Below are 72,089 nucleotides of genomic sequence, written 5' to 3'. Positions count from 1 at the left end.
TGTTAATAAAAACTATAACAATTTTATTGTGTACACGTACGCGTGGCACAATTCCCGGTAATTATAAAAATATAGAATACGAATATACGTACGCGTAATTCGCCCATATAATTGTAAACAATAAGTAAAAAGCAGTAGTAGAATCATGCAATAAAAAACGTATTTAGTAAAATCAAGATAATTAAGCCAATAATAAAAACAGTTAAGCGACCGTGCTAGAACCACGTAATTCGGAAATGCCTAACACCTTCTTCCGGATTAATAGAATTCCTTACTCAGGATTTCTGGTTCGCAGAATAAATAACAGAGTCATATTCTCCTCAATTCAGGGATTAAAACCGGTGACTTGGGACGCCCTAAAATTCCCAGGTGGCGACTCTGAAATTAAATAAATCCCGTTTCGACTATCCTTCAATTGGAGAAAACTCCCTCACGCGCCTCTCGGGCGCGGCAAAAGGAGGTGCGACAATTGGCATAAGATATTAGTTGACCTTTCTCTTCTAACTTGCTGGATTTATTATTTAATTTTGTTGATTCCTGTATCCTCTAAATAAATAGAGATAAACTTGTTTAATCCTGGGGAAACATTTCACATTGCTGAAATAGTTTCTTAGGACAGTGTCAGCATGACTCAAGCCAATTTGTGTATCTGCTCACAACCCCGAGGAATTTCAATCATGTTATGTTTGAGATATGAAAATTATGAAGAGGAAACATTTGGCTGTGATGTTGATGCATGACTTCTCAGATATCTCATGTGACATAAGCATGAAAATAAGTTACTGAATGTGACATTTTCATCCAATTATGAACATTTCAATTGGATAATGTTAACATTATGTTGTGCACAGTTAAAAAAATATCATCTAGCAGTTTAGCAAAATCTTCGTTTTAAAAAGTCCTTGTAAATTTTCATTATGATGAATAACAGTTGCATGTGCACAAGATGGAATCTTACTAGATATTTTCTATAAATAAATTTAAATAAATTCTAAAAAGTATGTGTACATATTAAGAGGTGCACCTATTGCTTTTAAATTCTGAATCATTTATAAATTATCTAGAAAAAATACAAATGTATTACATGCATGTTTCGTGGGACAAGGAGGGGAACATATAATCAAGGATGACGACGGCAAGCAAGTTAAAGTCAACTATGCGAGTCCTCATGTCGTCGCTTTAATATTATATAATATAATGGTAATGATTACAAGAACAACATCTAGAGGATTAAGGTGAAGAGTGTTAGAGTGTTCTTCTTGAACCAACTTTGAAGAAGGCACATGTCACGCCCCAACCTTGGGAGGCGTGGCTGGCACCCGGTGCCGCACTAGCCCGAGCGAACCACTCTATAACTCATTCATTTCTTTTGTAACTATCATGAACCAACATGACCATAACTCATAATGTACAATTGTAAGTGGGCAAATGTTATATCAATGAACCATTGTTCATAAAAATGAATACATTTGGGCCGTCAAGGCCTCTAACATACTGTACATAATAAACCCGTGTCTACAAAGCCTCTAAGATTATTTGACATCAAATGGGACAAAGTACCGGCCTACCTATAAGTCTGAAGCAAAACTCTAACACGATGACTCATAGACTCGACTGCACTCTGAATGAGGTGGAGGCTTACCGATCCTTCGTTGAATGCTAACCTCGTCTACTATAAGGGTTTGTCAAATTGATTACTTATACCTGAAGACATGAATTCAACATCCACAACAAGAGGACGCTGGTACGAATAATGTACCGAGTATATAAAGTAAGTAAATCAACATATAAAGGACATGAAAGAAACATGTAGTACATGACTCAACCTGTAAGTCTGAATACCTCTGTATACTATTTAATACTTATAGTGTCATGCATATGCGTATGAGGGTCATGTCATGCATAGGTACATTTGTTCATAACATCATCAAACTTCTAAGAGCATCCCATCACATCATCTCGGCCACTGTGGGCAAAATCATCAACGTATACCAGCTGATCTGGTGGTGGTGCGTATATAACGCCATAACCTTTTCCCATATCCCATATACATATATATATATATATATATATATATATATATATATATATATATATATATAACGCCATCTGGTGCCACTGTGGACAAAATCATCAACTTATACCAGTTGATCAGGTGGTGGTGCGTATATAACGCAGTAACCTTTTTCCATAACCCATATACATATATAGACATATATACACGTATATAATGTCATTTGAGTCATGGGTAAATGCACATGTAAATGAATGCAAAACATGAGAAATACGTTGATAAACTCTCTCGGAATGTCATTGATTATATCTTCAACTACAACTGAAGTATGTTGACATTGTGTTAGTATCTTTGATGGATTATTCATTCAAATTTCCTTTTATTGCTTTCCTTTGATCTGCATGTTTTCGTATGGCTCAATCCAACCCCTAATTTCTTTGCATGTCTATAATCTTTTGAGGTGTAAAGTATTTTAGGAGCAATGTATTGTCAATTGATTATACTTTCACAACTAAAGTATCTTGACATTGTGTAAGTATCTTTGAGCGAGTATGTGTGACGATCCGGCCAGTTGTCTCATAAGTTACCGCTCCGTTTCCCCCATTTCTACTTCTTATTGCTTTGTTTATCGGTTCTATGTGTGATTGGGTTGGTTGGCTCGGGTTCAGAAAGGTTTTGATAAGGTTTGAGACACTTAGTCTCTTTTGAGGAAAGCTTAAGTTGGAAAAGTCAATCGGATGTTGACGTATATGTTAGAGGGCTTGGATGTGAGCTCCGATGGTTTGGATAGCTTCGGGAGGTGATTTGGGACTTAGGAGCATGATCGAAATGTGTTTTAGAGGTCCGGAGTAGATTTAGGCTTGAATTGGCAAAATTGGAATTTTGGTGTTTCCGGTTAGTAGGTGAGATTTTGATATAGGGGTTGGAATGGAATTCCAGAAGTTGCAATAGGTTCGTTGTGTCATTGGGGATATGTGTGCAAAATTTCAGGTCATTCGGACGTGGTTTGGTAGACTTTTTGATCAAAAACGTAATTCAAAAGATTTTGGAACCTTAGGCTTGAATTCGATGTGTTTAGGATGATTCGATGTTGTTTGGGGTGTTTGAAGATTGGTACAATTTTGGGTAGTGATATATGATGTGTTTGTGCTCTTAATTGAGGTCCTGGGTGCCTCGGGGTGATTTCGGGTGGTTGTCGGAAAGAATGGAAATTGGGAATGATAGTTGAAGTGTTGAGGCTGCGGTCATAACCGCATCTGCGATTGAGAGGCCGCAGATGCGGAAAAGAGTCGCAGAAGCGGAAAGAGGGTAGAAAGGCAGGAACCGCAGAAGCGGCTGAGGAACCGCACCTGCGATGGCGCAAGTGCGGAATGTGCATCGCAGATGCGGAAGCTGAGGATTACCGCAGAAGCGACGTCTTGGACCGCAGAAGCAGTATCTGGACTACAGGTGCGAAAAGCCTGGGCCAGAAGGTATAAATGCATTCCTTCGCAATTTTTGAGTTGTTCTTTACCATTTCAAGTCGGTTTTGGAGCTTTTGGGGTGATTTTGAAGAGGGAATCAAGGGATATCATCTGGAGGTAAGATTTTTGAGTCTAATAATCGATCCTATGACATTATTTCACTGATTTGGCCTAAGATTAATGGAAATTAAGGGTTAAAAATTGGGAAACTAGGTCTTGGTAATGGAGACCTAGACTTGAGGATTTGAGGGTCCATTTGTGGTCAGATTTTGGGACTTTTGATATGTATGAACTCGTGGGGAGATAAGGAATCTATTGATGTGAATTTTATCGAATTTCGAGACGTGGGGTCGGGTTTTGGTTAATTTCGGGATTTATGTTGTAAATTGATTATTTTCGTTTGGGTTTTGATCCCCTAGCATATTTTGACATCGTGATTCTGATTTTGGATAGATTCGACGCGAGTTGAGGCCGATTCGAGGGGCAAAGGCGTCGCGGGCTAGAGTTTGGACCGGATTGAGGTGAGTAATGATTTTAAATGTTGTCCTGAGGGTATGAAACCTCGGATTACACATCGTTATGCTATATTGAGATGACACACACGCTAAATGATGAGCGTGGGGTCGTGCACCATTGGGGATTGTGACTTAATCCATCCCGAATGACTGTTTTATCGTGTATTTGATTGAAAACTATTTGCTATCACCATGATTTGGGCTGAATGCCATATTTGGGCCTCGTGCCAATTATGTGAACCCTTAGGGGATTTTTACTGATATTTCCTCACTATTTTGACTTTATACTTGTACTCAGTCATGCTATATTCTACCGTTTTCATAACTCAGCCATGTTTACGCTATTTTAACACATTAAATGATAATTTGGGTTGAGCATCATGTGTTTACTATTGCCCGAGTGGCTTATGAGATTCTGATTGAGTAAGACTGATGGCCTATGTTATGAGGATACACTAATTTATGATTATGAGGTCGAGGGCTTGAGATTGTACGCCACGAGGTCGCTTGTTGATATGAGGCCAAGATCCTGCTGATTATGCCACGAGATGGCTTGATATTGCGCTTGGGCCATAAGGGGCCCCTCCAGGAGTCTGCACACCCCCAGTGAGTGCGGGTACCCAATATGATATGAGATATAGCCCGAGGGGCTGGTATTGTTCCATGTGTTACCCGAGGGGCTGATTCTATTGGTATTGTGCCCGAGGGGCGGTTCTTTATGTGTTTATCTTTTCTAGCTGCCTGTCATTTACTTGCTTAACTGTTAAAAAGGTATTTTAAAGAAGCTTAAACTAAGCTAAGGTGACTTTACATATTTTCACTATTTTATTGCTTTTACTGGCTTTTACTGCTTCTTTATAGCCTGTTAATGTGCCTTTACGTGATTTCTTATTGCTCAGTCTTTATTTATTATTATTACTCACTAAGTTGGAGTACTCACTTTACTCCCTGCACCCCGTGTGCAGATTCAGGCACTTCAGGTCCTGCTTGCGAGGGTTGAGAGCCTCCAGCAGCTTTGGACATTCACTAGGTAGCTGCTCGGCGTTCGAAGCCCAGTGCTTCTCCCTCTATCTTATTTTCTACTGTTTTAGTTGTGTAATAGTTTTGTTGACTCTTTCAAACTTGTAGTATTTATGATAGATGCTCATGACTGGTGACCCCTGTGATGACCCAAAAGGTCATCACTTGTTTTAAAAGTAAATTCTACATTTCGAGGCCTTAAAAACCTCTTTTGGCATCACCTCAATTTGCGTGCATAATCTGGGCGCGTAGCCGGAAAGCCATTTTTGTGAAAATCTATGAAAAATGATGAATTTTGCATTTAAAATGAGTTTAAGTTGACCTCGGTCAACATTTTGGCTAAACGGACCCGGGCCCGTGATTGGATGATCCCAGAGGGTCCGTAAGAAAATATCGGACTTGGGCGTATGCCCGGAATCGAATTCCGAGGTCCCAAGCCCAAGAAATGAATTTTTGAAAGAAATTGTTTTCTGAAATTATTTATGAGATTTGGAAATGAATTGTGATTAGAACTCGATGGTATCTGACCCGTATTTTGGTTCTGACGCCCGGTACAGGTCTTATATGTGATTTGAGATAAGTCTGTGAAGTTTGGTAAGAAACAGACTTGAAACGACGTGAATCAGATCATTTTTGAGAAAATTGAAAATTTAAAGTTCTTAAGAAAATTTCATGATTTTGATAGTAAATTCATAGTTGTTGATGTTATTTTAGTGATTTGAATGTACGAGCGAGTCTGTATGATGTTTTTAGGTTAGTGTGCATGTTTGGTTTTGAACTCCGAGGGCTCGAGTGAGTTTTGGATAGGCCACCGGGTGAATATTTGGACTTAAAGAGTTGCAGGCTTCAGCTATTTCTGTGCAGGCCTGCAGGCTTCGCATTTCCCAAATGCGATACATGCCAGGGCTTTGTCGCAAATGCGAGGGCTTTGTCGCTATTGCGAAAGCAGCACATGCCAGCTCCTCCTCGCAAATGCGATACACCCCTTATTGGGCCTGTCATCGCAAATGCGACCCCTTCTTCGCATTTCCCATCTCGCATGCGAGAACCCCCTTCGCAAATGCGAACCTAGCAGAGGTTGCAAACCCCTGTTCGCAATTCCCATATCTGCAACCTGTAATTTTTATACTTAGCCGAAAATCAACCATTTTTCACATCTTTTCAAAACATAAACTCCCTAGGGCGATTTTTCAAGAACAACTCTTCTTCCAAATCAATTGTAAGTCAATTTTAACTCATTTTGTTCAATCATTAACATCTTTTAACATGATTTCAACTCAAAATCAATGATTTTCATGGGGGAAATGGGGTGTTTTGGGTAGAACCTAGGTTTTTTCAAAAATTGGGGATTTGGACCTCGATTTGACCTCCGATTTCAAAACAAATTATATATTTAGGTTCGTGGGGGAATGGGTAACCGGGTTTTGATTCGAACCTCGGGTTTTGACCATGTAGGCCCGGGGGAGATTTTTGACTTTTGGGTAAAATTTTGGGAAACTTATTTTCATGCATTGGAATTTATCCATTTAGCGTTTATTGATGTAATTAAGTAACTTGTAGCTAGCTACGAGAGAATTGGTGGTGGAATCAAGAGGTAAAGTGATAGTAGAGGCTTAAATTGTGTTTGTATCATCGAGGTAAGTGTTTGGTCTAACCTTAGCTTGAGGAATTAGGAGTTGAGTCCTATTTGCTATGTGGTATTTGTCGAGTACGACATATAGGCATGGTGACGAGTATCTATACGTTGGTGTCAAGCATGCCCGTGAGTCTTATATTATGATTATTATGGCCTCGTTGTATTATACATGCTTTGATGATGATTTCTATTGTTGGGCAAAGTTGTGGAAGTAATTGTGACATTTGAACATTGAGGAGCGTTGGCTCGAGTTGTACAATGAAATGTGAAAATATAAGTGGAAATTGAATCTTTTAGAGAATTGGTTCAAAGTGGTGAAGTGAGTTGTGAAGTAAAAGTGAAAAAGAGAAGAGAATCATTATGATATCTCCCTTGCCGGGATATTGTTGTTGAATTATTGTTCCCTTGCCGGGATTCTTATTGTAGTTTCATTTATTTCCTTGCCCTATTGTTTGTGATTGTTGTTTGGGTGAGGGAGAGAGTTAAAAGCACGAAGGGTGATGTCGTGTTTTATTTGGTGAGAGAGTGATAAAGCACGAAGGGTAATGTCATGTATGATTTGTGAGGAAAGAGTGTAAAACACGAAGGGTGATGGCGTGCCGCACGATGCACCATTCTGTACCGATTATATTGATTATATGGTGAGGATGAGAGTAAAAGCATGAAGGGTGATGCCTTGCACATTTTCATTACTTGATTGCTTTGGTGAGGACGAGACTAAAAACACGAAGGGTGATGCCGTGCACTTATTGATTTCTGGTTCCTTGTTGATATCCGAGATTTACTGTTTTCCTTCAATTACCTGTTGATTTTCTATTCTGAATTTATATCTCCCCTGCAGCATGCTACCGCTCCCATATTTGACTGTTTATTTATGTTCTTCTTTTCTGTTGTATATAGTTTAATTGCACAGGTTTATGTAGTAGTCTGGTCCTAGCCTCGTCACTACTTCGCTGAGATTAGGCTAGGCACTTACCAGCACATGGGGTCGGTTGTGCTGATACTACACTCTACACTATGTACAGATCTCGGAGCAACTTTTGGATCGTAGATTGGGTGGCTACCTTCAGTCCACGCGGAGATCCAAGATAGACCTGCAGTCGACCGCAGGCCCTCGCATTTTCCTCTATCCCTTTATCCCTGTTTCATTTCCTTCATTCAGAAATAAAGTATCATTTATTTTTTGGACTTTGTATGTAGTAAATCTTGGATCATCTGTGACATTGTGACACCAGTTTTGGGTGGTTAAGGCTTAAACAGTTGTATTAGCACATGTTCAGATATTTTTATTGCTTTTCTTCCCGCTTATTCTAAATTTCCGTTGTTTACATGTCATTGTTTTACAAATGTTAAAGAGCATAAAACGGGTAAAAAGGTAACTTGTTCAATAATTGGCTTGCCTAACTCACACTAGTATGTGCCATCATGACTCCCGAGGGTGGGAAATCCGGGTCGTGACAAGTTGGTATCAGAGCTCTAGGTTACTTGGGTCTCATAATTCACAAACAAGCCCAGTAGAGTCTGAGGGATCGGTAAGGAGACGTCTGTATTTATCTCCAGAGGCTACAGAGTTAGGAAAAACTTCACATTTATTCTTCCTGTCGTGCGGTTTGGTTTCTCAATGCTAATTGGATTTCTACTCTGTTCTTTCACAGATGGCGAGAACACACGCTTCCTCATCCACTGACCAGTAGCCCGAGCCCCTAGCAGTATCTCTCACGAGGGGTAGAGGGCAAGGCCGAGGTCGTGTTAGAGGCCTAGGTAGGGGTAGAGCTCAGCCTAGAGCAGCAGCACCAGCGGCGGAGCCTCAAGTTAACTTTGATGATGAGGTTCCGGCCCTGACAGTTCTGGTGGGCCCTGCTCAGGTCCCAGAGGGGTTTATTACTACCCCCGTACTCCAGGACACTTTGGTCCGCCTAGTGGGCCTCATGGAGAGTGTCACCCGGGCAGGCTTGCTTCCTGTAGCACCAGCCGTCTCTCAAGCTGGAGGAGGAGCTCAAACTCCTACTACTCACACTCCGGAGTAGGTAGCTCCTTAGTTCCAAACTCCAGCAGTTCAGCCAGTTGGAGCAGTTCAGCCGGGTATGGTAGATTAGACCGGTGATGGAGTAGTTATGTCTGCCGATGCTTTGTGGAGGTTTTACAGGTTCACCAAGCTCTTTACTACTACTTTTAACGGTGCATCTTCTGAGGATCCCCAAGATTATATAGACAGCTATCATGAGGTTCTCAGGAACTTGGGGATAGTTGAGACCAATGGGGTCGATTTTGCTATTTTTCGCTTGTCTGGATCCGCCAAGACTTGGTGGAGAGATTATTGCTTGGCTATACCAGCCGAATCACTAGCTTTGACTTGGGAGTAGTTTACTCGGCTATTTCTGGAGAAGTTTCTCCCCATCACTTAGAGAGAGGCCTATCGGAGGCAGTTTGAGCATCTCCAGCAGGGTTCTATGACTGTTACCCAGTATGAGACCAGATTCATCGACTTGGCTCATCATGCTCTTATTATACTTCCCATAGAGAGAGAGAGAGAGAGAGAGTGAGGAGGTTCATTGATGGACTTATTCAGCCGATTCGTCTCCAGATGGATAGGGAGACTGGGAGTGAGATTTCTTTCCAGGAGGCGGACAATGTGGCCCGGAGAGTTGAGATGGTTCTATCGTAGGGAGGTGGTCAGGGGTCTGACAAGAGGCCTCGTCATTCAGGTCGATTCAGTGGTACCTCATCTGGAGGCATAGATTCGTATGGTAGAGGCCATCCTCCTAGGTCTGTCCAGTCAGCACTTCAGGTTTCTCATGGTGCTTTAGGTGGTCGGGGTTCCCATATACAGTATTTTGATCATCAGTCCTATAGTGCACTACCGCTTTAGTGTTTTTTGGGGTGGTCATTCAGGTCGTTAGGGTCAACAGTCTCAGCAGCCGAGGGCTCACATTGCTAGGTTTTTCCCTCGAGCACCGAGTAGCTCTCAACATCAGGGTTCTCGTGCCATGGTTCAGGTGACCGAGTGTTCCACAGCCCACTCAGCCAGCTAGAGGTGGGGGTAGATGTGCTAGAGGTGGAGGTAGATGTACTAGAGGTAGAGCCCAGGCCACTAGAGGTGGAGGCCAGCCAGCAGCAGGCCGTCCCAGAGATGTAGTTCAGGTTGGTGGGGCCCAGCCCCGATGTTATGCTCTTCCAGCCAGGCCTGAGGCTGAGGCTTCCAATGCGGTTATCACAGGTACTGTTCTAGTTTGTAGCAGAGATGCTTCAGTTTTATTTGATCCAGGATCTACGTACTCCTATGTGTCATCTTATTTTGCACCGTATCTGATCATGCCTAGTGATTCTTTGAGTGCTTCTATTTATGTGTCTACAATGATGGGTAATTCTATTATGGTAGATCGAGTCCATCGTTCATGTGTAGTTGTGATTGGGGGTCTTGAAACTCATGTAGATTTGCTTCTTCTGGACATGGTTAATTTTGATTAGGGATGGACTGGTTATCACCTTATCACGCTATCTTGTACTGTCATGCCAAGACTGTGACCTTAGCCTTATCAGGTTTACCTCGTTTAGAGTAGAGAGGGACTCCTAATCTTTCTACCCGTAGTGTTATCTCTTATATGAAGGTTCGACATATGGTTGAGAAGGGGTGTTTGGCCTATTTGGCCTATGTTTGTGATTCTAGTGCTGAAGTTCCATCTATTGATTATGTGCCCGTTGTTCTTGAGTTTCCTGAGGTATTCCCTTCAGACCTGTCGGGTATGCCACCCGACAGGGATATTGACTTTTGCATTTATTTGGCTCCGGGCACTCAGCCCATTTCTATCCCGCCATATCGTATGGCCCCGCTTGAGTTGAAAGAGTTAAAGGAGCAATTGCAAGACTTTCTTAAGAAGGGTTTCATTAGACCGAGTGTTTCGCCTTGGGGTGTGCCGGTGTTGTTTGTTAAGAAGAAGGACGGATCGATGAGAATGCGTATTAATTATCGGTAGTTGAACAAGGTTACAATCAAGAATAAGTATCCATTGCCGATGATTGATGATTTGTTTGATCAGCTTCAGGGTGCCAAGGTATTCTCGAAGATCGATTTGAGATTTGGCTACCATCAGTTGAGGATTAGGGCATCCGATATCCCTAAGACATCTTTCCGCACTAGGTACATGCATTATGAGTTCTTGGTGATGTCATTCGGGTTGACAAATGCCCCAGCAGCTTTTATGAAGTTGATGAACCGAGTGTTCAGGCCTTACTTGGATTTGTTTGTGATAGTCTTCATTGATGATATTTTGATCTATTCCCGTAGCCGGGAGGAGCACGAGCAACATCTTAGAGTGGTTCTTCAGACTTTGAAGGATAGTTAGTTGTATGCCAAGTTTTCGAAGTGCGAGTTCTGCTTGAGTTCAGTTGCATTCCTGGGTCATGTTGTATCAGCAGAGGATATTCAGGTTGATCTGAAGAAGATAGAGGCAGTCAAGAACTAGTCTAGACCAGCATCAACTATAGATATCCAGAGTTTCTTGTGATTGGCAGGCTACTATCGTCAGTTTATGGAGGGGTTTTCATTTATCGCAGCCCCGATGACCAGGTTGACCCAGAAAGGTGCCCAATTCAGATGGTCGGACGAGTGTAAGGCGAGCTTTCAGAAGCTCAAAGACAGCTCTGACTTCGGCACCGGTGTTGGTTTTGCCCACAGGTTCAGGGCCTTATACAGTTTATTGTGATACATCTCGTATTGGACTTGGTATAGTGTTGATGCAGGATAGCAAGGTCATTGCCTATGCTTCGCGACAGTTGAAGATTCATGAGAAGAACTATTTGGTTCATGATTTGGAGTTGGCAACCATTGTTCACGCGTTGAAGATTTGGAGACATTATCTATATGGCATGGCATGTGAGGTGTTCATGGATCACAAGAGTCTGCAGTATTTGTTCAAGCAAAAGGAGTTGAATTTAAGGCAAAGAAGGTGGTTGGAGTTGTTGAAAGACTATGATATCACCATCTTATACCATCCGGGAAAGGCCAATGTGGTGGCCAATGCTTTGAGTAGGAAGTCAGCCAGTATGGCAGTCTTGCTTATATTCCGGTCGGTGAGAGACCGCTTGATTTAGATGCTCAGGCTTTGGCGAATCAGTTCGTGAGGTTGGATGTTTTTGAGCCCAACCATGTGTTAGCTTGCACGGTCGCTCATTCTTCTTTATTGGAGCGTATCCGTGATCGGCAGTATGATGATCCCCATTTGTGTGTCCTTAGAAACACGGTGCAACACGGAGGTACCAAGCAGGTTACTTTAGGTGATAATGGAGTTTTAAGATTGCAGGGTCGAATTTGTGTGCATAATGTGGATGGGCTTCGAGAGTTGATTTTAAAGGAATCCCATAGTTCCCGGTATTCTATTCATCTAGGCACCGCGAAGATGTATCAGGATTTGAGGTAGCATTATTGGTGGAGAAGAATGAAGAAGGATATCGTTGTATATGTGGCTCGGTGTTTGAACTCTCAGCAGGTTAAGTACGAGCATTAGAGTCCTGATGGTTTGTTTTAGAGGATTGAGCTTCCCGAGTGGAAGTGGGAGCGAATCACTATGGACTTCGTTGTTGGACTCCCACGGACTCAGAGGAAGTTCGACATAGTGTGGGTTATTGCTAATAGGCTGACCAAGTCAGCACATTTCATTCCTGTGGCAGTCTCCTACTCTTCCGAGAGGTTAGCTGAGATCTATATCCGAGAGATTGTTCATCTTCATGGTATGCCCGAGTCTATCATTTTGGATCAAGGTACGCAGTTCACCTCCCATTTCTGTAGAGCAGTTCAACAAGAGTTTGGTACACGGGTTAAGTTGAGGACAGAATTTCATCCTCAGACGGACGGGCAGTCCGAGCGAAATATTCAGATTTTGGAGGATATGCTCCGAGCTTATGTCATTGACTTTGGAGGCTCGTGGGATCAGTTTTTGCCTATAGCAGAGTTTGCCTACAACAACAGCTACCAGTCGAGTATCCAGATGACTCCTTATAAGGCTTTGTATGGTAGGTGGTGTCGGTCGCCGGTAGGATGGTTTGAGCCGGGAGATGCTCGGTTGTTGGGTACAGATCTGGTTCAGGATGCCTTAGACAAGGTCAGAATCATTAAGGATAGGCTTCGTACAACTCAGTCCAGGCAAAAGAGTTATGCCAACTGCAAGGTTCGAGATTTGGTATTCATGGTCGGTGAGCGGGTATTGCTTCGAGTGTCGCCTATGAAGGGCGTGATGAGATTTGGGAAGAAGGGCAAGCTTAGCCCTTGGTTCATTGGCCCGTTTGAGATTCTTGATCGAGTGGGAGAGGTGTCTTACAGACTTGCGTTTCCGTCGAGCTTATCAGCCGTGCATCCAGTATTTCATGTCTCTATGCTTCGGAAATATCACGGCGATCCATTCCACGTGTTAGATTTCAGCACTATCCAGTTGGACAAGGACTTGTCTTATGAGGAGGAGCCGGTAGCTATTCTAGACCAGCAGGTTCGTCAGTTAAGATCGAAGAGTTTTCCTTCTGTTCGTGTTCAGTGGAGAGGTCAGCCTGCTGAGGCATCGACCTGGGAGTCCGAGTCCGATATGCAGAGCCGTTATTCCCATTTTTTCCCTGACTCAGATACTTCCTTCTTCTGTCTGTTCGAGGACGAAGATCTTAAAAACCTCTTTCGGCATCACCTCGATTTGTGTGCACAGTCTAGGCGCATAGCCGGAAAGCCATTTTGTGAAAAATCTGTGAAGAATAATGAATTTTGCATTTAAAATGAGTTTAAGTTAACTTCGGTCAATATTTTGGGTAAACGGACCCGAAACCATGATTGGACGGTCCCAGAGGGTCTGTAGGAAAATATGAGACTTGGGCGTATGCCAAGAATCGAATTCCGAGGTCCCAAGCCCAAAAAATGAATTTCGAAAGAAATTGTTTTCTGAAATTATTTATGAGATTTGGAAATGAATTGTGATTAGAACTCGATGGTATCGGACCCGTATTTTGGTAACGACACCCGATACAGGTCTTATATGTGATTTGAGATAAGTCTTTGAAGTTTGGTAAGAAACAGACTTGAAACGAAGTGAATCGGATCATATTTGAGAAAATTGGAAATTTGAAGTTCTTAAGAAAATTTCATGATTTTGATACTAAATTCATAGCTGTTGATGTTTTTTTAGTGATTTGGATGCACGAGCAAGTCCGTATGATGTTTTTAGGTTAGTGTGCATGTTTGGTTTAGATCCCCGAGGGCTCAGGTGAGTTTTAGATATGCCACGGGGTGAATTTTTGGACTTAAGGAGTTGCAGACTTCAGCTATTTCTATGCAGGCTTTGGATTTGCGAAGCCTGGCTCGCAAATGCAATGTCACAAATGTGAGGGCTTTGTCGTAATTGCAAAAGCAGCCCAGGCCAGCTCCTCCTCGCAAATGCGAGATTCCCTTCGCAAATACGATACACCCCATATTGGGCCTGTCATTGCAAATGCGACCCCTTGTTCGCATTTCCCATCTCGCAAATGCGAGAACCCCCTGCGCAAATGCAAACCTAGCAGAGGTTGCGAACCCCTGTTCGCAATTCCCATATATGCAACCAGCAATTTTTATACTTAACCGAAAATCAACTATTTTTCACATCTTTTCAAAACATAAACTCCCTAGGGCGATTTTTCAAGAACAACGCTTCTTCCAAATCAATTATAAGTCAAATTTAACTTATTTCTTTCAATCATTAACATCTTTTAACATGATTTCAACTCAAAATCAATAATTTTCATGGGGGAAATTATGTGTTTGGGTAGAATCTAGGTTTTTCAAAATTTGGGGATTTGGACCTCGATTTTTAGCTTCGATTTCAAAACAAATTATATATTTGGGTTCGTGGGGGAATGGGTAATCGGGTTTTGGTTCAAACCTCGGGTTTTGACCATGTGGTCCCGAGCGCGATTTTTGACTTTTGAGTAAAACTTTGGGAAACTTATTTTCATGCATTGGAATTTATTTATTTAGCGTTTATTGATGTAATAAAGTAATTTGTGGCTAGATACGAGCAAATTGGTGGTAGAATCAAGAGGTAAAGCGATAGTAGAGGCTTGGATTGTGTTCGTGGCATCGAGGTAAGTGTTTGGTATAACCTTAGCTTGAGGGATTAGGAGTCGAGTCCTATTTTCTATGTGGTATTTGTCGAGTACTACGTATAGGCATGGTGACGAGTATCTATACGTTGGTGTCAAGCATGCCCGTGAGTCTTATAATTGTGATTATTATGGCCTCTTTGTATTAGTCTTGCTTTGATGATGATTACTATTGTTGGGAAAAGTTGTGGAAGTAATTGTGACATTTGAACATTGAGGAGCGTTGGCTCGAGTTGTACAATGAAATGTGAAAGTATAAATGGAAATTGGATCTTTTAGAGCATTGATTCAAAGTGGTGAAGTGAGTTGTGAAGTAAAAGTGAAAAAAGAAAATCATTATGTTATCTCCCTTACCGGGATATTGTTGTTGAATTATTGTTCCCTTTCCGGGATTCTTATTGTAGTTTCATTTATTTCCTTGCCCTATTGTTTGTGATTGTTGTTTGGGTGAGGGAGAGAGTTAAAAGCACGAAGGGTGATGCCGTATATTATTTGGTGAGAGAGTGATAAAGCACGAAGGGTGATGTCGTGTATGATTTGTGAGGAAAGAGTGTAAAGCACGAAGGGTGATGTCGTGCCGCAAGATGTACTATTCTGTACCGATTATATTGATTATATGGTGAGGACGAGAGTAAAAGCACGAAGGGTGATGCCGTGCACATTTTCATTACTTGATTGCTTTGGTGAGGATGAGAGTAAAAGTACGAAGGGTGATGTCGTGCACTTATTGATTTCTGGTTCCTTGTTGATATCTGAGATTTACTGTTTTCCTTCAATTACCTGTTGATTTTCTATTCTGAATTGATATCTCCGCCGTAGCATGCTACCCCTCCCATATTTGACTGTTTATTTCTGTTCTTCTTTTCTGATGTATATAGTTGAATTGCACAGGTTTATGTGGTAGTCTGGTCCTAGCCTCGTCACTACTTCGCTGAGGTTAGGCTAGGCACTTACCAGCACATGGGGTCTGTTGTACTGATACTACACTCTACACTATGTGCAGTTCCCGGAGTAGCTTTTAGATCATAGATTGGATGACTACCTTCAGTCCATGCGGAGATCCAAGGTAGACCTGCAGGCGACCGCAGGCCCTGGCGTTTCCCTCTATCCCTTTATCCCTGTTTCATTTCCTTCATTCAGAAATAATGTATCGTTTATTTTTCGGACTTTGTATATAGTAAATCTTAGATCGTCTGTGACATTGTGATACCAGTTCTGGGTGGTTAAGGCTTAAACAGTTGTATTAGCACATGTTCAAATATTTTTATTGCTTTTCTTCCGCTTATTCTAAATTTTCGTTGTTTACACGTCATTGTTTTACAAATGTTAAAGAGCATAAAACGGGTAAAAAGGTAACTTGTTCAATAATTGGCTTGCCTAGCTCACACTAGTAGGCGCCATCACGACTTCCGAGGGTGAAAAATTCGGATCGTGACACACTCCGATGTCGAGCTATGTCTATTCTGCAATTGTACTGTTACACCTTATTTTAGGATTTATATTATGTTAAAGACTTAATATTTATCATTTTAATTGCTTAATATTTATATTATGTGTCGGTTGGCCTTGTCTTAATGAGATGCGCCATCACGATCGGGTCCGGGTTTAGGGTCGTGACAGTATGTATATTTTTTTTTTGAGGCGTACATTGCTGAAGACTTAAAACTTCAAACACAATTTTCATTTTTGCAAGATAGGCATTATCCAAATATAAAGAACGCAATTATTAGATTCATACTTGTACAAAACCATACATATTTAAAATACAAGTACAATTGCTATGCATAATTATTCAAGCAACTTTCTTTATATATAACAGTGTACACATTAATACATATTTGAAAAAAAGATACATATAATACATGTAAAAGTTCATAGTCATATTTTATCATATTATACATTGTACTTCGTGGGCGTCGTGGCGCTTCACTTTCTAACCTTAAACTGGTAAGAGGAGAATCACTTATGGAATAACATTACGTTTACGTATCTTTACTTGAATCATGCTAAAAGAAAGAAGGGATAGCCTTAACATACCTGAATCAATTCTCTTGACAATCCCTCTAACACGAGTTAATTACGACCAATCACATGATGGTAAGATCGGAGTAGGGAAAATCCGTGTGATATTACTGCACCGTACTTCCTTAGAATCGCATCGCAAAATCTCGCGTTACAGCTCCGACCAACGTAAATCACGTATGCAATCTCTCTTAGATGTGATATTGTATCTTCTAATCTTGTTGTCTGAAATTCCTCTTCACACAGCATCTTGAAAATTTGAGCACGAGCATCAAAGAGGAAGCAAACAGCACATTCCAAACCTCCTTTACCAATATGGTGATCCTTCACTTCAGCATATGTAAAGGTCGGAAAAGTCTCAATAACCGATGCCTCAAGTCCACGCGCCGCAGCAGCACGGCGACGCTTAGACAGAGCTCGCCGAACGCTGCCGCTAGTAGAGGACTGAGTACAGTGTCGGATGTAAACAGAGAAAGCGGCCATGAAAAAGAGCGCTACAATTAGAACAATTATGATAATTTCCAAAGGTGGATTGAGCTTTGCATATTGAAACTCACTTTGATTATTTTGTGGATGTGCCGCTGCTTTGGGAATTATTACTAATAGACATGAGAAGAGGAACACAAAGAGAAGATAATCAGAAATTGACGAGTTCTGCTTAATTTTTGGAATTACCCATGTTGCAAAAATCTAAGAAACATTCAGTATATAGACCTCCTTTGGGTTTTTCTAAATCATCATATCGATAGTAATTCTAGGAAACTTTTGAAAGAGGATTACAAAAATAAACTTCAATTCATTCTCTTCGTGTGAACCAGAATTGTAAACCAATTCTTAATGTGACACTTGTAACAAATGACTAATGAATCTTTAAATTAAAAGGGAGCTGCCACGTGAGGTGGGGTGTTTAATCTTATTCCTTAATTATTAATTAACTAAGTAATGTTCCGTTGCTCGGTAATTAATTAATTACCCGCAAAATTAAAAATTATCTTAATTTACTTAAATTACTACTCAGCTTTAATATAATTTATATAACTTATTATCATGGTCATGTGATACCATATAAAATTAATACATATATTATTATTTCATTAAAATATCCATGTAAAAAAATACATATATATATTCTCAACTTATAATTTTCCTAATCTTATATAAAGAGTACAAATTTTCGTACGTTTAATTCTTAAAATGGTACAAAGATTACATTCTTTTCTTGTTACAATAACTTTTATCTTTACAATAAAGAAAATCTCATAAACTTTCTCATGTTATGAATATAATTTACCATATCAGAAAATAGTAATAATGGTAACTATCCAAAATTATACTTATAAAATCTTAACTAAAATACTCCACTTAAAAGAAAATATTACACTAACATAATATCTAACGGTATCAAGGTTGTTAAACTCACGGGGTGTGTAACAACACAAAATCTTCATATACTTGAGTTGCTATAGTAGCTGCAGCTCCCTTTATATCCATTTTCTGTGCTTCTTTTCTTACTTTTGCTAATCTGCAATCTTATCCTTTTGCCTTTGTTCTTGTTAATGGAAAAGATGAAGTTTGTAATGTATTTATACCCAGAAAACTAGTCCTCAAAGAGAACTTTCATGAAAAGTTTTTCATTCTCTCGCTCAAAGAGAACACCAGTGAAACCGCATGATCTAACAATTAGGTGACAAATTTTGATATAAGTATTCACTAAGGTTTATAGAATTCCCTTATTTCCCATTGATGAAATTCTGCTATTTCTACTCCTCTTTTAGATTTTGTGGAAAAAGAAGCAGTAAAATGTGATAGAAAAAACTCTTCGTTATCGCAATGGCAGAAGGGTTTTCGCAACTGCGACAAAGCTGGAATTGATTTGTGCCCAAGATAGCGGCAAGGGCCTCGTAATTGCAATAAACTAATTATATAAAACAATCATATTTTGCAAAATTCATATTTTAACTTAATATTGAAACTTTGAGTTACGAGTTTAAGGTAATTTTGGCGAGCAATCATCCTACGATGTTGAGATAAAAATTCTAAAGCTATATTTGGATTAAGTACATGATTATAATTGATCAAAAGATTTACCTATCATTAATAACAATAATAATTAATTGCTCATATTACACATCAATAATCATAAATTAATGGAATAACAACATATATTATATGTATAATAATATTTATAATTACAGTGAGGACAAAAAACACTAAGTAATTTTTTCACGTTTACTCGATAATTTATTTTTAACAGTCAAAGGCGTTTATTAGGACTTATGCCATCAACTATTAGTGTAAAAATTGAGAAATACGAGAGTTGAGGAATTGACTTATTTTAAAAATTGGTGCACGTACATGTGTTAATTTAGCTATTTTGCTCGTTAATAAAAAGAGCAACTATTCTATCAATTTTAATTTGTTGGGAAGGGAGCGATCACCTAAAAATTTGATTTGAACATGTTAAGACTGTGAGGGGTCGTTTGATTCAAGGGATTAAGTGGATTATTCAAGTATATATTATGGGAATAAATTTATTTTGTTTGAAATTATTTGCTAAAAGAAGTATTATTATTATTATTATTATTATTATTATTATTATTATTATTATTATTATTATTATTATTATTATTATTATTATACTAAAATTTTAGGATAACTTATCTCATGAAAAATTAGTTATTTAAGTTATATGTTTTGAACCAAACAATGGATAGAAAATACGTATGTCACTTACAACAACAACGACCCAGTATAATCCCACAAGTGGGGTCTGGGGAGGGTAATATGTACGCAGACCTTACCCCTACCCCGAAGGGTAGAGAGACTGTTTCCAGGAGACCCTCGGCTCAAAAAAGCAACAGGAACCGATATATTAGTACCATAAAAATGCATAATAAAATAACAGCAATATAAGAGATATGAAATACAGAATACGAAATACGAAATAGATGACTGGTATAGTAAAACTAGCAGGTAAAGCCCTGCATTAATAGACGACCAATGACATTCTTAGTCTAACTCCTAACCGGCTAGTCTCACTCTATTGTGTTGTAGAAATATTCACAAGTTTCCCCTAACCTACAACCTTAATGCTCGACCTCCATAATTCCCTGTCAAGGGCCATGTCCTCAGTAATCCTAAGTCGCGCCATCTCCTGTCTGATCACCTCTCCCCAATACTTCTTAGGTCGCCCTCTACCTCTTCGCGTGCCCACTACAGCCAGTCGCTCACACCTCCTCACCGGTGCATCAGTGCTCCTCCTCTGAATGTGCCCAAACTATCTGAGTCTTACATCCCGCATCTTGTCCTCCATGGGGGCCACGCCCACCTTCTCTCGAATATCTTCATTCCTAATCTTATCCATCCTTGTATGCCCGCACATCCACCTCAACATCCTCATCTCTGCTACTTTCATCTTCTGGATGTGTGAGTTCTTTACCGGCCAACATTCAGTTCCATATAACATGGCAGGCCTAACCACTGCTCTATAAAACTTACCTTTTAGTAACGGTGGCACTTTCTTGTCACACAAGACTCCCGACGCTAACCTCCACTTCATCCACCCCACCCCTATACGGTGTGTGACATCCTCGTCAATCTCCCCGATCCCCTGAATAACCGATCCAAGGTACTTGAAACTACCCCTCTTGGGAATGACTTGAGAGTCAAGCCTCACTTCAACTCCCGCTTCCGTCGGCTCAACTCCAAATTTGCACTCGAGGTATTCCGTCTTCGTCCTGCTCAACTTGAAACCTTTAGACTCAAGAGCATGTCTCCAAATCTCTAGCCTCTCGTTGACGCCGCCTCGTGTCTCGTCAATTAGAATAATGTCATCAGCAAATAGCATGCACCATGGCACCTCCCCTTGAATATGATGAGTCAGTGCATCCATCACCAGGGCAAATAGGAATGGGCTGAGCGCAGACCCTTGGTGCAACCCCGTAATAACTGGAAAGTGTTCAGAGTCGCCTCCTACTGTCCTAACCCGAGTCTTAGCTCCATCATACATGTCTTTAATCACCCTAATATAGTTACTCGGGACCCCTTTATCCTCTAAGCAGCTCCATAAGACCTTCCTAGGAACCTTATCGTACGCTTTCTCCAGATCAATAAACACCATGTGGAGATCCTTCTTCTTATCTCTGTACTGTTCCACCATCCTCCTAATAAGGTGGATAGCTTCTGTGGTAGATCGTCCCGGCATGAACCCGAACTGGTTGTCTGAAATAGACACCGTCCTTCGCACTCTCATTTCTACCACTCTCTCCCAAACTTTCATGGTATGACTTAGTAATTTGATGCCCCTATAGTTGTTACAGCTCTGGACATCACCTTTGTTCTTATACAACGGGACCATTGTACTCCACCTCCACTCTTCAGGCATCCTATTAGTCTTGAATATAACACTAAACAATGCAGTAAGCCATTCCAAGCCTGCTCTACCCACACACCTCCACAGTTCAACCGGAATTTCGTCTGGCCCGGTAGCTCTGCCCCTTCTCATCTTACGCATTGCCTCCATGACTTCATCGATCTCAATGTCCCTACAATTACTTACTTCATGGTGACTGTCGGCATTCCTCGATTCCCCAAGTATAATATCCTGATCCCCTTCTTCACTTAGAAGTTTATGAAAGTAGGTCTGCCACCTCCTCTTAATCTGGTCATCTCCCATCAAAACTTTGCCGTCATCATCTTTTATGCACCTCACTTGGTCCAGATCCCGAGTTGTCCTCTCTCTCGCCTTAGCGAGTCGGAATAACTTCTTCTCCCCACCTTTGTTCCTTAGTTCCTCATACAGACGAGCAAAAGCTGTCGTCTTAGCCTCCGTCACTGCCATCTTCGCCTCCTTCCTAGCTACCTTATACCTTTGATTGTTCTCTCTCTTCTCCTCCTCGTCAGTGCTCCCTACTAACCACAGGTAAGCCGCCTTCTTTGCTTCCACTTTACCTTAGACAACTGCATTCCACCACCAATCTCCTTTGTGGCCACCATTGTGGCCCGTAGATATCCCTAACACCTCTCTCGCCTCCTTTCTTATACAGTTCGCCGTCGTCGACCACATTGTGTTTGCGTCCCCACTACTTCTCCAAGATCCCATTGCCGATAACCTTCCTTCTAACTCCTTAGCTTTATCCATAGTTAAGGCGCCCCACCTAATCCTGGGGCGTCCTTGTACTGACCTCTTCTTCCTTCTTATCTTAATACAAATGTCCATCACCAAAAGCCTATGCTGCGTTGAGAGGGTCTCACCTGGGATAACCTTGTAGTCCTCGCACAACCTTCTGTCGCATCTCCTGAGGAGGAGATAGTCAATCTGAGTCTTCGCCACCGAACTTTGGTAAGTAACCAAATGTTCATCCCGCTTCGTAAAACTCGAGTTCGCAATGACTAGATCGAAAGCCTTGGCAAAGTCCAACAGCGAAATGCCCCCTCCGTTCCGCTCCCCGAAACCAAAGCCGCCATGCACATCAGTGTACCCACCTGCAGATGACCCAATATGACCAATGAAATCTCCTCCTATGAATAACCTCTTAGAAGGCGGTATACTACGAACAATCTCATCCAACCTCTCCCAAAAGCGCCTCTTAATATCTCATCCAAGCCTGCTTGCGGTGCGTACGCGCTAAAGACATTTAAAGTACCCTCACCCACCAACAACTTAATAGTCATTAGTCTATCATTCACCCGCCTGACCTCTACCACGGACTCTCTAAGATGGCTATTTACCAGGATACCCACTCCATTCTTACCCCTCAGGACACCAGAGTACCACAACTTATACCCATCCACGTTTTTCGCCCTCGATCCGACCCACCTAGTCTCCTGGACACACGCTATATTAATCTTCCTCTTCTACAGGATTTTCGCCAACTCTATGGATTTACTCGTTAGTGAACCTATGTTCCATGACCCGATTCTCAACCTATAGGCTCCATTTCCCCTTCTACCTCCCCTGCTACCTAACCCACTCCCTGACTCCAGCCCCACATTCTGCCCCACCCGAGGACATGCCCTTATTCTATCATCCCAGACTACAGCCACTACACCTACAACAATCTAGAGAAGACTCGCTAGTGCACAAAGGACAAAAAATCAAACTAGAAGGAAGCAAGTGGTAACTAGTATCCTAGTTGAAAGGTTTAACTATAGCGAAGTAAAGTAACAGTAATTTAGCTAACACCAAAAGGGAAACAGTAAAACAGGAGGTACCAACTCCCGATAACCAAACCTGTGGCTGATTTGCTGTACTCGATGTAGTTCTACGCTCACGCACCACTTCCTACCGCCCTTTGCTGACACTCGCCCAGGTTGCTTTCCTTTGCCAGTGCTCGTGCGCCGAACTTGTCTCCAATTCTCCGAGAATTCCTGAAAATACAGAAAATACCACGACCCAAAAACCAGAAGGAGCTATCACCGTTACCACTGCTTTGGTGTAGTGAACTGGGGCACTTGTCAAAGGCTATTCCCACGAACTCGTTAACTCATATCTAATTTAGAAAATATTTTAAAGTTTCTGCTATAGCTATGTCGAACAAAAATCAGCTATATTTTCTCCAACAGTGGAGGGAGAATAAAAATCAGATCTGAGTTATTCTCCAACAAAATCAGATATATTTGACCTCAAAAAGGTTGAAAATCAAGAAAGAAGGAAAGATCTGGCTCTAGGTTCTCTTCCTTCCAATTCAGGCTACTGACAAAGAAAGTTGAAGAAGGAACACAGTTAAAACTTTAAGCATTAGAGTTCAGATATTCCTTTGCCTTATACTGCCCTTTGAACATCAGACTCGAGAGAACCAAAAGCGAAAAGGAAGGGGCAAAGAAAAAGGAAAATATATTTCCACTAATTCCTTAGCTCGTGTTCAGGCAACTGTGATGTTTCCTTCTCAACTATTAAATCCTCTCAAAAAATTCTTCAGGTCGAGCACGCATACACAGATCCGGATCCGAAACACTGACGAGGCGAAAACAAAACTTCTCGCAGGAATTGAAGATGACGAGAATTCCTCTGTTGCGTTGCTCTTGCAATGGTATTATTCCTAGCTTTATCTCCTGCTTTGCTAATTCTCATTCTGCTTCGGCAATTACAATTAGATATTATTCTGATAATGTCAAGTGTTTAGATGATGCTCTGTGTCGCTTTCGTCGAATGTTCAGTACGCAACCTCTTCCTTCTGTTTTTGACTTCTCCAAATAATTAAAGACTATGGTAAATATGAAGCATTACTCTTCTGTTGTTTCCCTTTTTCAACAAATGCTGAAATCGGGTATCCCAATTGATGGATTCATCTTGAGTATCGCGATCAACAATTATTGCCTAATGCATCGTTTTGACTGCGGATTTTTAGTGTTAGCCATTTACTTGAAGAAGGGAATTCCATTTAATGTTGTCACCTTTAGCACCTTACTAAGGGGACTCTTTGCGGACAATAAGATCAAAGATGCAGTTAACCTGTTCAAAAAGTTGGTGCGAGAGGATATTTTTGAGCCTAATGAAGTCATGTATTCAATTGTCATGAATGGGCTTAGCAAAATGGGTCATACTAAAAAAACTTTAGATTTGCTTAGGGTAATGGAACAAGGAAGCACTAAGCACAATGCATACATCTATAACATTGTTATAGATGCTCTTTGCAAGGATAGAATGATTGATGATGCAATTAGCCTTTTTGAAGAGATGAAACAAAAAGGCATTCCTCCAGACGTTGTCACATATTTCATTGATTGATGGTCTTTGTAAGTTTGGTCAGTGGGAGGAGGTTAGGACTTTGTTCTTCGAAATGGTAAATCTTAATATTTATCCAAACGTCCGCACCTTCAACATATTGATAGATGGACTATGCAAAGAAGGAAAGTTGAAGATGCTGAGGAGGTAATGAGACACATGGATGGAAAAGGTGTAGAGCCAGATGTGGTCACCTACAATGTGATAATTGATGGATATTGCTTGCGCGGTCAAATGGATAGAGCAAGGAGCCTTTTTGATTCCATGATTGATAAGAGCATTAAGCCTAACATTTTTAGCTATAGCATATTAATAAATGGATACTGTAAGAAAAAGAAATTGGATGAGTCCATGCATTTGTTTTATGAAATTTCTCGAAATGGATTGAACCCTAGCATTGTTACATACAGTACTATCTTGAAAGGTCTATTTGATGCTGGAAGAACCGACTTTGCCGAAAAATTCTTTGCTGAAATGCTATCTACGGGGCTCAAACCTGATTTATGCACTAATTGCATTTTGCTCGGCGGTTATTTTCACAATGGGCTTGTTAAAAAAGCAATGTTGCTATTTCATGAGTTGGAAATAAAGAGAGAAGACACATATATTCAACTTTATAATGTTGTGCAAGGATTTCTGAAGTTTAGCAAAATTAGTGAAATGATAACTTTTTTGAAGGAAATGACTGGAAATGACTTCTCATTTGATGCAAGTACTGTAGAGTTACTAATAGACGTTATAGCGAAGGATCCTTCTTTGCTTAACATGATACCATAGTTTCCGTTGGGAAATAAGAAGTGATATTTATTTCACTTGATTTAAGCAGCTTTACCTATCACTATGACGCAATTTCCTTTTACCTATGGAAAAGAACTCACATCAGCAGAATTGCGGAAGCTGAAAGAATATGGTAATTAGAACATTGCTTGAGCTTTCCAAGCAAGGTTATTGAGGAGGTACATCTTTTGGACTTTAAGCCATTGGGCTTTAAAAGAGAAGATGTGTGAATTGGAAATGGAGGGAAATAAAATGGAGGGAAAATGAAAATTTGAAGAAGTGAACTTTTGTCTTGCACTTTATCCCTCATTGGTGAGGGACAATCACATTTATGTGCTTATATATAGATTCACTTCTTAAAGCTCTTAAAAGGAGTTAAAGAGAATGAACCCTCGCGCCGTCGTCGTCGCTCGCTCGGCTCGGCTTCGGCTTTGGATTTGTCAAATGATCGATCGATAAGATTATTTTTGGACAAAATTTATTTAATTATTTAATAATTAATTAAATGCCAAATCATTGCTGAACGTTCAGAGGGCCTCGCTGGCCGCGGTTCTGCCGCGACCGCGGTAGAATCGCGACAGTCAGATTTAGAGAGGCTCTCTGGCCGCGGTTCGGCCGCGATCGCGGTAGAACCGCGGCAGGCCGCGTATTTTCTGAAAAGGCACCTTTCCAGACACATCTTCTGATATTTGCCTATAAATTCTGAGGCAAGGCTGCATCTTCCAAATATGAAATACGAAAAACACTCTAGAAGTTCTTTCTTTCTGAATATACTGCATCCTAATTCACAGTCTCTCTCTCTCTCAAATTTGTAAGTATGTTTTTGCTCCGTTCTTTGAGTTCGTTGGTATCCTGCAGTTTGTATTGCCACTATTGTAGGAAGGTTTATTCCATTTTATCCTGTGAGGATTTAATCCATTACCTTGGCAACGTGTGAGAGGGTTAAAATTCCTTAAGGACGCACAAGAAAATTGTGGACTCGGAATATTTCTGATTCTTTACTATTTTATATATTTCTTTATTCTTCTAACATTTTTCTGATTTTTGTTTCAACTCAGTAACGATCACAAGCTTAAGGAATTTTAATTTACTAACGTTTCTGTGTTGATTATTAAACTGTTTTCTTTATACTTTGTTGGAGACTAAAGCCTTGTTGCTTTCTACTCCTATAATTATTTCTGTCCGGTTTAAAGTACATAAAAACTTTGCCGGAATAATAAACGTATGGGTTTGAAGTATATAAAAACTTCACCATTGTTACGTGTTGTATGGTTGGTTTGGTATTCAGTTTGAAGATATCAAAAACTTCACTGATTAACAAGTTTTGTATTGTTTTCAACTTTACAGAAATATGACGAATGAAAACCAAACTAATGGAAGTGTTGCTGGAATGGTTGCTGCTGTTACAAGCCGTTCTACTCCTGCTCATGCTATGGCACCGGCAGAAAAACCCGAAAAGTTTTCCGGTATTGACTTCAAACGTTGGCAAATGAAGATGCTCTTCTATCTTACTACATTGAGTTTGCAACGTTTCATCAAGGAGGATCCTCCGGTCATGGCTGAAAATACTCCGGATGATGAACGACTTGTTGTAACTGAAGCATGGAAACATTCTGATTTCTTGTGCAAAAACTACATATTGAGTTGTTTGGAAGATGGCTTGTACAATGTCTATAGTGTCATGGAAACTTCAAAAGCATTATGGAATGCACTTGAGAAGAAGTACAAGACTGAGGATGCCGAACTTAAGAAATTCGTGGCTGCAAGGTTTTTGGATTTCAAGATGATTGACACTAGGTCCGTCATAACTCAAGTCCAAGAATTACAAGTCATTGTGCATGACCTCCTTGCTGAAGGTATGACCCGAATCAATAATTTTATTAATAAGATTTATCTTATTATTAATTATGAATTTGTTATTGAAGGTATGGTCATAAATGAGGCCTTTCAAGTCGCTGCTTTCATTGAAAAGTTACCTCCGTTGTGGAAGGATTTTAAGAACTATCTTAAACACAAGCGGAAGGAGATGACACTAGAAGACTTGATTGTTCGTCTGAGGATAGAAGAAGACAACAAAAATGCTGAAAAGAAGTCACGTGGAAACTCGACAATAATGGGGGCAAACGTTGTTGAGGAGGCGCCACAAAATAAGAAGAGGAAGAAGGCTTCCGGACCAAAGAATTACCCAAGCAGGAAAAAGTTCAAGGGTAATTGCCACAACTGTGGAAGATCTGGGCATAAGGCCGTGGATTGTCGTGCGCCCAAGAATGATAAGAAGAAAAAGAATCAAGCTAACATGGTTGAAGATGAAATGGAGGACTTATGTGCCATGTTGTCTGAATGCAATTTGGTAGGAAATCCAAAAGAATGGTGGATAGATTCTGGAGCCACTCGCCATGTTTGTGCTAACAAGGAGTTATTTTCTTCTTATGCCCCCACAGGACCCGACGAGACAATCTTCATGGGAAATTCATCTACGGCCAAAATTGAAGGAGTTGGCAAGATTGCGTTGAAGATGACGTCGTGAAAAATAGTGACTCTAAAATCAAGTCCTCCATGTTCCAGAAATTCGCAAGAATCTTGTATCTACCTCACTTCTTGTCAAGAATGGATTCAAATGTATTTTTGTTTCTAATAGTGTTGTACTTAGTAAGAACGATGTATATGTAGGAAAAGGTTACCTAAATGAGGGCCTTTTTAAGCTAAATGTAATAGCAGTTCCTATCAATAAAGTGAATGTTTCTTCTTACTTACTTGAGTCAAACACTTTATGGCATTCGCGTTTAGGTCACGTAAACTTCAAAACATTGCGGAAGATGATAAATCTAGAAGTATTGCCAAAATTTGATTGCATTAATTCCAAATGTCAAATATGTGTGGAATCAAAGTATGCTAAGCATCCTTATAAGTCCGTTGAAAGGAATTCAAGTCCTTTAGACTTAATTCACACAGATATTTGCGACATGAAGTCAACACCATCTCGCGGTGGGAAAAAGTATTTTATTACTTTTATTGATGATAGCACGAGATACTGCTATGTTTATTTACTTAATAGTAAAGATGAGGCAATTAATGCTTTCAAGCAATACAAGAGTGAAGTTGAAACGCAACTAAACAAAAAGATCAAAATGATAAGAAGTGATAGGGGTGGCGAATATGAATCTCCTTTTGAAGAAATTTGTTTGGAAAATGGCATTATTCACCAAACAACTGCCCCTTACTCTCCACAATCTAATGGAATTGCGGAGAGGAAGAATCGAACATTGAAGGAGATGATGAATGCATTGCTAATAAGTTCTGGCTTACCACCGAACTTGTGGGGGGAAGCTATACTTACAGCTAACCGGATAATCAATCGTGTACCTCATAGTAAAACACAGTCCATTCCTTATGAAAAGTGGAAAGGAAGGAAGCCTAGCTTGAAATACTTCAAAGTGTGGGGGTGTTTAGCTAAGGTACAAGTTCCTAAACCTAAAAGGGTTAAGATAGGTCCAAAAACGGTTGATTGTGTGTTTATTGGATATGTAACCAATAGCAAGGCATATCGTTTTCTGGTTCATAAATCAGAAAATCCTGAGATTCACATTAATACGATAATAGAATCAGATAATGCTGAATTCTTTGAAACTATTTATCCGTATAAAAAGGAAAGTGAAGTGACCTGCCAAAAGTCAAAACGACCTCGGGAGGAAATAACAGATGGTATGCCTAATGAAGAAAATCCAAGAAGAAGTAAACGTCAAAGGATATCTACTTCATTCGGTCCAAATTTTCTGACTTTTCTGTTAGAAAATGAGCCTCGTACCTTCAAGGAAGCAATGTCTTCCTCAGAAGCACAATATTGGAAAGAAGCTGTCAATAGTGAAATAGAATCCATATTGAGCAACCATACCTGGGAATTGGTTGATCTTCCTCCAGGTAACAAAACATTGGGTTCTAAATGGATTTTCAAGAAGAAAATGAAGGACGATGGTACTATTGACAAATACAAGGCAAGACTTGTTGTCAAAGGATTTAGACAACGAGAAAGTCTTGACTATTTTGACACATACTCGCCGGTAACAAGAATTACATCTATTCGGATGCTAATAGCATTAGCCGCCTTGTATGATCTTCAAATCCATCAAATGGATGTAAAAACGGCCTTCTTAAATGGTGATCTTGAGGAAGAAATTTACATGAACCAACCTGAGGGGTTTGTGGTTTCGGGAAAAGAAAAGAAGGTGTGTAGACTTGTTAAGTCTCTTTATGGACTAAAACAAGCACCCAAGCAATGGCATGCGAAATTTGACCAAACAATGTTGTCAAATGGTTTTAAGATTAATGAATGTGATAAATGTGTTTACATTAAGAACGTTCCAAATCATATAGTCATTGTTTGCTTATATGTTGATGATATGCTAATAATGAGCAAAGACATTGCCGACATTCAAGCTACTAAGTGTATGCTTGCTAGTAAGTTTGATATGAAAGACTTAGGAGTTGCCGATGTAATTCTAGGAATTAAAATCCAGAGGACTCCTCAAGGTCTAGCTTTGTCTCAATCACATTACGTGAAAATGGTACTTGAAAAATTCAAACACTTGGAATTTAGAAGTGCAAGGACTCCAATTGACTTAAACCATCATCTTATGAAGAATAAAGGCGAAAGTACGTCTCAATTGGAGTATGCTCGTGTGTTGGGAAGTCTAATGTACATCATGAACTGTACACGACCCGATATAGCTTGTGCAATAAGTAAACTTAGTCGATTCACAAGTAATCCCAACAAGCATCACTGGGTGGCTATGAAACGAGTTCTGGGATATTTGGAGTATACCCAAGACTACGCTTTATACTACAATAAATATCCTGCGGTTATTGAAGGATATAGTGATGCTAATTGGATAACCGGCTCATCAGAAACAAAGTCCACAAATGGATATGTGTTTATTGTTGGTGGAGGAGCAGTATCTTGGAAGTCTTCCAAACAGACATGTATTGCTCGCTCTACAATGGAATCAGAGTTTATAGCATTGGATAAAGCCGGTGAAGAAGCTGAATGGCTTCGGAATTTTTTAGAAGACATTCCGTTCTGGCCGAAACCTGTGGCTCCTATTTGCATACATTGCGATAGTGAGGCTGCAATAGGACGGGCAGGGAGCGTTATGTATAACGGAAAGTCTCGTCATATACGACGAAGACATAATACCGTTAGACAACTACTTTCTAGTGGAATTATCACTATTGATTATGTAAGATCAAAGGATAATGTTGCGGATCCACTTACAAAAGGCTTAACTAGAGAGGGAGTTGAGAAATCATCTAAGGGAATGAGACTATGGCCGAGGACAAGTCAACATGGCGGTAACTCTACCTAGAATTTTGGTTGTTCTGAGATCTAGGTTCAAGGAGCTCAAACAAAGTTATGATTCACCGGTTCAACATTGTCAAAATAAAAACTTTGGTCCATTCTCGTGATGAAGACAATGTTCAATAACAAGGATAGAACTTTACACTTTCTTTAATGATTACCTAAGTTTGATGAGGTATTTATCAAATAGTGTCAATCTAAAGGATTACACGTTTAGGAATCACCTATGTAAGTGTGAAGTAGAAGCCGCTTCAATGAGAATTTTGTAAGGCCAATTCTCTACGCACTTATGAAACCAGGCGGTGTTCATGGCTAAAACGAACACAACAATGAGAACCAAAAGACGGTTAAGGGTTGGTTGTGTGACATATGGCTGTCTAGGTATACACTAAAGTTCGACGGTTCAAAGATATCAAATCTTACCGATTGACCGAGTATATCCGACATATGTTCACTACGGAAAGTTCAAAGGGAAACCTACTTATCCAGATGCAATTAATCCTTACTTGCAAAATCACATAGCTTTCATCTATGATCTTTCTTGATACAGCCATTCCCATTCATGTGGGGGATTGTTGGACTTTAAGCCATTGGGCTTTAAAAGAGAAGAAGTGTGAATTGGAAATGGAGGGAAATAAAATGGAGGAAAAATAAAAATTTGAAGAAGTGAACTTTTGTCTTGCACTTTGTCCCTCATTGGTGAGGGACAATCACATTTATGTGCTTATATATAGATTCACTTCTTAAAAGCTCTTAAAAGGAGTTGAAGAGAATGAACCCTCGCGCCGTCGTCGTCGCTCGCTCGGCTCGGATTCGGCTTTGGATTTGGATTTGGATTTGGATTTGTCAAATGATCGATCGATAAGATTATTTTTGGACAAAATTTATGTAATTATTTAATAATTAATTAAATGCCAAATCACTGCTGAACGTTCAGAGGGCCTCGCTGGCCGTGGTTCTGCCTCGACCGCGGTAGAATCGCGGCAGTCAGATTCAGAGAGGCTCTCTGGCCGCGATCGCGGCAGGCCGCGTATTTTCTGAAAAGGCACCTTTCCAGACACATCTTCTGATATTTGCCTATAAATTCTGAGGCAAGGCTGCATCTTCCAAATACGAAATACGAAAAACACTCTAGAAGTTCTTTCTTTCTGAATATACTGCATCCTAATTCGCAGTCTCTCTCTCTCAAATTCGTAAGTGTGTTTTTGCTTCGTTCTTTGAGTTCGTTGGTATCCTGCAGTTTGTATTGCCACTGTTGCAGGAAGGTTTATTCCATTTTATCCTGGGAGGATTTAATCCATTACCTTGGCAACGTATGAGGGGGTTAAAATTCCTTAAGGACGCACAAGAAAATTGTGGACTCGGAATATTTCTGATTCTTTACTATTTTATATATTTCTTTATTCTTCTAACATTTTTCTGATTTTTGTTTCAACTTAGTAATGATCACAACATCAGTTCTAAACTTCTTCCTTCTGTTCCGAACCTTGCTGCAAGCAGTTGATTCACTAGATGTTTCACTTGTACAATTTTATAGTAAATTACATGTTTCTCTACTTATTATTAGGCAGTTCACTTAAAACTGTAGCAGATAGTGGTCTACCCAGAATTGAGGAAGCATGCCAAAATCTGCAGGATCATCTAAATACTTCTGACCTCAAGCGACGTGAAAAGCTTAAGATGGTTTTTCTCTTACACTTGATATATAGTACACTTCATTTTTTTTTTGGTTGAGATTTTGGTGTCATTAAGATTGAGATTGCTTCTTATTCATCTAAATACTTCTGACTAATGTGATTGTCTTATCATTACTAGTTCGGATGCAATTACATGTTCATGCCTTTGGCAGATGAAGAGGAGATTGATCACTCTAAACAGTAAACATACATCTCCACAGTCCACTGGTGCGGAAAACGTTACTTCATCTTATGAGAAATCATTTTCATCAGTTAAATCATTTTGACATTTGCCTAATGAAACTAGATCATCAGCTCCTTCTGATTCATCTACCATCTCAAATGCAAATTCTAGTGCGACGAATAGTTTAGAAACCAAAAGTTAGCTCCTTTGTAACAGCAAAGTAGGCAGGGTTTTGGAAATGCTGGCAATTTTTAGTGACGTACGTTCAGAAAAAAAAGTGACGGACAAAAGAAGGAAAGCACAATAAAGTACAGGTAAAACTTTTAACTTTTTCTTGGTAAGAAAATAGTGCTCCTATTTCTTAGACATGAAAAATAATGAGAAAGTGAAAATTTTATTTGCATCTGAATGTGTCAGTCAGACTCTGAATGTTTGCGTATGTCTGTTTCTTTCCTTTGGGATTTAATCAGTTGTAATTTGTCTCGAATAATTGCAGTTTACCGCAATTAGGGTAGTTCACACTGCAAATTTACCAACTGTTTGGCTACTTATAACTAATGAATTGTGTTGATCCTTTGTGTGTACATGAAAGTAGGTTATGAAAAGTTCTATCGACATATTGTCACTTATGATGATTAAGCCCCCTCCATTTCCACTTTTCTTGGCACTACTTTTTATTAGTCGGTTTAAAAACGAATTACACATTTCAATATTTTCTTAATTCCTTTGAGAAGTTTTTATAGCCAAATATTATATAATATTTAGGACCACAAGTTTTAAAAGTCTTAATTTATTTATTATACTTTATGCCAAGTCATACTATAACAAACCAAATAAAACCGAGGGGGTCTTACTTTGAAATAGCAAATGGATTCAGGGAATGCAGTATTATCATATGCCTAAATATATCTATAGAAATTGAAACGTATATAAGGTGATACGCCCTTCGTCTAAAAGTTGTCTTATTTCACTTCTCTTGAACCAAAGTCTAATTTTGGTGATCAGTTACTTCTGCTCTGCTTACTGAAGCTTGCACAGATGCACGGTCCAATTCTGGTGGTCAAGAAACATGCAAAGGTCTGTCGTATTGTTTTCACTATGTACTCATTCCGACTAATGTGATTGGCTTATTATTACTGGTTCTGATGCAACTAAGTATTCATGCCTTTCCAGATGAAGAGGAGATGGCTCAATCTGAACATACCTCTCCATGGTCCATAGGTGCTGAAAAGGTAATGCATCTCCAATTTCGCGAACGTGCAAGAGCTCACTTTAAATGAGAAAGTCTTCTTCAGTGAAATCGTTGTGCCATTTGCCTAGAGAAACTATACCATCAGCTGCAATGGCACTATCTTGTATCCCTACAGTCTCGAATGCAAATTCTAGCGCGAGGAAGATTGCAGAAACCGAAAGTTACAAATCCATTCCGGTCTTCTCCATGGGTTCTGTTGTGCTTCCTATTGGTGAAGATAAGTGGTTTGCTGTGCAGCTTGGAGTTCCCCAATGAGAAGTATAGCTAATCATGTATTACAGTAGAGGCAACAACAACGACCCAGTGTATTCTCACAAGCGGGGTCTGGGGAGGGTAGTGTGTACGCGGATCTTACCTCTACCCCGATGGGGTAGAAAAGCTATTTCCGAAAGACCCTCGGCTCAAGAAGACGAAAAGACAATAAGAGACAATATATCAGTGATAATTGTGATTTCTACATGTTTTATACTCATTCTTACCTAAGCTTTGTGCATTAACTGTCATAAATTAGTCCCAAAATGCTTACAAGTTGCGCTTGATTGCAGGTTTTAGTGACAAGATGACAAATACCAAAGATCGGCTCAAAAAGGAGTGAAATCTACCAAGTGTCAGAAGACAACTGAAGTGGGGAACAAAATGACTTGTGCGGTCCGCACTGATGTGTCGCGCGGCCGCATAGGAGAGTCCAGAGGCTAGGTAATTTCAAGGTCAACCTGCGCGGTCCGCACTGCTTTGCCACGTGATCGCGCAGGATAGTTTAGAGACCATGCAATTTCCAAGGCAAGATGCGCGGTCCGCGCTCCTTTCCACGCGGTCCGCACCCAAGAGTGTCAAAGACTCAGTCATTCAAGGCAAAAGCCCATGCGGCCGCACACCTAATCAGTGCGGTCCGCGTGGATGAAGTTCAGAGAGGGTGGATTTGAACCAAAACACCCTACGCGGCCGCGCGTCACATTTGTGCGGTCCGCGTCCCCAGTGTCAGAAGCAAGATATGAAGACCCAAAACCCTACGCAGCCGCGTGTCATTTGTGCACGATCCGCGCCAGACCCTCAGGGGTATTTTTGTCCTGTTTTTCCTATGTAGTATAAATAGAACATTTTACTTTTTAGGTAGAGTTTTTTTTTTGGGGGGGGGGGAGTTTTCGGTTTTTATGAGATAGCAGCTGAACTCGAGACTTCATAGTTTTAGCCTATTTTGGGCAATTTCTTCTAGTATTAACGTGGATTTGAGTAGATTAACATTGTAGTTAATTATTATGTCAATTTCATCTACTATTTCTTCAATTTCTGTTTCTATTATGGCTAGCTAAACCCATTAGCTAGGGTTGTGGCTCAACCCTAGTGTGGGTAATTAATGGGTGTGATTGTTTAGTGCATGAATGATGTTGGGTATTTGTTATTTGGATTAATCTTATGTTTTCATTAAGATTTGGTGGTTGCAAACACTAAGTCTAGCTTAGTGAGTCTTGACTCTTCTTGAGAAAGAGAGTCTATGACCCCAAGATTAATTCCAACAAGGAATTGGGATGGACCCATGAGAATGGTAGTCCCAATTAACGGGTTAAACCTCGAGAGAGTAATTACCCAACTTGAACCATAAGTTGCTTGGGCAAATTGGTCTACCCAATTGGTCTCGAGAGAGTCAATTGGGCAAAATCACTCTCTCTACCGAGAGGTGTGAGAGTGGGTGCAAAAGTGCAACGGTTATAGCATAAGTCCCATATTTATCATTCTTGCATTAGGAATCTCTACCCGTTAGTTGACCACCTAGGTACATGTCACGACCCTAGTACCTTTCTTTATATTGCATACAACTTAGAATCAATATCTTAGCTTAACTTAGCTTTAAACTTGTAGTTGATAAATTGTAGTTGATAATCAAAAGAAAACCAAAAATGTTAGAAGATCAATTAGGAGCTAAAACATAGTCCTAGACCATACAAACACTCAACTCCAAATTGAAGTTCCCTGTGGAAAATTGACACCGATACCACTATTGGGTAAAAGTATTAGCGCCCACTCTTCCTTAGGTTGAGTCCGCTGCGATCACTTTTTGGAGCCGTTGCTGGAGAGCTTACGGTGTTGACTATTTGTGTAGCTAGTATTGTGTTTTGCTTCTCTTTCCTTCTTATATACCAACTTTGTTTGTGTCGATCAATCAGGTACAATGGGTCTTAATGCAAATGACCCTCTCGGCAATGTGATGGTAGCGGAGGAGGTAGAGGATCTAGAACAAGATGAGGTCTTACCTCAACTTCCACGGAGAGGCCGACATGTCAATATAAATGCAAATGAGAACAACAATATTCCAGACCCTCCTCCGGCACCGCCGAGAGTGGCTCCCAGAGTTCTACCAAATCAAGGATACGCCAGTGCTATTGTTCCTCCCTGAATCCGGGTGGGGAACTTTCAAATCAAAAATGTTATGCTGACCTTGCTCGAGCAAAGAGGTTATTTCACGGATGCCTCCGATCAAAATGCCTACAAGTACTTGAAGGGGTTCGTGGATACATGTTGGGGTAGCAAATAGACAAACGTGTCCGAGGATGCGTTGCGATTTAGGCTTTTCCCGTTTTCTCTTCGGGGTAAAGCATTGGATTGGTTAGAAAGGCTCCCCAATCATTCTGTTACAACATGGGATGAATTGGCGGACAAATTTATTGCCAAGTTTTTCTCTCCAAGTCATATATGGCAGCTCTTCGGGATGAAATTCTAGCTTTCAAGCAAGAGCCAACGGAACCTTTGCATGAGATATGGGAAAGATATAGAACAATAGTGAAAAAGTGCCCTAATAACGACATGACCAAGGCTATGTATCGGGGCATCAACACCACAAATCTATGCATCGTGAACCAATTGGCCGGAGGGAACTTTATGAAACTTTCTTACCAAGAGGCATGTGATGTACTTGATGAAATGGCCGACATCTCTTCGGCATGGCAAAGCCGAGCAAACATGCCCCAAGGTGACCCCACGGTCATCCATTTGCACAAGGAATTGCACGATCATGGCCAAGCTATAGCCGAGCTTACAACAACTATGAATCAATTGGTAAAGGCGCAATTGCAACAAGTCCAAAACCCGCGCCAAGTCAACGCAATGGAAGGTGTTTCTATGTTGAAAAGGAGGCAAAGAGGACAACAACCTCAAGGTAATTGTGAACAATATGACAACAACAATGATGGTGGTGGTTATTCAAATGAGTGCTATGATGATCAAAGCGAAGAGGTCCAATATGTCAACAACTATCAAGGGAATAGAGGTAACTCTTCAAACCAACAATGGCGTCCTCAAGGTAATTGGGGCAATCAACAACAAGGCGGAGGTAATTGGAATAACAACAACCAAAACAACAATTGGGGTAATCAAGGCAACCAAGGAAATTGGCATGGTAATAACAATAATTGGGGCAAAAACAACAATCAACGAGGGTGGAACAATGGCGGGAACCAAGGCAACCGGGGGCAAGGTTTTCAAAGGGCCCCCATGTACCAACAACCGAACAATCCACCCCCCTTTCCTTCTCAAGGCCCGAGTTCGTTCGGAAGCGAGATGGGGAGGATTGAAAGCATGTTCGAGCAAATGATGAAAAATAACCAAGATTGTGAGGCCCAATTAGCTTTGCATAACACATCTATCAGGAACTTGGAAGTGCAATTAGGCCAAATCTCTCAGTCTTTAAATACTCGCCCAAAGGGCGTTCCACCAAGTGATACGGTAGTAAACCCCAAGGGTGGGCACAATAATCATGTGATGACAGTGACAACGCGAAGTGGAAGAGGCGGTGATGTGCATGCCTCAAGAGGAAACCAAGTTACAGTAGATGGAAATGAGTTACAAGATAATGAAATACCTTTGGTGGTTGAAGATGTAGTTGAACCAAGTGTGAGAGATGATGTGCGGATTGATGTTCATGAGGTTGAGGAAGAAACACAAGAGGCCATGAACCCGTCTAGGGAACACGTGATTGATATGCCCGTGCCGGTGATGCCCAAGGCTCGAGCACCCTTACCCCGACCTCCTCCGCCCTATCCTCAACGGTTGGCCAAGCAAAAGGGTGACAACCAATTTAAGAAATTCATTGAAATGATGAAGAGTTTGACTATCAACGTGCCTTTGGTGGAGGCACTCGAGCAAATGCCGGGATACGCAAAGTTCATGAAAGATTTGGTTACAAAAAAGAGATCAATGGAGTGTGAGACAATCAAGATGACCCATCAAGTGAGTGCAATTGTGCATTCTATGGCTCTAAAACTTGAGGATCCCGGTGCATTCACTATCCCATGTACCATTGGAAGTGCCAACTTTGCAAAAGCCCTTTGTGACTTGGGGGCAAGTATCAATTTAATGCCATATTCGGTATTCAAGACCTTGGGTATCAGACAACCTCGTCCAACTTCTATGAGGCTTCAAATGGCGGACCGGTCAATGAAGCGGCCTTTGGGGATTATTGATGATGTCCTTGTTCGTGTTGATATGTTCATATTGCCGGCCGATTTCGTGATCTTGGATTGCAAAGTGGATTTCGAGGTGAAGGCCCTTCCTAGCTACGGGGAAGGCCTTGGTTGATGTGGAAGCGGGAGAATTGACCTTCCGTGTTGGAGATGAAAAGGTGGTGTTCCACGTGTGAAAATCAATGAGGCAACCAAATAGCACCGAGGTATGCTCGTTTGTTGACATTGTCACGGCGGTGATAGTGGATGACACAAGCGCAATGGCAAATGTTGAGGACCCACTTGAGGCCATGCTATTGAACATGGATGTTGATGATGATGCTAGAAGGGTGGAGTGTGTGAACGCAATACATGGCATGAGCTCGTATTCTTATGAACCGAGGAAGTTATCTCTTGATCTTGAAAATCGCAAAACTCCACCCACCAAGCCATCTATTGAGGAGCCACCGGTGTTGGAGTTGAAACCACTTCCTCCTCACCTAAGGTATGAATTTCTTGGTTCTAATTTCACTTTGCCGGTTATTCTTTCTTCTTGCTTGACTAACGTGCAAGTTGACGCCACTTTGGCGGTTCTTCAAAAGCGCAAGCGGGCGATTGGATGGACCTTGGCGGATATTCGGGGTATTAGCCCTGCGTTTTGCATGCACAAGATAATATTGGAGGAGGATGCTAGGCCGTCTCTTGAACATCAAAGGAGACTCAATGAGTCCATGCAAGAGGTGGTCAAAAAGGAAGTCATCAAGTGGCTTGACGCCGGTGTGGTGTATCCAATTTCTGACAGTTCGTGGACTTCTCCGGTACAATGTGTGCCAAAGAAGGGAGGAATGACGGTGGTGACCAATGACAACAATGAACTTATTCCGACTCGTACTGTGACGGGTTGGAGGGTATGCATGGACTACCGGAAGTTGAACAAGGTGACTAGAAAGGATCATTTCCCATTGCCGTTCTTGGACCAAATGCTTGATCGTCTTGCGGGCCGGGCTTTTTATTGTTTTTTGGATGGGTATTCAGGCTATAACCAAATTCCCATTGCCTCGGAAGACCAAGAAAAGACAATCTTCACATGTCCTTATGGCACATTCGCTTTCTCTCGAATGCCATTTGGATTATGTAATGCACCGGCGACCTTCCAACGATGTATGATGGAAATCTTCACCGACATGGTGGAGGACATATTGGAGGTCTTCATGGATGATTTTAGTGTGGTTGGGGACTCATTTGGTGAATGCTTGCAAAACTTGGATTGCGTGTTGGCCCGATGCGAAGACACAAACTTGATTCTCAATTGGGAGAAATGCCATTTTATGGTAGAAGAAGGAATTGTGTTGCGTCACAGAATTTCAAAAAGAGGGATTGAGGTTGATAAGGCGAAAATTGAGGTTATTTCAAGGCTCCCTCCCCCTACTTCTGTCAAAGGGGTGAGGAGTTTTTTTGGACACGCGGGTTTCTACCGAAGATTCATCAAAGACTTCTCTAAGGTAGTTAACCCATTGTGTAAATTGCTAGATAAAGATACCAAATATGTGTTTGATGAGAGATGTATGGAGGCTTTCGAGCTTCTAAAGCAAAAGTTGACGACTACCCCCATCATTACCGCACCAAATTGGAGCTTGCCCTTTGAGCTCATGTGCGACGCTAGTGATGTTGCGGTGGGGGCAGTTTTGGGCCAAAGAATCAACAAAATGTTCCATCCGGTGTACTACTCAAGTAAGACAATGAATGAAACTCAAAGGAACTACACGGTCACCGAGAAGGAATTGATTGCCATTGTTTTTTCCATGGAGAAGTTTCGCCCATACCTTATGCAAGCCAAAGTGATTATTCATACCGATCATGCCGCCCTTAGGTACTTGATGACGAAGAAAGTTTCAAAAGCGAGGTTAATAAGATGGGTGCTCCTTCTTCAAGAATTTGATTTGGAGATTGTTGATAGAAAGGGCAGTGAAAATCAAGTGGCGGACCACTTATCTCGATTGGAGGAGGAAGGGAGGCCTTTGGATGGCCTTCAGATAAATGATGCTTTTCCGGATGAACAATTCCTCTCAGTTTCAATGCTAGAAATGCCATGGTTTGACGACATTGCAAATTATCTTGTTACTAGTGTGGTTCCGTATGAGCTCTCTTCTAACCAAAGAAAGAAGCTCAAGCGGGATTGTTTGGACTACTATTGGGATGAGCCGTATCTTTTCAAAATTTGCACCGATGGTGTAATTCGCCGGTGTGTTCCCGAAGAAGAGCAATTGAGTATTGTGGAAGCTTGTCACTCTTCGCCCTATGGTAGCCATCATGGCGGGGCGAGGACGACGTCTAAAGTGTTGAGTTGTGGTTTCTATTGGCCTTCTTTGTTCAAGGATGCCGGTGACTTTGTGAAAAGATGTGATGAATGCCAACGTGCCGGAGGGATTTCGAAGAAAGATGAGATGCCCCTTAACACGATTCTAGAGGTTGACATTTTTGATGTTTGGGGGATAGACTTTATGGGACCATTCGTAAGTTCTTGTGGAAACACCCACATTTTGGTAGCGGTTGATTATGTGTCGAAATGGGTTGAGGCCATAGCTTTGCCAAATAATGAAGCTCGAAGTGTGGTGACGTTCTTGAAAAAGAGTATCTTCACGAGGTTTGGCACTCCACGTGCTATCATCAGTGACGGGGGTTCTCATTTTTGCAACCGAGCTTTTGACTCTTTGCTAGCCAAGTATGGGGTAAATCACAAAGTGACCACTCCTTATCATACTCAAGCGAGTGGCCAAGTTGAGGTGTCCAACCGTGAGATCAAGAGTATTTTGTACAAGACTGTCAATGCAAATAGGACCGACTGGTCGAAGAAATTGGATGATGCTCTTTGGGCTTATCGTACAGTTTTCAAGACTCTGATTGGTATGTCGCCATATTGGCTGGTGTTTGGGAAGGATTGTCATCTTCCGGTAGAATTGGAACATAAGGCTATGTGGGCCCTAAAAAAGTTGAACTTAGAATCGGATGTCGCTGCAAATCTCCGGGTTGAGCAATTGAATGAACTTGATGAGTTTAGGTTTCACGCTTACTCCATCTTGTCCTTTTATAAGGACAAGATGAAGTACCTTCACGACAAGTATGCCCGAGGGAAGGAATTCAAAGTTGGTGACATGGTTCTTCTTTTCAACTCCCGGTTGAGGTTATTTCCGGGCAAGCTGAATCTAAGTGGAGCGGCCTATTTGAAGTGGTTGGTGTAACTTCTTTTGGTGCCATTGATCTCAAAAATAAGAATGGTGAAATTTTCCGGGTCAATGGGCATCGTGTCAAGCACTATTTGGGCAAGATTGATGACAGCCACGTGGTGGCACTCATTCATTTGAAATGACTGTGATGGTAACATGCATCGTGCCGCGACGTTAAATCAGGCGCTTCTTGGGAGGCAACCCATGTCTTTCTCTTTTCTTTGTTTTTTTTGTTGTAGAGTAGGATTTTTGAGCTGATAGTTTGTGAAGTGTTGCGGGGATAATGTTGAACCGGTGCAGGGCAAAAGTGCAAAATGGTCAGTCTCTGAATATTGCCTACGCGGCCGCGCAGCAAAACCGTGCGGTCCGCGTAGGTTTGAGAAGCTAAAGGGTAAGGCCCAGAAGACCCAGCGCGGCCGCGTGACATTTCTGTGCGGTCCGCGCTGAAGGACCCAAAATTACATGCTCTCTGAAAAAGTTCCCACGCGGCCGCGCACCAAAGCAGTGCGGTCCGCTCTGGGATGGCTGAAAGTGCCAAGTTTCTGATGACTTCCACGCGGCCGCACACCAAAACAGTGCGGTCCGCATGGATTGAACAGCTAATGTGTAGGATGCAAAATCCAGCGCGGTCCGCATCCCTTTTTGTGCGGCCACGCTGGTAGGTAGGTACTTGGTCCTAGGGCTTTTCTATAAATAGAGGCCTTGGGCCTCATTTTAACCTTTTCACCAAATTTACACCTGAGCTATTGTTTTCACTGTTCATCAAGACTAATTGTGCACATAGTTAAAATCTCATTAATCCCTGGTAACAACTCTCATTCATTTCAATCATAGTCTAATTTTTGTTTCTTTTAATTGCTTTCTACTAGTGTAACTTCTTACTTTCGTCTTTTTCTTCCTAGTTTAACTGTTAGGTTAGATTTTTGTATGTTTTTGTTTAATCATGGGCATGGAATCTTGTTAAATAACTGAGTAGGGACACTTAGGACCCAAAAAGGTGAACAAAAATTGGATTTAATTGAACAAATACCCGGCTCAGTTAAATTAGCCCTACGCGGCCGCGCAACATCTGTGCGCGGTCCGCGTGACTCTAGTTAAGAGATGATGAACCTCTCTGCGCGGTCTGCATGCCATTTGTGTGCGGTCCACGTGAGCCTAGCGCGACCTCGGTCCAAAACAGTGCGGACCGCGTCGGTTTATTCAGAAAGGTATATGTGGGTGTTAGTATACTGCGCGGACCGCGTGCCTTTTGGTGCGGTTCGCGCCCCTCTGTCTGTGTCACTGTGTCTTCACTCTTTACATTCAACTGAACTGTCTACTTCACCTTATGTGCTTCTGCTAACAATGTTAGACATGTATTCCTTGCAGACAATGGTTCAAAAATGAGCGGGCAAAGAAAAACAACCCGGGAGAGGTGGTTCCTCCCGAGGAGGGAAAAATAAGAGGATTGTGAAACTCACTCCAAAAACCAGGGAATTGATAAAAAAAATGGGAAGATAATCCGGGAAGCTGATAGAGCTGCATCTCATTCCACGGGGAGTGAGTATGCACCATCACGGAGCATTACCTCGGAGTCTGCCCCCACCCACATGTCCACTTCATTTCAGCTCCGTGATTCCCCTTCCCCGGATCATGGTAATGTAGCCTCCTCCAAGAAGCCAGTTAATGTCATCTCGTACTCGTCTGATGAGTCTGTAGCAAGAGAAGAAGAGCAATACTCCACATCTCCCACAACTTCATTATTAGGGAGAGTGGAGGGTATGCTGAGGGAGGTGAGCCACAGGTCGGGAGGATAGAGCGTACTAGAAAATCGGAGGCATAGGCAGACAAGTTTGTTAGTGAGGTAGTTTTCCACAGATTCTGGGAGTGGTGGCCCAAAAGGAAACTGATTCTGGAGAGGCGGTTCATAGATGCTGATCTTGTCCCTCTCAACCCTTATGTGCAAGCACAATTCCGCACTAGAGAGGGTTGGGGCTTCTTCAAAGAACGTGTTGAGATGGCGAATGAGCATATGGTGAAGGAATTCTACAACAATGTTCACCATATAGTTCGGGACTCAAAAGCAACTAAAGTAAGGGACAAGACAGTTGTGTTTGATGGCAAATCGTTGAATGAATTCCTGAGGTTCGAAGAAGAGGATGAATCGCAATATTTAGAAAAGCTAGCAATGAAAGAGGAGGTTCGTCCTTGGTTGGCTGAGCACTTGGCAGCCCCGGGTACAGTCCCAGTCTAGTTGAAAGCACAAGAAAAGATCTTTCGGAACACCCTGAACTTTGAAGGCAAAGGGTGGTTGACTTTCGTGTGTAGTCGACTTGACCCGTCTACACATGATCACTCCATTCCCCTTCCTCGTGCTGTCTTGGTAGCATCTATCATGGCGGATTTCCCTCTGAATGTGGGTAATATTATGTCGAGAGTGATTTCTACAGTTGGTCAGGAGACCCAAACAAACTACCCCATCCCAAACACACTCTCTTTGTACTTCAAAGAATTGAAAGTGAAGAAAAAGAAATATGATGTCAAGGTACCTTCGGTGGCCCCGTACTCATGGTATAGTCAGTTGGGTCCAGACAACCCGAAGAGGGGCAAGAAGAATGTGGCATCCACTTCCACCGCACCTGGCCAGTCTGAGGAGCCAGCGGTCCTTGAGCAACCCAGTAAGCCTTCCACCATTCCTGCTACTGATGAGGCATTGCCTCCAGGTCCATCGTCAGCAGCTTGTCCTTTTATTGCAACTGACCCAGTATTCCCTTCATCAAAGACTCACCGGTTCACCGCAAACCAGCTCACCCATTCCCTTGCCAGTTTGAACAACTGGATGTCAGCTGCGACATCCAAGTTGTCTACATTGACCACTACTGTACAGGCACAAGGAGCACCAGTTACTGTTGAGATTCCTTCCTCCATTGAGGATGCACTGAAGAAGATCCTGGCCAACCAGGAAAAGATGATGGCGACGTAGGATGCCTTGACTAAGGCGGTCGGGGCACATGGCAAAGCGTTGGAGAAATTGGCTCGGGAGCACAAGAAGTTGAGGAAGTAGAAGGCTTCCAAGGAGTTAGTGACATAGTTGAGAGTGGATGTGGACAAGCTAATGGCGGATCAGTTGCCAATTGACCTACCTACTATTTGGGGATCCAGCTATAGAGCCAGCAGTAGCACAGGTACAGGAGGAGGAGCAGAGGCCGAGGAAGAAGAGGAAACTCCCTAGCACTAAGGGAGTTGTGATTGAGGTAGCACCAGTTCAGGAGAGTCCCTCCACTGCCCTACCTGTTGATGAGCCATTTCTTGAGCAAACACCTGTCCCAGCAGCACAGCAGCAGCAGGCCGGGGACTAGTCTGAGGTCCCTGCCAGTACAGAGGACTTAGGAGCCACTGACCAGCACAGGGTGACGGATGAGGCTTGAGGGGCCTTTCTATATCCTTTCTTTCATTTTGGTGCTTATTTTGATAGTTAGCATTGGAGACAATGCTAGCTTTTATTCGTGGGGTTGTGGCCCCACTATTTTGATTGAATGTTGGATTACTGTATATATTCTTTTACTTTCAGCACATTCGTAGTTGTAGATGGCTTGTATATAACTGTTCATTCTAGATGCTCTTAAACTCTATGTATATATTCATTTCCCCTAGTTGTATATTCTACTCCCCTTTGTACATATTCATTCGGTTTTCATTTTGGTTTTCTATTTTTCGTTAAATTTTTTCGTTTTAGTTGCAAAGTTAGGCTCATAACCTTTTTGTTTTGTTTTGACGTTTGCAATAAGCCCTTGGTTTTCTTAATGCCACGGTTCTTTCCAAGGGTAGAGTGTTGTGCGAACCAGGTGGCGCTTTCCAATGATAGATGGCGTGACAACCTTCTTAAGGGTTTGAGTCCGTTTTTGATTTTTCTTTTTGATTTTCAAGTTTTTGTAGTTAAGGGTACCTCAGGCAAAGCTTCACTTGGGCCTAGCACATTTGCCTTTGATCCTATGGTCAAAGACATTATGTTGTGTTTAGGATGGTGAAAGTTGTGGCCTTGAGACTCTTGTGTTGACCAAATAATCGTCATGTGGTTATTTTGGGCCATTGTGCGCTTGAATCATATCTAAGCTCGTTGTGGGCCCTCGACTCCATCTTTGGCAATCCTTGAGTGTGTGTAGTGAGAATTCGAATCGTGAGCCCAAGTACCAAGCCGATGGTCTAGAACTTTCCTTGAATGTTTGTTGAGGAGAAATCATAGGTGGAACTTGACTTGAGACATGATTATATGCTCTCCTTGATCCAAAATGCAAAATTTGAACAATTTCCATGACCTACCAATGAAATAGTCCCTAGTTCACCCCTTTTGAGCCTTAAACATTTTTCTTTCGTGAACCAAGCTACAAGCCTATACCTGTTCTTAATGAGACCCTCTCTTGACACCCAAATCTTCCCTTGAGTAAATGGCAAATGTCTAAGTTTGGGGGGGGAGAGACAAGAAAGGCATGAATGTGGTAAAAAAAGGCGCAAAAGCAAAAGAAAAAGAGAAAAAGACAAAAAATGAATAAGAACCAAAAAGGGAATCCAAGGACAACAAAAAAGTGAAAAAGGTGTGGAAAAGTGGTAAAAAGGATAAAGGTGTGAATTGCAAAAAGAAAGAGTGATATTGTGTCTCTCTAACCCCTTGAAAGAAGTGAATTACTCAATTGAGTCAAGAAAGTGTGCCAAAATAAATCAAAAGAAGTGTTTAAGGGAAGACTGAACCCATTTGAACAAAACCGTGTCCTACCTTTACCCAAAGCCTTCACAATGACTCCTCAAAAGCCCTATATGATCTTGAGTTGAGGGAAGCCTACATTAGTGGATACTTACATATGGTACTTAGAGCCGGACTTAGGGCCTTTTCTTTGTGAGAGATGAGAGAGAAGTCCATTCACCTCGATTTGTGTGCAAATACTCTAAAAAGGTGAGGTTCACTTAGGGAAAGTCGAGGATGTGTGAGTTTGGGTTCCACAATGACCAAAGAAATTGAGAAAGGTTCCTTGATGAAATGTGTCAACTCTTGATGCTCTTGTGTCACACTTGATCCACAAGTTTTCAAAGTTTAAATGTGTTAATGATGCATTCACATTGAAGGCAATTGTTAGTCCCAATTGATGCTTGTTGAGGTTACTTTAGGATAAACAGGAATTACTTGGGTGTTTTCCATTGAGGGGTAGGTCTCATTTTATTTGCTTGAGGGCAAGCAAAGGTTTAAGTTTGGGGGAGTTGAAAACTGTGATTTCTACATGTTTTATACCCATTCTTACCTAAGCTTTGTGCATTAAATGCCATAAATTAGTCCCAAAATACTTACAAGTTGCGCTTGATTGCAGGTTTTAGCGACAAGATGACAAATACCAAAGATTGGCTCAAAAAGGAGTGAAATCTGCCAAGTGTCAGAAGACAACTGAAGTGAGGAACAAAATGACTTGTGCGATCCGCACTGATGTGTCACGCGGCCACACAAGAGAGTTCAGAGGCTGGGTAATTTCAAGGTCAACCTGCGCGGTCCGCACTGCTTTGCCACGCGGCCGCGCAGGATAGTTCAGAGACCATGCAATTTCCAAGACAAGATGTGCGGTCCGCACTCCTTTCCACGCGGTCCGCACCCAAGAATGTCAGAGACTCAGTCATTCAAGGTAAAAGCCCACGCGGCCGCACACCTAATCAGTGTGGTCCGCGTGGATAAAGTTCAGAGAGGGTGGATTTGGACCAAAACACCCTACGCGGCCGCGCGTCATATTTGTGCGGTCCGCGTCCCCAGTGTCAGAAGCAAGATATGAAGACCCAAAACCCTACGTAGCCACGCGTCATTTGTGCGCGGTCCGCGCCAGACCCTCAGGGGTATTTTTGTCCGATTTTTCCTGTGTAGTATAAATAGAACATTTTACTTTTTAGGTGGAGTTTTTTTTTTTGGGGGGGGGGAGTTTTCGATTTTTATGAGATAGCAGCTGAACTCGAGACTTCATAGTTTTAGCCTATTTTGGGCAATTTCTTCTAGTATTAACGTGGATTTGAGTAGATTAACATTGTAGTTAATTATTATGTCAATTTCATCTACTATTTCTTCAATTTTTGTTTCTATTATGGCTAGCTAAACCCATTAGCTAGGGTTGTGGCTCAACCCTAGTGTGGGTAATTAATGGGTGTGATTGTTTAGTGCATGAATGATGTTGGGTATTTGTTATTTGGATTAATCTTATGTTTTCATTAAGATTTGGTGGTTGCAAACACTAAGTCTAGCTTAGTGAGTCTTGACTCTTCTTGAGAAAGAGAGTCTATGACCCCAAGATTAATTCCAACAAGGAATTGGGATGGACCCATGAGAATGGTAGTCCCAATTAACGGGTTAAACCTCGAGAGAGTAATTACCCAACTTGAACCATAAGTTGCTTGGGCAAATTGGCCTACCCAATTGGTCTCGAGAGAGTCAATTGGGCAAAATCACTCTCTCTACCGAGAGGTGTGAGAGTGGGTGCAAAAGTGCAACGGTTATAGCATAAGTCCCATATTCATCATTCTTGTATTAGGAATCTCTACCCGTTAGTTGACCACCTAGGTACATGCCACGACCCTAGTGCCTTTCTCTATATTGCATACAACTTAGAATCAATATCTTAGCCTAACTTAGCTTTAAACTTGTAGTTGATAAATTGTAGTTGATAATCAAAAGAAAACCAAAAATGTTAGAAGATCAATTAGGAGCTAAAACATAGTCCTAGACCATGCAAACACTCAACTCCAAATTGAAGCTCCCTGTGAAAAATTGACTCTGATACCACTATTAGGTAAAAGTATTAGCGCCCACTCTTCCTTAGGTTGAGTCCGATGCGATCAATCAGCACCATCATGGAAATAGTAACAACAATACAAGAATCAACAAATAGATGAAAGACAGAAATAATGACCTGTAAGTAAGGTCCGGCATTATGAAAATAGAAGAGTAGAGGCATGTTACTTATATCGTGTCTTAAGCAGGGGCTGAAACGAATCAAGGATAATTATAGCTACCATCTGTTTAAAGCATTTTTGTATTTTAGTTTCTGGAACATTAAAGTGTTTGTGGAAAGGTATTCTCTTTGTCTCTCTCTATGGCATGTGAACTTTAATATTAACGAGTTTCCAATTATAGAAAGGTGCACTCTTTTTGGAACATTGTAAAGGAAAGAGTAACATAACCTCCCGCTATGCGCGGGGTCCGAAGAAGGGCTGGACGACAATGACTTATTATACGCAACTTTACTCAGTATTTCTGTAAGAGGCTGTTTCCACGCTCGAACCCGTGACCTCTTGGTCATATGGCAACAACTTTAACAGGTACACCAAGGCTCCTTTGGCCAGATAAATACTCTATACGCATAGTTCAACACATGTAAGAGTGTATCATATGAACGGCTTGTTGATATGTATATGTGATACAATGAGATGATATTTATGAGTGGTTACATGTATATCTATTGCTTTCCATTTATATATGTATCACATTTAAAAATATATGTTATACCTTGTTCATAGCGTGCATGGTATTTTCAGTGACTTGCTCCACGGGTTATGAAAGAGGGGTTGGGCCTAGGCTCACCCTTGTTGGGTGAAATTCAAAAATAGTCAAATTTATAACTGGTCGTTCAAAAATAGACCAGTTTCAAAAGTAATTGAAATTTAGCCATTTTTCATGTAAAGATAAATCTGAGCGAAAACACTGTTCAAAATCCGAAAAATACGCCAGTATATTATGCTGGAGTTCCAGCATAAGTATACTTGAACTCCAGCATATTATACTGGAGTTCCAGGATAAGTATGCTGGAACTCTAGCATAATATGATGGAGTTCCAGCATAAGTACACTAGAACTCCAACGTAATATATTGGAGTTCCAGCAAGTATAAAATGTCCAGCATAATATACTAAAGTTTGGAGCACCGGTGCTCCAGTCTCCAATATATTATACTGGAGCCAACAAAGTATACCGGTCCAGCATAATATGCTGGAGTTGATACACAGGTGCACCGAACTCCAGTATATTATGCTGGATCAGTCTCTGTTGCAGCAAAATAGTGGCTATTTTTCATTGACTTGGTAAACACTGACTATTTTTGAATGACCAATCCGAAAACTGGCTATACCGTGCTATTTTTACCCCTTGTTTCTGCCTCGTCCATATTCTACTTCTAGCATAGTTGATGAGCATCCTTGATTTCATTTGAGCCGTTTAGAGATTCCAATTGAGGTGAGGCAACCACATTTAGATCATGGTGTCACCGTTACTCTTATCTATTTTTTTTTTCCTGGTAATATCGAGTTGTGTCCCTAGACCTCCTTGACTAGTCTGTTGGAGGTGAATTTTGATATTTGGGGGTTTTTGGCTTCGAGTCATTAACTTCTTCTTCTTCTTCTTTTTTTTTTTTTTTTTTTTAACGATTATGGATAATTTACATTGATTGGTTGGCTACAAGTACTATTGGGATGCTTCTGTTATAGGGAAAAATATACAAAATTTTTATTGATATTTGGTATTGACTAAGATGAATACCAATTCACTTGACATGAGTAGTTACTCGCTAAGTGCCACTCACGACCTTCAAAATTAAGTTGTGACAATACATGAATTGTTACACCATGAAATTTGAGAGCACATATGAAACTATCTTTGTTTTTCTTTGTTTTTTGTCCTCTTCCTTTTTTACTTTTAAGTATTCGGTAATCGAGGGCAGCTAGCTTGTTAATTTGGATTCATGTCGGAAGACTCACTAAGAAGGAAAAGCACGATCTCCCAAAATGTTATCTATTCTCAAGCAGTGCATGAAAAATGAGGAATCTACACTAATCCTGCAAATCTAAATTAAGATACAACATTACAACAGAACTGACAATTAAGTTAACACAGAAAGGATGAGTTCGACTTCGTGAGTGTTCACAACAACAACTACGCCTCCATCCCAAATAAATTGGAGTCGGCCATATAAATCTTTACTGACCATATTCCTTCATTCAATGCTAACGTTGAGATCTCATGGAGTCAGTCAGAAAAATCCGAGTTGATTGAAAAGCCTCGTCGATTAATTGTTTCTCTTTTTATGGATAAACCTTCCAAGGGAAATATGCACACCTAAGGCAGATGTCCAGCAACAACTAAGCGTCGGAGCTGATAAAAGATGAAGTCATGAACCAGCTTTCTCCAGTTTCTAAGACAGCTAATTTTCCCCCATGGGAAAAGAATCAGAATTTATCTTGATGCCTTTGCCATAAGCAGCAATGAGAAGAGCCTCAGCTCGACCTGAAAGGTTAAGAAAGAATCATGAAATAATATGTAAATGGTGCATGGAAAAATATAAAAGCTGTTAGGATATTAGCAGATAAGATCTTGATGCAACATCTGGAAGTTAAGGGTATGAATATTGATTTTGAGGCGAAAACATGATCAAGGACTGTATTTACTTGATGCAAATTCTGAAATTTCACCAACTTGGAGTGTTGGGAAATGAGTTTCCAACTTAGGGGTCGTTTGGTATGAGGTATAAGAAGGTATAGGGGTGGTATAAAAATTAATACCATCTTAATATTTTATTTGGTTAGCAAATCAGGCATAAGTTATCCCGGTGTTAATTTTAACACCGGGATAACTTATACCTTATAGAGGGTGGGGTAATTAGCACCGGTATAATTTATGCCTTTTTCTTAGAAATTATACAATTGTCATTCTTAATACAACATACCAAACAGTGAATAAACAACAATCACAACATAACTAATTCCAGCATAACTTATCCAAACATAACTTATACCGACATAACTTATACCGGCATAAGCCCTATTCCAACCAAACGACCCCTTAGTGTTTAAGGCCAAAACTACAAATTGTAAGAAAAAGTAAAGAGGGTACCAGAAGCCAAATTTTGAATTATCAGAAAGCAAAAAAAAGAGGAGACAAACTTATAAACAAAAAAAAGCAAGAATGACATATTTCCATTTCGTATGATATCTCATTGTTTAAATTTCTTTTAATAACCAAGAAATCCTCGAGGACCAACGGCGCACAGTACGAAACTCGACGGATAATGGATCCCGTTCCTCTACTTTTCTCCTCTAAATACCAATCTTTTGTCTACATCAAGGTTTAAACCTGTGTAGAGCACCTAACCAACACATCGCCATGCACACTAGACCAGGAGATCGCACTGTATAATTGTTTAGGATCAATATGAAGTTAACTCATTTATAATATCCAAGGAATACAAAGTCATTATTACTAGATTATATTAAAATGTGAAATCCTGACTAATCTTACAGCCAGAAAAGAGCAAGGACTTCTTAGAGCAAGGTATCTTAGAAAAGTTACAAGGGCTATCAAATCCGTTATACCCTCTTTCTTGATAGATGAATAGTCTGCTTAAATGATCCCTTTTGATTGACGAGTTGCAAAAAGCAGTAAAAAAATAAGAATCCATAGGTCTTTTTACAGAAATATAAAATGATTAGGAGATTGGGTCTAGTATACCAACCATGATCTTTCTTCCTTTTCAATAGAGAACTCAAAGAGGGAAACAATTCAGATGCAACTTCCCTGCTGTAATCCTGCCAAGACATTTAATTGGATGACAGATATTAGATGACGACTCCAGGAAATTTTGGAGATGCTGCAATTTTTGCAAAAAATTCCTTTTTTTTTTTGGAGAAAAAAATAATCTTTTTAGTACAAATTTGCAAGAGCCTCTATACACTATCCTCCCCAGACTCCACTTGTGGGATTAAACTGTGTTTGTTGTTGTAGTACAAATTTGCAAGAGCAAAGCAAAATATCTAACTAGATGGCCTTTTTAGTTCATGAAAGCGCAAAAGCAAAAGGCTTGAATAATAAAGTAAATCCAATCTAGAGGATAGCATGTTTTTATGTTCAACTAAGTGGAGGAAATATAAACAAACCTTATTTGAGCGTTCTTTTGTAAGTTGAAACTCACTCTTCCATGCACTTGATGGCACTGGAATGACGGAGAATCCCGAAGCAACTAAGATCCCGATCCACATTCCGTAGCCGAATCCTCCACTCCACCATCCCTTGATAGTGCAAAAATATATTGATAAGTGATAAAAAAAACAAAGATATGCTAGAGAAGTTCTATCCACCTAAAAAGAGGTAATGTTAGCGGAAACGTAAAAGAAAGAACACAAGATTTAACGTGGTTCGGATCAAAATAATCCTACATCCACCAGAGAACAATTGTCTTTTTAATATTAACAAAGGAAGGGGAGAGTTCCCAATTACACTTGAGAGAATTTCTCTCTTAACTCTCTACTCACTACAATGTATTATATTATTTTTGGGATGATTTCTACAAATGAAGGAGTGCATCTATTTATAGAGGTAAAGACCTCCTCTTGATGTCATTGGTGATATCAAACTACCTCCTCTTGATGTCATGGGTATGGGTGACATCAAAGGAGGAAGCTTCCTCCTAGCATCCACACCAACTCTTTCCACCAACTCTTCCAATTGGCATGCCATTATTGACTAAACATAAACCAACACCTTCAATCTCCACCTTGGTTTGCGTTTCGAGCGTGCGTGTGAACAACTCTGACAAAAACTTCTAAGCTTATTGGGCAACCCCGTTGTAAGAAACAAGAAGAATCAAACCATTGTTGAACATACCACCTCCACCTAACAACTGTTCTCTTCGGAGTTGCATCAGTTGATGCACACCCCCGCCAAGTCCTTGCAGTGTGCAAACTTAGCGAGTGGGACTATCTTGGTCAACATATCTGCAGCATTATCGTCTGTGATAACCTTCACGACCTTGATAGTTCCCTCTTCAACAACATCTCGAATAAAATGAAATCTGACATCAATGTGTTTAGTGCGCTCATGAAATCTCTGATTTTTCATTAGATGAATAGCACTCTGACTATCACATCTAAGAGTTGATTCCAGCTGAACCAAACTCAATTCCGCTACTAAACTTTTCAACCAGATAGCTTCCTTTACCGCCTCCGCTGCTGCCATGTATTCTGCTTCTGTCGTAGACAAAGCGACAATCGACTGCAAAGTCGACTTCCAACTAACGGCACTACCAACGAGGGTAAAGATGTATCCAGTTGTGGACCTTCTTCTGTCAAGATCTCCTGCATAGTCAGAATCTACATAACCGAGAATTGAAATACCTCCACCACTTTTTCGAAAGGTCAGACCAACACCAGAAGCTCCTTTGAGATATCTCAATATCCACTTGACAGCTTCCCAATGCCTCTTTCCTGGGCTGGACATGTATCTACTTACCACACTTACAGATTGAGCAATATCTGGACGTGTGCATACCATAGCATACATAATGCTACCAACTGCACTGGCATAAGGAATCTTTGACATATGCTCCACCTCATCCTCGGACTGAGGCATTTGTAACTCTGAAAGTTTAAAATGAGGAGCTAATGGTGTACTTACAGGCTTGCACGTATGCATATTGAATCTCTTGAGAACCCTTTCAATATACCTCTTCTGAGAAAGATGTACAACACCGTCTTCTCTTGAAATCTCCATACCAAGGATTTTCTTTGCAGCTCCTAAATCCTTCATGTCAAATTCCTTACTCAACAGTTTCTTCAAAGCATTTATCTCTGTAATGTTGTTAGCAGCAATAAGCATATCATCAACATACAACAGTAAATAAATCATTGAGTTACCAGACATCTTCTTGTGATACACACAGCTATCAAATGCACTCCTTGAGAATTCATGTGTAGTCATGAATGCATCAAACCTCTTGTACCACTGTCTAGGGGATTGCTTCAAACCATACAAAGACTTCTTTAGTTGGCATACGTGATCTTCTTTTCCCTCAGCTAGGAAACCTTCAGGTTGATCCATATAGATTGTCTCTTCTAGATCACCGTGTAAGAAAGCAGTTTTGACATCAAGCTGTTGAAGCTCCAAGTCAAATTGGGCAACCAATGCTAGTAGCACGCGAATTGAGCTATGCTTCACGACTGGAGAGAAAATCTCATTGTAGTCAATTCCCTCCTTCTGACTGAATCCTTTTGCAACCAATCTCGCCTTGAACCTAGCATCTTCCACTTCAGGAATTCCCTCTTTCTTTCGGTAGACCCACTTGCATCCAACTGTCCTCTTCCCCTTTTGTCTTTTCACTAAGACCCATGTCTGATTCTTGTGAAGAGACTCCATCTCTTCAGTCATGGCTAACCGCCATTGTACAACATCCTTGCAAGAAGTTGCTTCAATATACGAGGAGGGCTCCAGATCCTTAATCTCTTCTTGTGCAGCTACGAACGCATATGCAATCAAGTTTGCTTGATCTATAAGGCGTTCTGGTTCTCGTGTTTGCCTCTTCTCCCTCCCCTTTGCAATTGTGTATGGTTCATTGACAGCAAGTTCTTCAAGGTCTACATCTTCTGACTCATCTTTAACCTGAGTCTCTTGATCCTTTTCCTTGGCAAGCTCCACCGGAAGCTCCACCTGCTCGTCGTTCTTGTTTCCTGAAAACTCCACGGAAACTTTACGGGGATCAAGTATAGAGGATTCATCAAAGGTGACATCTCTACTAACTATAAATTTGAGTAAAGACAAACACCAAAGTTTGTACCCTTTTACTCCATCCACATACCCTACGAATATGGCCTTCTTAGCCCTTGGTTCAAGCTTTCCTTCATTAACGTGATAATAAGCTGGACACCCAAATACTCGTAAGTATGAATAGTTAGAGGGTTCACCTGACCATACCTCATTCGGAGTCTTAAAGTCAATTGCCGATGCTGGAGATCGATTGACAATATGAGCAGCAGTGTGAACTGCTTCAGCCCAAAATACTTTGGACATTTTGGCTTGTAGGAGCATACAACGAGCCTTTTCAAGAAGAGTTCTGTTCATTCTCTCGGCAACTCCATTCTGCTGTGGGGTATGCCTGACAGTCCTATGTCTTGAGATCCCATGAACCTTGCAGAATTCATTAAACTCTTCATTGCAAAACTCCAAGCCATTGTCTGTGCGAAGATACTTGATTTTCCGCTCCATTTGATTTTCAACCAAAATCTTCCACTCTTTAAATGCTTCAAAAGCATCACTTTTTGCCTTCAAAAAATGCACCCAAACCTTTCGTGAGAAATCATCAATAAAAGTGAGAAGATACCTCTTTTTGCCCTTCGATGGAAGTTTAGAGGGACCCCATAAATCTGAATGGATGTAGTCTAGCACTCCTCTTGTCTTGTGTTTGCCAGTGCTGAAGCTGACCTTCTTTTGCTTCCCTAGAACGCAGTGCTCACAGAAGTCAAGTGTGCTGATCTTCTCACCTTCCAAAAGGTTACGATTGCTCAACATCTCCAGTCCACGTGCGCTCATATGACCCAGTCTCATGTGCCATAGTCTTGCCTTGTCATCATTAGATAACTGCACTGTAGATGCATTTGCAGAGCCAACAATGGTGCTTCCGGCCAATGTGTAAAGGCCGTTCTCCAGCTTGCCTTTCAGCATGACTAAAGAACCTTTAGTCACCTTTATAGTTCCTGCTTCGCTCATGTACCTGTAGCCTTGTTCATCCAGAGTACTCAGGGAGATCAAATTCTTCTTCAGATCAGGAACATGACGGACTTGTGTAATAGTCCTCACGACTCCATCATGGCAGCGAACCCGAACTGAGCCAATGCCAACTATTGCACAAGTTGCATTATTGCCCATTACTACGGTTCCTCCACTTTTCTCATAGCTGCTAAACCAGTCTTTTCGGAACGTCATATGCAGAGTGCAAGCAGAGTCTAACACCCATTTGTTTCCATAACTACTATTATTATTACACGATGTTGTTAGTACATAATCATTATCAAAATCATGTACCTGTTCAACTGTGGATGCACTCGCCTTTTCCTTGGACTTTGACATTGGGCAGTCTCGTTCAAAGTGCCCCTTCTTGCCACAACCCCAACACTCTGTATTCTTCTTGTTCACACGAGACTTTGATCTGTGCTTTTATTTGCTCTTTCCCTGTTGGCTAGTCCGGCCTCTCAAAAAGAGCCCACTTGCTTGGTCATCTCTATCTCCTTCAATGTGCCTCCGCACATCACTAGAGTTAAGTGCCTGTCGCACTTGCTCAAGCTTGATAGGCTCCTTGCTATACATCATTGAATTCTCAATATCACGATATCCTGAAGTCAATGAAAATAGCAAAGCACATGCAAGCATCTCCTCCTCCTTTTTAATTCCTGCAATCTGTAAGTCTATGACAAGTTTATTGAACGCATCTAAATGATCTTGTAACGAAGTACCTGACCCCATTTTAAATGTGTGAAGACGTCGTTGTAACAACATCCTTGTTGTCACTGATCGGTCTTGGTATAGCCCTTCTAGCTTTTCCCATAACTGTTTGGCCGTCTCTTCGGTACCCGTACTCACTTCACAAAGCACGTTAGGTGCAAGGGATAGTTGGATTGCACTCAATGCATCCCCTTCAATCTTCTCCTTGTCGGGAGCTGATATATCCGTAGGATACTTTCCGTCAATAGCATGGATTGAACCTTCCCTCCGCAGTAACGCCATCATCTGGATCTTCCAGATATTGAAGTTGTTGCGTCCATTGAATCTATCAATTTCAAACTTCATGGAACTCATATTTGCTTGTTCTTTCTCCTTGGATCGTTAAAGAATCCTGTCGCTCTGATACCAATTGTTAGCGGAAACGTAAAAGAAAGAACACAAGATTTAACGTGGTTCGGATCAAAATAATCCTACGTCCACCAGAGAACAATTGCCCTTTTAATATTAACAAAGGAAGGGGAGATTTCCCAATTACACTTAAGAGAATTTCTCTCTTAACTCTCTACTCACTACAATGTATTGTATTATTTTGGGATGATTTCTACAAGTGAAGGAGTGCATCTATTTATAGAGGTAAAGACCTCCTCTTGATGTCATTGGTGACATCAAACTACCTCCTCTTGATGTCATGGGTGACATCAAAGGAGGAAGCTTCCTCCTAGCATCCACACCAACTCTTTCCACCAACTCTTCCAATTGGCATGCCATTGTTGACTAAACATAAACCAACATTTTCAATCTCCACCTTGGTTTGCGTTTCGAGCGTGTGAACAACTCTGGCCAAAACTTCTAAGCTTACTGGGCAACCCCGTTGTAAGAAACAAGAAGAATCAAACCATTGTTGAACATACCACCTCCACCTAGCAACTGTTCTCTTCGGAGTTGCATCAGTTGATGCACACCCCCGCCAAGTCCTTGCAGTGTGCAAACTTAGCGAGCGGGACTATCTTGGTCAACATGTCTGCAGCATTATCATCTGTGATAACCTTCACGACCTTGATAGTTCCCTCATCAATAACATCTCGAATAAAATGAAATCTGACATCAATTACCAAATAAAAGACAAACAAGTCTTCCCATCTCTTTAGCATAATAAACAAGCCAAAATAACAGATGCTAGTTGCTAGATGATACTACAAGCACATACTTGACTGACACGATCTGGTGAAGCTCTGAAGGGATTGATATGTATGGCCCACTAAGTGTAGATGCATATGTTATGTGGTCGATTAGTAATAAACACTCGCGAATTGCAGATTTACTTGATGGTGCAAGTTTTAAAGAGCAACTGGATATGAAAGTATCTATCGTCATTTAAACAAAAGTGATAGGCTAGTGACAGTACATACAGGCATTCTTGTTAATGATATTGCTAACCTGCTTACCATCTTGTGGATACGGAGTTGATTGTTCAACATACACAGTTGTTCCTGAAAACAAAATGAAATATCTCGTGTGATTCTATGTACTTATGCAAAAAAAATCTTTTTAGATAAAGTACTTATCCTAGTGAATTTTAATAATTCAAATACATTTGATAAGACCATAAACAGGAAACGATCGCTCATCTGCAAGGAAATTTACAACTACAAATACGCAATCCCATCTAGTTAGAACTGGCTAGACGAATCCTCAATGTTCATTCTGCTCCATCCTGAACCATTTCATTCCAATACATCAGTAAGGATATTTGCAGTCTCTAAATCCTCTATGTGACTCCAAGAAAGGACATATAGCTTCTTCTCAAAGCCAAGATAGCACTCCAACCTTCTTCATCCGACGTAATTATTTGAACCACAAGAAAATGGTCCGAAGGATGAGGTCACGAAAGAAGACATTGCACCATGTTAGCGTATCTTTTAGACTAGTTTTAACCTAAGTTTGCTCGTACAAGGGTGTGGGTGTCCAATACGAGTGATGATCTAGATGTCGGATCCTACATGATCTAAATGTTAAGATTCGGGGCTACAGATACAGGTGCGGGGATTCGACTAAAAATAATTCAAATATCTAAAAACAAAGTTATAAAAATATGGCTAAATTATGAGACATTATGTGGAAAACCCATAAGGTAGTCCGGGAAGGAGAATATATTGATCAAGAGGATAATCGAAGAAGGAGATAAAAGGAAAATGACTAAATTTCTACATACAAGATATTCCATTTTCTTCAATTTCACCCTAGCTTTTATTTTGATTTCAAAAGTCATTGTATCTGTCCCAAATTTCTCCATCGATTTTGGTCAAAGTACCCAAAATCCGTTGGCCAGATCCGGCACGGACCCCACACCCAGATCGTGTTGACACGGGTGTGGCACCATAAGTGAAGAGTCCGAACAACTTAGGTTTTAACTATAAAAGATATCCATCATATCCGTTCAACTAGATGAAAGTAGAAAATAAAGAGGACTTATTCTCTGAATATCAAGGCCTTTCTTAGATCAAAAAACTGTAAGGCAAAGTGTTTCTGAAGTAGCAACGAGGGTGTTTTCCAATAAACCCCCAAACGAGGGGGAGAGGGAGAGAATGATCAATTAAAATCTTTCATTCCGTCAATACGGATTTTTTTACTGTAATTCTCTCCAATACTACATGTATCACTCCTAACAATGTTATATGGATGCAGCACGAAGGACACTCAATTCAAACAACCAGCCATTGCACTGAAGAATCAATGACGAATATACTTTAATTGCATTCATAGTTATCCTGCAAAAGTGATTAACTTATACGATGTGTATGCTTCAGAATCTTTGCAAACTCAATAGAATTCATATAAATGATGCATCAACCGCCTTCACACCCCACACCCTAGTCCAGAAGCGGACAGTAAAACAACAAAGCAAACCTAGAAAATAAATACTAATATTTAGTTCATCGGTGAAGGAAAAAAGGAAAAAGAGAGCATTGCCACCTTCAATGCCAAACAAACAAACTAGCACAAATATCTGAGAAATGGCAGAATCTACTGCACAAGTCATTCACTCCAGATAACTGAGGAAGTTAAGAACAGAGATTTGAAAGATTTCCAAGATGACAGCTTCTACGTACCAATAGGAGCTTCAAAACTTTGAAGCAACTGAACAATAGCTTTTGCATCTAACCGCTTCCGCACTCCTTTGCCAACTAGTACTTTCAAGTGAGGAGAATCAAACACCTGGAGATTGGAATAGGAAGTCAGCGACCAGTAAGTATACTGCAGTTTTAGAAGTAAAAAGTCGATGAACAGGGTACTTTTTAAAGCACAAGAATATTTCTTTCTTTCTTTCTTTTTTTCCTTCTTTGGTTTGAAATAGATGGATATACATTTCACAACTCACTTAATTCTAGTGGACAATTTTCTGACGAAAACTCAAATCAGCAATTATTAGTTGTTTGGTTTACCCAACCCGAGCAACCCCACGCAAACCCCAGGAGCATCATCAGCAGTTACCCATTGTTTTTCTATCTTTAGTTACTCAAACTACGAACCTAAAGGTTAGAACTGGAGCGACTCTCATCACTAGAGCAACCATCACTTGTCTCGGCAATTACTAGTTGTCATTTCAAGATTTTAGCCAAGCACATAAGACAATGAATTTGAACTCAAAGCCTGAAAAGAACTACTCCCCCTGTTTCAATTTAAATGACATATTTTCCTTATTAGTCAGTTCCAAAAAGAATGACACATTTCTATATTTGGAAACAATTCAACTTTAAACTTTTTATTTTAACCACGTTACCTTTAATGAGAAGCTTTTATAGCCACACAAATGTCATGGTCCCACAAAACTTTTGCCCCTTAAGCTTTTAGGATTACATGTTTCAAAAGTCTTCTTTTTTTTTTCCTTAAACTTTGTGCCAAGTCAAATTATTTCATCTAAATTGAAAAGGAGGGGGTATATTACTACTGACAATGTCAAGGAAACAGTAACCTCCAGGTATAACATTGGCTTACAGACATAAGCCCATGTATGCTAGAAGAATAGACAATCCTAGGCATCCAAGGGTGTGACCAAGTGGTCAAAAAATGTGTTTGAGAACTTTTAACTCTCAAGCTCAAATCCCAACAGAGGCAAAAATACTAGATGATTTCTTCCCATCTATTCAAGCCTTGGTAGACAGAGTTACCCGATACCTATATTGGTGGGAGGTAGCATGTACCGTGAAATAAATCGAGATACGCGCAAGCTGGCCCGAACACCATAGTTATTAAAAAAAAACCGTAGCACATAGTATCAAAGATATAAACAACATCTAAGGTTCTTATTACGACTCTCGCTTAAAGAAGAAGTTATAAAAGGTTCTTGAACTAAGGAAACAGGGCAAAGGAAAACATCAGTACTGTTCAAACCTACAATAAATATAAAAACTGAATTCTAGTCTTAAGATATCCATCAACAAAAAATAATTTCCACATGCTTAACCCCTAAAAAGTATGAGGTCTGCACGTGAGGGCCATGTTGCAACTGTAATACAACAACAACTATAACTACGCCTGCCTTAATATCAAATAAGTTGGAGTCCGCTACATGAATTCTCACAGTTATGTCCCTACATTTAAGCCCATCTTTATACTCCCTCCGTTTCAATTTATGTGAATTCATTTGACTGGGCACGGAGTTTAAGGAAAGAGAGAAGACTTTTGATCTTGTGGTCTAAAATGAGGCACATATATTATGTGTGGCTATAAATCTTTGTGTAAAGGTAAATTGTTTCCAAATAAGGAAAGGGGTCATTCTTTTTGGCACGGACTAAAAAGGAAATAGGTTCACATAAATTGAAACGGAGGGAGTATTATATATTATAAGTTCTCTACATTTTTATTGACAAATAAGTCTCCATAGGAAGGCGAACCTTGGGCAATGGTAAAAGTTGTCGTCGAGTCAGCAAGAGGTCACATGTTCAAGTTGCGGAAACAGACGTAAGGCTGAGTACATAAAACCCAATTTGGCACGGTGCATCCCGGAAACCCGAGCATAGCGGGAGCTTAGTGCACTGGGATGCCTTTTATATAAGTCTCCCACAACACTAAAGAACTTCAGGCTAAGTGGCTAACCTTGGACCTAAAATAAACGAACTAACATGACTAAACTTAACTCCAGCTAATTGGTATCGCCTGCATAGTATCTGTTTATTCCATTGTGCACTACATTAATTCTAACAAATTATAGGTTGCAACAATAATAAATAACTAAAATTTAAACTTTTATACTTACCTGAGGGGGTTGATTTGGTTTCAAGAGAGCCAAGGCACCAGAAGTATCTGGGTCAACCCCAATAACCCAACCTGCATTATTCAAATCCTTAGTATATTGAAAAGGGCAAGACAAAGACTCCAGCCAGTCCATTTTCAGCTGAGCTTCCAAAATTCCCTTACTACCCCTGGCCACTTTTGGAGCTCCATTTCTACTGGAAGTAGTTGGTTCAGGAGATGGGTTTTGCTCTTCTATGACAGGGGCATTTGTGGCAATGGCTGCTGAAGATGAAACTGAAGCAGAGAAGAGCCTCTTGAATGCTACAGAGGAGGAAGCAGTAAATCGAATTGTGGGGATGAATTTTGATGTCATTGAGTGAACGAATTGGAGTGGTTGGGTTTGTACGACGGTTGATTCCATGAGAAAGGAAGGCCCCAGTTCGCCGGAGAAAGTAACGCCGGCGCCGGATTTTCAAGATTGCGAGTTCTTAGTTTGGAAGAAATTTTTGTTAGTCTAAGTTCTTTCCTACTATGTTGTACTAAAAATAAAAAAGAATTGTTTGAAGTTTTTGCAAAAACCGAGTATGAAAAAAAATAATCTCTTCTTTATAATTTTTTTCTTTCTGAGTTTTTGAAAACTCTGACATGAAGAGATTTTTTAGATTTTGCTGACTTTCAGAAACTGAGTTCGAAAGTTGGAAAAAGTAAAGAGGTCCAAATTTATTTGTGTGCTATTTGAATTTATTTAATTTTGTACGTCAGTACGCTTTTGATCTATTTATACCCTTTGTTATTAGAAAAATCATCTCGTATTTGTTATCTTTATTTGGAACAGGCGGATTCTAAGTACCCAATTCTACTACTGAAAAAATGATCGAATTCAGCCCTCAACTTTTCGTTCCGGTGAGATAGGGTGTTAATGGTTCGGTTTGAGGGTTATTTTATAAAATTTATATTTTACTAATTTTTTGGTTATTTAATTATATATAATTAAAATTAGACTTTTCGAAATCGTCCCATCATGCTCGTTTCTCTTCGTTATCGGTGTGGTTCGGTTAATTTTTAGTATTTTTCTTAAATATCATGTAAAAGTCATTAGTAGAAGTAGAATGCAATACTATGCATACTTTTATAGGACTTAGCAAAGCTATCTAGAATTTTTTTCTGTTTAAAGGGTGATGAATTAAGAAAATATAAAAGATAATAGATCCATCAACTATTCTACAATAGTGTAAAAGAAACTAAGTAAAGACAAAGAAAATATAAACCAAACGAGTGAAAAGATATTAATCAAGCTGAGACTCAAGAATAAAGTCTATAGAAAATTAAATATTTAGAAAGATAAATCTAAATCATACGAAAGGAAACATATTTGATACATTGTAGTTTGATACTCATAATCGCTAGAATATCTTATGTATTGCTAGTGAATATGCTGGAAATAATTTAGAGCCTGTTTCGAAAGCCACCAGAGAATTGGATTTGGGTGTAATTAGGTGTAATTACACATTTGGCATGTTTGTCCAGCTAAGTAATTACTTTGTCAGCATGTAATTGTGTGTAATTGTAGAGGTGTAATTACACTCTTCAATTCTCGGGGGAGGGGGAATAGGTGAGAATTGGTGGTAATTACATTGTATAATTACAAATTTACTTTTTAATTTCTTTCCTTTTTATTTTTATTTCTATTTATTTCCTTATAAAAATTTTATTTATATAATTTTAATTTTTCTTATTTTTATTATTTAATTTATTTTTAAATTTTAAAATAATTTTTTCTTTGTACATTATTTATCTTTTATTTCTTTACATTTACTTCTTGTGAATCCATGTAATTGCTCGTATATTTTATTTCTTATTTATTTTATTTTCTTCATTTAGCGTAATTGCGTTATTATTCTAGTTTTTGAAACTACACCTCCTAATATTGGATGATTCATTAACAAACATGACATATAATGGGTAATATTAATAAAGTAGAATTTTATTGTTAAACGAGGCTATAAACTTATTATGTTTCCTAATCTTAAATTGTGGAACTTATTATTATTACGCTGAAATTTGACATGTGTTAAACTATATTTTTTATTGAAATTATGTTATATTTTATGGTTTTAATTTGCTTGCTTTAGTAGCATTGACTTGTTATTTCACATTGCATGTTGTTCATTTTTTTTTAATTAGAATTGATAGATTAGTTTTATCAAATATTTGAATAATGTTATGACATTATATTCATAAATATTAATTGATTTTCTCGAACATGCATTCCATGGTATTATTACAAAATGTATGTTCTTTGTTTTTATAATTAATTAATCCAATTATTATTAATTTAAAAAAATATATCAATTATTTTACAATATTGCTAATCACACTTAGTTATTAGATGATTCAGAGTCAATTTGGAAGAATGATCCTAGTTTTAGAAGCTTAAGCGGTAAGAGTTGACCGGAATTTTGACTTTTGTGTAGACGACTTCGAAATAGAATTTTGATAATTCTAATAGTTTCGTACGCTGATTTTGGACTAGGTATGCGTCTGGATTTGGATTTGGAGGTTCGTAAGATAATTTGAAGCACTTCAGCGAAAATTGGAAAGTTGAAGTTTTGGAAGGTTGAGAGATTTGACCGAGAGTTGACTTTGGTAATAGCGGGATCGGAATGCAGTTCTGAGAGTTGGATTAGCTATGTTATGTCATCTGGAACTTGCATGCAAAATTTGACATCATTCCAGGTTGATTTGGTATGTTTCGGCACGAGTTTTGGAAGTTGGAAGATTTGAAAGTTCATAAGTCTGATTCATGGTGTAATTCGTAGTTTCAACATTGTTGATGTGATTTGAGACCTAGAGCGGGTCCGTGTTATGTTTGGACGAGTTTCGGATGATTTTATGCTTGTGATCAGGTCTGCTTCTGGTGTATCCGCATCTGTAGAGGTTTGATTGCAGATGCGGAGCAGCTTCTGCGAAGATTATGTCACTTCTGCGATGTTGAGGCCTGGGGGGATGGGGGCTTCGCTTTTGCGGAGTATTTGTCGCAGATGCGATGGCGCTTTTGCGGCCCATTGATCGCAAATGCAAAGATGTCCGCTTCTGTGGTGATTTTTGCACTTCTGCGGAGCCGCAGGTGTGACTCCTTCTTGTGCAGGTACGGGCACTGGGCTGGCTAGTTGGGTTCGCAATGCGGACCTTTTCTCGCAAATGTGAGGCTGCAGATGTGACGTTCTTGTTCGCAAATGCGAAAAGCCTGTCGAGAAGTGCATATATGTCAAGGGTTTGATATTTTTAACATTTTTTGAATTTTAGACCTCGGTTTTGAGAGATTTTTCGTGAGGTTTTCAAGAAACTCATTAGGGTAAGCGTTCTTTACCCAAATCTTGTTATATTTCATGAATCTGTTGCTATTTTCATCATATAATTAGTGAATTAAATTGGAAATCTGGGAAAATTTGTAAAATCTTTCTAAAGTGTAAAATGATGATTTGAACGATGAATTGATATCGGAATTTGATAATTTTGGTATGGTTGAACTCAGTTCTGATTTTGTAAATTTTATCGGGTTCTGAGGTGCAGGCCCGGGGTTCGACTTTTGGGTCTACTTTTAGTTCTTATTAAAAAAATTAAAGCTTTATTATCCGGAATTATTTTCTATAAGTTTTATTTATTATTTGAAGTTATGTTGGCTATATTTGGGTCGTCCGGAAGTTGTTTCACTTGAGAGAGCCATTTTAGAGTATCGCTCTAGCTTCTTTTGAGGTAAGTATTGATAAGTGAGGATTTTGACTACTTATTAGCACCTTTTAGATTTAGTTTTAGTCTAAAAGCGTTCAATTGTGTTCCCGACAACTAATAATTGTGCTTAATTGTAGGAATATTGGAAGAAGAACTTCCGAGATGAAATCTAACTCAAGAAGGAGTAATCTGAACTCAAGGACACAAAAGGCACAAAAGCTCAGAAGTGTGAACAGCAGATTATCATCTGCAATCGGAGTGTGAAAGAAAGGCCAGCAGGAAAAGTTGCAAAATGCGGTTCGCACATGAATTGTGCGGGCGCAGAAGCTAGGTTAAGAGAAAAGTTCAGAGATATGCATTTCAAGACCATTAAAAGTACGGACTGGACAATTATTGTGCGACCACAGAAGAAAAGCTATGCGGCTGCAGTTACAATTGTACAGACCGCAGAAAGAGTGTAGTACGGCCGCAGTCCGGAATTATGCGGCCGCAGAGTTCTAATCCTATCAAGATGAAGAAAAGTGTGGACCGCACATGGAATTGTGAGGCCTCAGAACCTTCAAAAGGGAATTTCTGCCAGAAATTTCCAGCATGTATACATAGACGAGTTTCACATTTTTAGGTTAACATTTGACATCAGCAACTATAGTTGCCATTTCTCTTTACTTCTTTTAGTAGTTTTTCATCTTTGGGCTTATTTTAACATAGATTTTGTCATTTTAAATTTGCAATATGAGTTTAATTACCATCTCTTCTTCTATTTCTTTAGTTTCAAGCATGAGTAACTAGATTTTTACTAGGGTTGTGACTCAATCCTAGTGTGTAAACCTTATGGGTGTTTGATTTAGTGCTTGTTCATGGTCGGGTATTTATTATTTGGCCTTGTTCATGCTTTAATTTATGGAACTAATGGTTGCAAACATTAGTTCATGCCTATTTGACTTAGTCTCTAATTGAGAAAGAGAGACTTAGTCTAGGAAAAATTGGCTAACAAGAAATTGGGTCAGTCAAGAGATTGATAATCCCAATATAAAGGTTTCAACCTAGAGATAGTAATAACCCGACTTGAGCTTTTATCAACTATTTTGTGTAACACCCATTTGGACTTAAGAAAACCAAATTGGGCAAGGTCACCCTCTGACCAGGAGGTATTTAGTGGGTAATTGAGTGTTGATAGCTATAATATACCCCGACCAACACCGAGGTGGTGGTCACAACCCTAACCTTTTTACAATACTTGAAAAACAACCAAATTTTTTTGCTAGTTTCATTTCTTAATTTTGCAATCTTAGTTTAATCTATACATAGAAACATCCCAAATTTGTGCAAGTATAAATTGAGATAGTTCAAGCTCATACACTACAATATATACCCATAAGTCCTATTCATAGCTCCCTGTGGAAAATCGACCCCGGCTCCTTGTTGGGTATTACTATTACATCGACTGCTTCATAACCTTAAATAGAGGTGTGACTTGGATGAGATCAATTTATGGCGCCGTTGCTGAGGAGCTAAAAACTAATTTAGCTATATATTTGACTTTTGTGTGAATTGTCTTTTTTTCCTTCTGTATTAGTGATTTTTGTAAATCAATTATAGATGCAACAATGGCTCTCAACAATGATCAAATTTGAAACATAACTTTGGGGGATGTGGACGTTGATGATGACCAAGTCGATGAGGTTCCTATTGAACCTCAAGCAAATAGACGAGGTTGGATGCCTCAAGACAACGTCCCAGTTCCACCCCCACCTCCACCAAGAGCGGCTCCACACCAGGTGTTGTCGAATGAAGGGTATGCAAGTTCCATGGTCCCACCCCGCATTAGGGCGGGTAAATTTCAAATCACAAATATAATGCTCACATTGCTAGAGCAACGGGGATTCTTCACTGGGGCTTTGAGTCAAAATGCATATAAATACTTTAAGAGGTTTGTGGACACTTGTTAGGGGAGTAAACAGACAAACATCTCCGATGATGCTTTAAGGTTAAGGCTATTTCCCTTCTCTCTGGGGGGGAAAGCCTTGGATTGGTTAGAGAGATTGCCAAGCCATTCCATCCATACATAGGATGAGTTAGCGGAGAAAGTTATTTCCAAGTTCTTTTCTCCCGGGCATATGACTACTCTTAGAGACGAGACTCTAGCATTCAAACAAGAGTCCAATGAGCTGTTACATGAGATATGGGAATGGTATAGGACAATGGTCAAAGAGTGCCCCAATAATGACATGACAAAAGCTATAATTCAACAAATTTTCTATCGGGGGATCAACCTGGCCAATCAGTGCATGGTAAATCAACTTACTGGTGGAAATTTCATGACGACGCTGTATGCAGAAGCTTTTGAGATTTTATATGAAATGGCAGACACATCATCAGCATGACAAAGTCGAGCTAATGTTCCTCATGGTGATCCAAATGTTATTCACCTCCATAAAGAGTTGCATGATCATGGGCAAGCCATTACCGAATTGACCACCACAATGAATCAATTAGCAAATACTCAACTTCAACAAGTGCAAAGTCCTAAGCAAGTCAATGCCATGGAGAGAGTAAGTATGATGGTGAACAAGAGAAGGACCAAGGTTCCGTAAGTGCAAAACTAAATGGAGAATTATATGCAAGAAGATAGTAGATTTGATCAAGATGAATCTTATAATGAACAAGAGAAGGAAGTGCAATATGTGAACAACTTTTAAGGGCAAAGAAACAAATCTCAAGGCCCAAATAAACAACAATGGAGACCTCAAGGTAATCAAGATAATTGGAATTCTAACAACCAAGGTAATTGGAGTGGTGGCAATAATCAAAGGAATTGGAGTAATAATAATAATCAAGGAAATTGGAGTGGTGGAAATAACCAAGGCAATTGGACTGGAAATAACCAAGGATATTGGGATAGAAATAACCAAGGGGGATGGAACAATAATTAAGGCAATCGGGAGTCGGGTTTCCAAAGGCCTCTGATGTATCAACAACCGAGCAACCCGCCTCCTTATCCTTCCCATGGTCCAAGTTCTTCCAATAATGAAATGGGGCGTATTGAGAATATGTTCAAGCAAATGATGGAGAAGAACGTCGATTCCTATGCCCAACTTGCTTCCCACAATACATCAATTTGTAACTTGGAAGTTCAAATGGGGCAAATCTTTCAAGCTCTAAATGCTCAATCTAAGGGGGCACTACCAAGTGACATGGTGGTGAACCCAAAGGGTGGGAACAACACGGGACATGCCATGGTCATTACTACAAGGAGAGAAAAAGGTGGGAATGCACTAATGTGCCGAAGAATTTCGGCACATTTAATAAAAATTGCTTAGATTTTAGCTTGTTTTAAATGCAATTATCTTTTATACTTATGCAATTTTAATGTTTTGCAGTATATGAGGTTTAAGGACCCAAGAACAAGGAAATGAAATCAAAAAGCTGCAAAAGGACAAGAAAAGGGCAAAATAAGATCGCAGATGTGAGAATGCGGACCGCATATTGCTCAAAGGAACCGCAAAGCCAAACAGTCTGTTGGCCAAATTCAAGCACAAGAAATGTAGTCCATTATGCGACCGCATAACAGGTTTGCGGGCCGCATAATGGATCGTAAACTCCCTGTAGAAGTTGCTGAAGCTGGAAATGCGGTGACTATGTGATCGCAAATCAACAATGCGGACTGTATAACTAAGATGCGACGACTACCAGGAAACTAGGGTTCGAAGATGTAATGGCTTTGACGAGAATGCGGACCGCATGTCTGTTATGCAACAGATATACAATCGCATAACTAACCTGGAGGGGAATTTTTGTCCGAAATTGGTCCCGAGTTTTAGCCCACTATAAATAGATTTATTGGGGTTTTGTGGGGGCATCTTGTCTGGTTTTTTGAGCTACATTCCAACCTTTCAATATTAATCTCTTTTGGAAGCTTTAGGAGTGAAGAATCTTGCACTTTGTAAGCTTTATGACATTTAATATTCTCATCTTTTTTGTATTTTAGCATGAGTAGCTGGCTTTAAATACTAAGGTTGTGGACCCTAAATGGATGTTATGTTAATAGGTGTTTAACATTGAATATATATATATAATGGTTGGTTGATATATATTTATTTCTCATTCTTCATTTATTGTTGGTGGTTGCGAACATTAAGAAGTGCCATTAAACTCTTTCTTTACTTGGTAAAGTGAGTTAGAGTTTGGTAGAACTAAATATCAAAGACTCAAGACTTTAAACTTTATTTAATAGAATCGCTTAGGAATAAGTGGGTTTTATTTGGCATAAATTGATTGTTCTTAATTGCAACTCTTTTATATTTGCAAAAATCATAAAGAGAAAATACTACTCAACTATTGGAAAATATTGGGTAGCCATTTAGAAATCATTTGCATATCTAAAGAACCTTCCATTAGAAATATATCATATTAACACCGATAATATTACATTTTATTGAAGGGGACACAACCTTGGTTTCCTTAATCAAATTATTTACATTCTCAACGTTACAATTAGTTGTCTCTTTAAATCACAAACATATCATACTCTTGTTACAATTAACGGAATATAATTACGACCTAAGTCAAGTAGCAAACTACTCGAGTAACCTTTTCACGCCTATTCCCTGTGGAATTCGACCCCAACCTTGTTGGGTTATTATATATGACATCGACTGCCTTACACTATTTAATTAAAGTGTAATTTGAGCGTATCAAATTTTGGCGCCGTTGCCGGGGAATACGGTTTTGAAATTACTAATTAGTGTGTGCTTTAATTTACGTCTTATTCTATTCCATTACACTTTGCCTGTTTTGCTTGGTGTTGAATGGAATACATGGCTGAATATGAGGAAGAAATGGAAGAAAATCCTTTTGCGGACATAGATGAGTACATCGAGGATACAAATGCTATTGTACCTCCGGTTGTTGGTGCTGCAACTTTCAAAGTGGAACATGGTTTAATCCTAATGCTCAAAGCGGAGGTTTTTTTAGGAATTCCTTTGATGATGATCTGACACAACATCTTAGAAACTTCTTGGGTTTGTGTGCGATGCATAAGCAGAACAACATCTCAGATGATGCCCTGAGGTTGAGGGTGTTCAAGTACTCACTAGCTGGGGACGCAAGGAAATGACTTCAAAATATGCCACCAAATTCCATTCATTCTTGGCCTGAACTCACTAGCTCGTACTCACAGTAGGCTCCGGGATAAAATTTTCTTTTTCAAGCAAGTACCGAGAGAACATCTACATGAGGCATGGGATCGATTCAAGTTATTTTTGGTGAGGTCTCCCAATCATGGTTTTCCGGATTCTATCTTGTTGGATTAATTCTACATAGATTTAGATCATATGAGCCAATTTATAGCCAAAAATGCAGCTGATAGATCTTTTATGGACAAGACATTCGCAAAGGTCACACAAATCCTTGACAAAATGGCACAACATAATCAAGCTTGGCACTCAAAGGACACCACATGTGAAATTGCATATGGTTCTCCCTCCTTGACCACAATGATTAAGGAGAATTAATAAAGAGATCAAGTAATTGCAGGCTTGCCACCAATGTTAATGTGTTGACAAAAATGTTCACTAAAAGCCAAACGAAGGCAAATTACATATATTTTCCTAGTTTTGTAAGTTACCATATTCTTCTTATTGAGACTGCATATTCAGTTGAGTATTTCCTTCTTCCGTTCAAAAGAACAGAGAGTTTACATATATACAGTATTAAAAGTATTTTCATTACCATCGAGCTATAATCGATGGGCAGGCCTCTATTGACAACCTCTAATCAGATGGTAAGTTATATACCAAGCCTACTATGGCCGAGCACCTATGAGCAAGCCCAGCTGGTTGAGATACAGAGCCTAGTATGGTCGAGCGCCTATGAGCGAGCCTACTATGGAAGAGCAGTTATGTATATATACCAAGCCTTATAGAGCCGGACAATTATTTTACTTACTATATTGAGAGAGTTGAGTTAGTATCAGTAAGTAAGCATATCTTCAGAGTATCTTTGACTTCTAGTTACTTATAGTTATTATATTATCAGTTCAGTTTCAGCTTTCAGTAAATTGCCTTACATACTTGGTACATTTTTTCGTACTGACGTCCCTTTTCTGGGGGCGCTGCATTTCATGCATGCAGGTTCAGACAGACAGGCGGGTAAACCTCCTCATTAAGTGTTGCCCGAGTTCATCTTGATCGGTAAGCTCCATGCCTTTTGGAGTTGTCGGGTCTAGAACCTTATGTACATCTTTTATACATACATATATATATATATATATATATATATATATATATATATATATATATATATATATATATATATATATATATATATATATATATATATATATATTATGAGTAGGTCGGGGAGCTGTTCCGATCATAGTATATCCATTATTAGAGACTTGTAGACATATCCTATCAGTTAGTGCAATATGTTCAGCTTACAGGCCTTGTATGTATATTTT

At 40.1% G+C, this 72,089-nt stretch overlaps 4 protein-coding genes and 1 pseudogene across 4 annotated transcripts; 3 read left to right on the top strand and 2 right to left on the bottom strand.

Annotated features, from left to right (window-relative positions):
* The first annotated feature begins 23,989 nt into the window (after positions 1-23,989).
* Positions 23,990-24,511, top strand: LOC138877208 (putative pentatricopeptide repeat-containing protein At1g12700, mitochondrial). The gene has a single exon (XM_070156801.1). The coding sequence runs from the start codon at positions 23,990-23,992 to the stop codon at positions 24,509-24,511; it is 522 nt and encodes a 173-aa protein (XP_070012902.1).
* A 111-nt stretch (positions 24,512-24,622) lies between these two features.
* Positions 24,623-25,285, top strand: LOC104215045 (pentatricopeptide repeat-containing protein At3g22470, mitochondrial-like). The gene has a single exon (XM_070156800.1). It carries the CDS (start codon positions 24,623-24,625, stop codon positions 25,283-25,285), a length of 663 nt encoding a protein of 220 aa, XP_070012901.1.
* A 12,218-nt stretch (positions 25,286-37,503) lies between these two features.
* On the top strand, positions 37,504-44,369 carry LOC138877207 (uncharacterized; annotated as a pseudogene).
* Positions 44,370-50,177: 5,808 nt separating this feature from the next.
* On the bottom strand, positions 50,178-62,622 carry LOC104211768 (Holliday junction resolvase MOC1, chloroplastic-like). Its single transcript, XM_070156619.1, has 6 exons — positions 61,920-62,622; positions 59,773-59,878; positions 58,100-58,152; positions 52,330-52,461; positions 51,909-51,981; positions 50,178-50,683 (listed from the first exon to the last, which is right to left on the bottom strand). Exons 1-6 carry the CDS (start codon positions 62,316-62,318, stop codon positions 50,601-50,603), a joined length of 846 nt encoding a protein of 281 aa, XP_070012720.1. The 5' UTR covers positions 62,319-62,622; the 3' UTR covers positions 50,178-50,600.
* On the bottom strand, positions 55,227-56,096 carry LOC138877101 (uncharacterized mitochondrial protein AtMg00300-like). Its single transcript, XM_070156628.1, has 2 exons — positions 55,545-56,096; positions 55,227-55,464 (listed from the first exon to the last, which is right to left on the bottom strand). Exons 1-2 carry the CDS (start codon positions 56,087-56,089, stop codon positions 55,458-55,460), a joined length of 552 nt encoding a protein of 183 aa, XP_070012729.1. The 5' UTR covers positions 56,090-56,096; the 3' UTR covers positions 55,227-55,457.
* Positions 62,623-72,089: the final 9,467 nt, after the last annotated feature.

The sequence above is a fragment of the Nicotiana sylvestris genome, chromosome 9, assembly GCF_000393655.2.
Source record: "Nicotiana sylvestris chromosome 9, ASM39365v2, whole genome shotgun sequence".
Taxonomy (NCBI): domain Eukaryota; kingdom Viridiplantae; phylum Streptophyta; class Magnoliopsida; order Solanales; family Solanaceae; genus Nicotiana; species Nicotiana sylvestris.
This window is presented reverse-complemented; position numbering and strand designations above follow the sequence as displayed.

Coding starts and splice junctions, on each gene's coding strand:
- LOC138877208 (XM_070156801.1), top strand. CDS start 23,990: ATGGTAAATATGAAGCATTACTCTTCTGTTGTTTCCCTTTTTCAACAA.
- LOC104215045 (XM_070156800.1), top strand. CDS start 24,623: ATGCAAAGAAGGAAAGTTGAAGATGCTGAGGAGGTAATGAGACACATG.
- LOC138877101 (XM_070156628.1), bottom strand. CDS start 56,089: ATGGGCAATAATGCAACTTGTGCAATAGTTGGCATTGGCTCAGTTCGG.
- LOC104211768 (XM_070156619.1), bottom strand. CDS start 62,318: ATGGAATCAACCGTCGTACAAACCCAACCACTCCAATTCGTTCACTCA. Junction 52,462..58,099: donor ATCCACAAGATGGTAAGCAG/GTTAGCAATATC, acceptor TGCACTATCAAG/GGATGGTGGAGTGGAGGATT. Junction 50,684..51,908: donor GAAAAGGAAGAAAGATCATG/GTTGGTATACTA, acceptor TTAACCTTTCAG/GTCGAGCTGAGGCTCTTCTC.